The sequence below is a fragment of the Protopterus annectens genome, chromosome 7.part0, assembly GCF_019279795.1.
Source record: "Protopterus annectens isolate FY-2018-M chromosome 7.part0, PAN1.0, whole genome shotgun sequence".
NCBI lineage: Eukaryota > Metazoa > Chordata > Ceratodontiformes > Protopteridae > Protopterus > Protopterus annectens.
The window spans coordinates 822,883,578-822,955,666 of NC_056739.1; positions in this window are offsets into that span (position 1 = coordinate 822,883,578).

Sequence of the window (72,089 nt, forward strand, 5' to 3'; positions counted from 1 at the left end):
AAAGTAATCAAACAATATTAACAAGTTCACATTTACAAACATTATACATCACATATATTGTTCTATGCAGTATAATCAAAACAACATTACATAAATTGTTCAATTCCTGCTTTCTCTAAGTCTCATTCCTCCTCCAATGTATGTTCTGCATGTATTGTTCCCACAATGTCCACTTTTTCTATGTCATTTATTCCTACCCTTTTCTAAAGAACCCACTTCCTGTTCCGTTATTTCTGTTACAATGTTCACTACAAGTATAGCTCATTTGACTTTGATTTCCATTTTCTAGTAATTGCTTTTTAGGCAGCCAAAATAATTAAACTTAACAAGGCCTTACTATGTCTAGGAAATTCAGATCCTGTATCCCAGCTGAAATATAGTTTCCTTAGTTACACTCATTTGCTTACCCAGTACTCCTTACAGAGTACTCTGTGGGGAATTTTTAGTCTGCTAATTCTTATAGTCCAAGAACATACACTCCTAGGTACATTTTTCTTCCCTACTACACCTCCAACATTTGCCATATACTTGAGGAAAAATTCTTTGGAGTCTGCTTGGGGAATAAAAGTATCTATGCAAACACTTCCAGACAAAAATTATACATCTTCTAGATTTTGTTGCATATGTGGGAGGCATACATATGTCTTCCCATTGTTTCATTGTGAATTGCTTAGCAATTCTCTCTTCCCAATCTTTTCTGACCTCATCTGATTCAGTTCTATAGTTAACATGCAATATTTTATATGTCATACTAATTATCCCTTTTATAACTTCAGCTTCTATTCTTGGTTCAACTAAAATTTCAACCAATGCAGGTCTTTCGTTTAGGAATTCACTATCCCTTTCTCTTTGCCTGTACTTTGATATCAATCCCAGATAGGGAAGACAATGTCTAGCCTGCAATCCAAATGTCTTCCCATTCTATTACCTTTCCTCTCTAATTATTTGTTCCCAACACATTAGTTCCTTTGCCAGCTTCCTGCAGTAAATTCCAGCCCACTCTTGCCTATTCACTGTACCCCTAATTGTGGTCATCCCTATCAGCAGAATCTCCTTTCTCCATTCCTATGTTGGCTTAGTTCTTAGTATACTTTCTGAATATATACTTCCGGTTTAATTTCTTCAAGTCTTTTGTGTTTCTAATACCATGACAGGAATGGACCCTTTATAATACTCTGTATAACTGTTGTTATTCTCCTAATAATCTGTGTCCAAAATCCCACTCTTTCCTTATTTCCTGAATTAGCCCCCCACCCTGCTTCAACATCATCCCTTTCCACTTTGAATTTTAGCTTTCTGCTTTTGTTATGTATAAGAGGCTTAACTGTGTAGCTTTAAAATATCCCTTCCAATTAGGTAATCCTAAATGTCCCTGTTGCATTGGGAGTATCAACTTACCCCTCTTGATTCTTGCCCTTTTCCCTCCCAGATAAAATTCTTCAACTTTTTATTAATTGATATCCACAACTTCTCTGGTTAATAAAAATATGTCGGACCTGTATTTAAAACTAAAGGAACTAAAAACATTTTTTACTGCTTGTATCTTGCTATCCATATCCATAGGCAAGAGATTCCAGTTTCTCGTTTTTTTGTATTATCTTTTGTTTAGTCGCTTCCCACATATCCATTGCTGCCATAACATAATCCTTTTTAATCCATACCCCTAAATTATTGATTTGATCATGTCCCCATAAATGTGTGTATTGCTGAATCGATTCATGTGTCGGTACATAGTTTATAGCTATAACCTTTGTTCAGTCTTCATTAATTTTATATCCAGATGAAACTGAAACTGTCTCAGAATATTCCACAACACCGAGAAATCATGTTCTGGTTCCATCAGGTACAAAATAATATCATCTGCAAATAAAGCCATATTTTATTGAACACCGTACCAATTATAGCCCTGAATTTCTGAGTTCTGTATTTTCTTTATCAATGGTACATTTAGGTGAATGTTATAATTTTTACTGTTATTCATTGTTTTGTTTTGTTGTGCTGTGTTCATGAAAACTGGCATGTTTACTGGCTGAATGAAGAGTATAAACAAAAACATGATGGAACCATAGCAGCTGCCACTATTCATTGTTTTGTTTTTTGTTGTGTTCATAGAAGCTGGCATGTATACTGACTGGAAGCTGAGTGTGAGCCAAAACATGGTGAAACCATAACAGCTGCCATTTTAGAGGCAGCAGCTGATGCTGAGTACTCCACCAATCAGGCAGCAGTTACCTAACTTGTAACTGTATGGTGGCTCCTTCTTCAACAGCTCAGCGATTGTCTTTCAGACAAGCTACAGTGGAAATAAATTAGTTATGTCAACTCCAGTATAAGTTATTTACATTCTTGAGTGCTGGTGGTTCTAAAATATACAAACTACTGTTAATAATTAGGACATGCTGGTTTTATGTGTATTAATTTTCTAAACCACAGATCCTGATGAGTTTTGTGGTGGAAGCAAGTTCTGCAGGGTAGACTTCCCCTTCCCCTACTGCAATCTCCCTCTGAACCAGGTAAATGCTTAGTTGTTTTCAAGCTAGCTACGCAATATTGATATAATCTCTTCAGTGTGCCTTGAGTGTTCCTTGGGGCCTCCTCCCAGGGTACTGAAGCTGGTCCACCTCCCATGAGATGAGTTAAAACATAGAAGATATTTCAGCACATTAAACAGTACATAGCAAAAACTTATTTACAAAATACAGGACAAGATTTTCACGAAGTATAACTTAAGTGTTTTCCTGGTTTAAATTTCCTGCCTATATTTAGACTTAGGAACATTATAATTTCTTTCCTGCTTATATTTGCCCTTAGAAAAGAAATCAGTATAGATGAAGAGTTAAGGAGATATTAGTAGCATAGTTGGAAGCTAGTTAGTGTTATTGCATGGGTATAGCCAGTGCGTCCTAAGGAATATTTTCAGTTGTTGTGTAAACAGGGTAGGGAAGGAAGAGAAGTAAGTTCACTAGGTAGAAGGTTCCAGCTTTTTCCGGTTGTGTTAGAGAACAGGGAGTTGCCTGCCATGTTGTTAGACTTACTTATGCTGATCAGTAGTTTGTTTGATGAGTGTAAGGTATTAAGATTTTTATAGGGGGTTATGAGGTTTGTGAGTATTGGAGTATTGTTAGGCTGGTTGAGGATTTTATGGTCAATAGTAAGTTGGTTAAATTGAAGCTGGTTTTGTAGTTCAAGCCATCCTAGCTGTTTTAGATTCTGACAGTGGTGAGTTTTGAAGGGATTTCCAGTGGTAAATCTGACAATGTTATTATATGAGCTAGCTAGTTTGAGAAGATTATTTTTAGTCAGGTTAGTATATATATAGGTGAGGCATAGAGAAGTGTGGAGATTAGATGGGAGAGGGCAATAGTAGTTCTTGCTACTGGAGTTAGAAAAGGTTTGATCCTGTATAGGGAGCCCATTTTTCTGTTAACTGTTTTTATTGTGTTATTAATATGAGTGTCAAAGTTAAGGTCATTGTCTATTGTAATACCTAGGAGTTTGGTTGTAGAGTCAGGGGATATGAGGGTACCATTATTAGAAGTGACTGAGAATTCTATTGGCATGGTCTTACAGGTAGGAGTAAAGAGCAGGAGCTTCGTTTTTTTGGGATTCAAGAGGATACAATATTTTAAGAACCATGATTCCACTAAATTAAATACATTCTGAGTTAAGGATTGCAGTTCAGGTGAAGATTTAGCTGTGTAGATTAATGTAGAATCATCTACACATTGTATACAGGTAGCTAGAGGAATAGTTAAATACAGATAATTTATAAAAATGGAGAATAAGAGAGGACCTAGAATGGAGCCTTGGGGGACACCCATTGATACTGGCAGGTGGGATGATAGGTTATTCTCCCAGAAAACAGCTTGTTGCCTATTGCTAGGGTAGGAACTGAACCATTTTACTGCCAGTGTATCAAGAGAGAGTGACTTGAGAATATTCATAAGCAATGTATGGTTTACCATATCGAAAGCTTTTGAAAGATCAATAAATAGAGCTGAGGAGAGAAGATTGTAGTTACGGTTTCTGTTAATGGTGTCAGTGAAGGATAAGAGGGCAGTAGTGGTACTATCAAATGGCCTAAAGCCATGTTGGCTCTTAGCCAGTATATTGTGTTGAGTTAAGTGGTATAGTAGCTGATGATGAATGCATTTTTCCATTACTTTAGCTAGGGGGATAGTTAAAATATTCATTAGAGTTACCACCTTTATGTAGGGGGATAATGTGTGAGATTTTCCAGATGGCTGGGAAGGTTCCCTCATTAATAGTTCTGTTTATCAAGATGGATATAGGATAAGCTACTGCTTTAGCTGCTTTTTGAAAGTATTCAGCTGGGATCTGGTCCGCTAAAGGAGTACAAGGCTTCAGTCTTTGAATGAGTTTGTAAATGAAATTAGTTGAAATGGGTTGCAGTAGGAATTTAGGAAGAGAGCTAGAAGCTGGGGTAAGAAGGCTGGAGCTATCAGAGGATAGCTGACTGGCTAGTGATTGAATAGCTTCCATAAAGAAGGTATTAAAGGCATTTGCAGTTTGGTTGGGAGTCTCATGGTTGGCACCTGTTGGGGTTGGAGTACTGGAGTGACCTGGGTGTAGGAGTCTATTGATACTAGCCCAGAATGTTTGAGGATTATTTTGGTGTGTTTGCTGCATATTGCAGTAACAGTTTCTTTTGTCTGAGAGTATTGCTTTTTTTTGTCACATTCCTCATATGTCTAAATGTTTGCTGATCCAATGTGCTTTTGGTTGTTCGCCATCTAGACCAGGCTTTATTTCTGAGTAGGATTTTATGCCTTGTTTCTTGAGAAAGCCAAGGGGCTGGTTTTGATCTAGTCCTGATGGTATGCTTGAGTGCATGCTGGTCAAGGATATCTAGGAATTTGGAGTTAAAATATTTGACAGCCTCTTCAAGTGGAAGGGTTTTTAGGGGAGACCAATTGCAAGTGCTAAGTTCACTCTGCAATAGTTTTTGGTTAACTGAAGTATACCATCCTGTCCATTTTTCAAAAGGAGATCAACACCCCAGTTTAGAAATTCAGAGGTATTGTCCCTGCCTTCCATGCAGCATTGAATAAGGACATTAGCCATGACACCCCATCAGCATCCATCATGTTTAACATTTCTGACCGGATTTCATCCACTTCCACAGCCTTACTACTCTAAAGCTATTAAGTACCAAACTGGCCTCATATATTGAAATTAATTCAATCTCACCAGTTGCTACTGGGTCTACTCTGTCAAAGGAAGGCATGTCCACTAGATTCAGACCTTCTACTTCTCAGCAATGTGGTGATCTAAGGTCAACATTCTCCATTCTTGCTGAAAACAATCTGGAAATGTTCCACCCACCCTCTCCTGAATTATCGAATGCTTTGCCAGAACCTCTTTGGGGCAATCCATAGTCATTCTCTGTGGCCTCACCAAACTCCTCCTATGTCCAGGCCTTTGTTTCAATGACTCTCATAGCTGGTGCTTCCCTGACCTGGATTTCTGGTGTAGTTCTGACTGAGGTACCTTCTGTGGAGCTGCACACTTTTCTTTTGTTTCTTTGGGTTTCCTATAGGGAATACTGTTACTCCCACACTGCATAGACATGTTGGATAGTATATATGCACATCCAGTAGTCTCTGGATGTGCATATACATGAACAAGAAAGTATGACTATGACTTCTGACCTTGAATTGGATGAAGTGTGTGTGTGTGTGTGTGTGTGTGTGTGTGTGTGTGTGTGTGTGTGTGTGTGTGTGTGTGTGTGTGTGTGTGTGTGTGTGTGTGTGTGTGTGTGTGTGTGTGTGTGTAAATACCAATATTCCACAGTGAATAAACCAAAGGTATGATCAGAAAATACAAATGAACATTTGTCAATGTTAGTTATTTTTGCAAAGGGAAAGACCCCCCTCAATCTTTTTCTTTTTTTAATTCCCATTCAGTGTAAGAATTGCCTTGTTTTTCCCATGCACTTTTAAATTCTGTCACTATTTCTCATACAATCATAAATCCAGGAAGCTGTAGGAAAGGTGTTCCAATCACTCACCACACTTAACCATAAAAAATACTCTCTTATAACTCCCACCTTGAATCTTTAAATTAGGTCAGCTTATTCTTATATACCCCTGTTTGTTTTTGTTTTCTTGCATGTGCACCCACTTAGACACTGTGAATTTCCCTGAGATACTGAAACAAGCAGTATAGTCCAAAACCGGGGGGAAAAACAGGAAAAAAAGCATCTTTATCTTGTCCTGATTTTCTTTTCCCAGTTTATAAACATCCCATTCCTTATACTGTTAACTAAGTTACAGATGTATAACAAGCCCATTCACTATTCCATTAAATTATCCAATGTACCCTGAGAATAACTCAATACCCCCATTAACTATTGTATCAATTATCTAAGTTACACAGAATGCCAGGATTTTTGCCTCATATTTTTAGCCTGCTTCTCACAAAATGCATGGTTACCTGGCAAGTCATTGAGGACTAAGTCAGTAAATAATGACAGACATTTGAATTTCAGACTTCATAGCTTTCAGAAAATGCATGCTAATATAGAACTTTTTATTCTAGCAAAGTTTGCAAGAGTATTGTTTAAAATGTGTCCCTGATTTTGGGTCTTTGTCCCCGCCATTAATTATGGCTTTGTCCAGAATTCTTGTACTAAGAGTTTGAAAAGTATGTTTTGTGGCAGATGTGCAATCATTGTAAAGCAAAAGGTGCATGCTAGTGATAAATACTATAAAACAATAAAAACATAAGACATAAGAAGAAATATGAGCTTGTAAATGAAAACAGTTCCATTATTCTTTCACACAATGCTTATATTGTCTTTGCAACTACATTTGCCAGTAAGCACAGCATGTGCTACTGATTGTTTGATATTCTTTAGGTGATCTGTAATTATGGTTTTCCATTATTGCAAAACACAGTTTGGAAGTTTACTCTTACTAATTCTTCTTCATGAATAGCTTATTAATTTAATAGTGCATGCTGACCTGCGTACAAACTAATCTCTTTATCTTCTTAGTGTGCCTTGAGGTGGTTAGTGCAGGATCTGAACCTGCAGTGTATAGTGGTGATTCCTGAACAGGGGGATTCAGTAACTTTCCCTGCATAATCAGCCTGGGGTAACTACGTCTGGTTACACTCAAGCCACAGTAAACATTACATGCTGTTAGATATACTACAAACTTGATGCTGTCTAGTTAATTTAATAGACGTTCAGTGGTATATCATTTGTTCCAGCGAAAGTCCAGTGCATCTGGAGACAAAATACATCTTGGAACAGGTTGAAGAAGTGAGAAAACCCAACCCATTTCTTAGTTTCCTCCCTCTCAACATGGTTAGAAAAAGGTAGGGCTACTTGGATATGGAGAATACTATATAAAATTTGATATCTGCTTACTTTTTATGAACATTACCAAACTAATATCCCAGTATAGGGGAAGTTAGAACAAACCTCTAAAGGTCTGTATACCATACATGTATTATTTATTTATTTTTTTATTTTATTGACATTTAATTACTGGGAATGTCCAACTGGGTCGATGCCATTATTAAGTGGAGGCTTAGGGAAAAAAGCTCCAAAGTATTACAAAAAGAATTTTGAGAACAATAATTTTTATAAGCTTAAAAAAAATACAAAAACACCTACAGTTTAAATAACTAGAGCATGGTGCAACAAAATTGGTTAAAACAGATACAATTTATATGACAATAATTTAATATTTTGAGAAAATGTTAGCCAATTTAGAGAAATTAAAGGTAAGTTAGTATAATATGAATAGTGATTGCAGTGTGAAGTGAGAGAAAAAAACAGGGTCATGGCATATATAGACAGAGTCAGAGAGTGAAACTGATGGAAGTAAGGAAGTGTGTAAAGAAAGGAGGGTAAGGAGGTATAAGTTATGAGTAGATACTTGTTCATATTTAGGGATATAGTTTATTCTGGGGCTGAGCAAGAACATTGCCAGATTTTATGAGTACGGACCATGCCCAGCATATATGTTAGGTTTGTGGACTGAAATAAATTTTTGGTCACTGGACCATAATGAGTGAGTGGGAATGTAGTTGTGTAGAATGGTATTTAGTGCTTACCAAACAGATGGATGCTGGATAATTTTGAGGGTGGTAAGAAGTTGTGTATATGTTAGTTGATGAGGTATTTCTAACAAGTTTAAGGCTTTTAGAGCTATAGCGTGGCGAGTGCTGAAAGAGGTGTTTGCTGCAAATTTTGTAACTTTATTACAACGTTGTTGAAATTTTGATTTTTGTGATGCCTGGAGTTTAGTAAGGATGTGAGCATAATAAAGTAGTGAGAAGCCTGTTCCAGAAAAGGGGTATTCTCTGAGACACATATCTGTCCTTCCATCATGTCTTATTTATGTCACAAGCAATGTTTAAGTCCCTGAATTGGGTAGTTCTGATGCTATTTGTTTTGTGGATATGCAAAAGGTACATCAGAGCATGATCTGGGATGTTTTATTTGCTTGAAATAGATCACCCCTCAACAGTCTGTAAGAAAGAGTGTACAGGGATAGTGCTTTAAGAGCTCTACATAGGATGTGATTTTAATACCCTGTATTCCACAATGGATAAAAATAACAGTAAAAATCAGTTGCACCCTGCCCCCCCCCCCGCTAATTATATTTACTACTTGCTAATTATATATACCAACTCTGAGTTCTCATTACAGTCGGCAAAAGGCATATTCCTCAATTTGTACCACTATCTTATAGTGAAAAGGCCAGTACATTTCAGTCTGCTGATTTTCGATCAGATGTTCTGTTCTTTTCACCTCTCAGTGAACTGGCTCATCAACAAGAGGTTCCACTCCCATTTCTCTCTCTCTCTCTCTATATATATATATATATATATTTCGAATATATGATATAGACCCCCCACACACACACACACACATATACACACACACACACACACACACACACACACATTTACTTACTTTTATCAAATGGCACTAATATTGATGTGAATAATGTCAGCACCAAATGACTGACATTATTCACATCAACACGCTACTAAGCATATGCCAAGCATCAATCTTGGCTCATGCAAAAACCTTAAAACAAAATTTAAGAGAAAACATAATTTTTTTGCAAGGGGGAAAGCCCCTGAACCCCCACACCCCATACTTATTATGGATTCTAACTCCAAGATCACACACTTCTTGGGGGAAGGACAAATTCCCCATCTCTATGAATTGTCCAATCTGCTACTTTTTTTGATAGATGTCAACTAAACAGATGTTGGCAAAAGTAGCACCTTCCATATATATAAAATGCCACAATTAAAATTAATTCAAAGTCATTTATTCTAAATTTTTTAAACCTTTCTGAATAGCTGTTTTTTTTTTTGTTTTGTTTTGTTTTCGTTTTTTTAAGATAAAAATAATACAATTCAATTAGAATTTGGTTTGCTTGCAAGTAAAGCAATCTGTTCAATGATCTCATGAGCTATCTTTAAGTAGCACAGTTTGTGGAGTTGCTGATTTCTCTGTGGTAGTCCGACTGTGGAATTAGTATATAAAAGTAACGGCACATGGGTAGCAAAGCCCCTGACATGAGGTGGCACAGAAAAACGCTTCAAATTACAGGCCCTTAAGTCTAGCAATGACCTAAAAGAAGTGTTATAAATGCAGCATAACTGAGCTGCTGCCCAAGGGCCAGAATCATATCTAGCTGTTGGATACATCTCTGCTAGGCTTCATTCATAACAGGCCTACACAGATGAAGGGGGGGGTGAATATTTGAGAAATAATGTCAAGATTATTAATAATAAAATCATGAAGTGAGTGATGAGAAGAGTTAAGTTTTGGTCTGGTTGGTTCAATAACCATCTGTGTGAGGTTCAAAGTCATTAAGGATTTACAAAATGTTTTTCTGATTACACCCAAGAAGCTTGAGATTAAAGTCTCCTGGTAGAATTAAGTTTTTGAGATTTTTTTTTTAATGAGGTGGCAATCTGGAGCAGAAAGATTTTGAATTTGGCTCAGGGGTGGGGGTAAGCAACAACAAAATTAATACAAAAGTTGTTGGAGGGGGGAACACAGAAAAATAGCCAGTTAGGGAAAGGGTCTGAGGTAACATTGCTTTGAGCTAAGCGCTGGACATTTAGATTAGATTTAAACAACGGCAGTTGTGTTTCATCACCAGGTCTAGAACCAGGTCTCCCATTAAGATAATAGATGTACCCAGGGAAGAAGTGGTGGATGGGAGAATCTATGGGTTTGAGCCAAGATTCTGTTATAGCGATGAGGTTAGAGTGGTGGAGGGTGAAGAAGCTGCTTAGCTGGTCTGTTTTATTCTTGATATGATCGACGTTAATTAAGACATAAGATAAAAGCGATGAGCCAAGGTTTGGTTCAGTATTGCTGCAAAGGAGTAGGAGGTGTATTATAGGGGTGAACTTATAAAGGAGTCTGGGTAGTTTAAAGGATGGTCTTGTAAGGGATGGACTGGAAATATAAGCAAGTAAGAGTGGATGTGGCATGCTATGAAAAGTATGTAAGGGAGGGGATAGAGTCGGAGGATGTGCAGACTTGGGTATATGAACAGGGAAGGTGAATGGAAATTACTGAGATAAGAGGATGAAGGATTTTTAAGAGCTGCAAGTGAGGTGTATTGCCACTCCATAGGGAAAGAAACCCTATTGTTGTGGGTGGAAGAGTAAGGCAAGAGTAGCAGATTCTGACTTGGAATCTCCAGTTGTATCCCACATCCTTAAGACATGCTGACAGGATGAAATGGTGATCCTCCAAGTTCCATATACATATATTTACAGTAGTGATTGTTAATGTTTTGTCTAGCACTAGCTCTATGCTTTACACTCACTGCTAACCAGGATAAGTGCTGGTACCCCATCAGCCCTGAATATGATAAAGTAGGTGCAGAAATGAATATGTGAACTGATTATATTAACATTGATTTTTTGTAATATTTTAGTTAAATATAAAAATATCATTAGCAATAAACTTTTCCCAGAAATTGTATACCTGTAATATGTTATTGAGTAAAGGCTTGTTAGTGTAAACATGTTTTGTCTGGAATTATGTGCCTTAGTAGCAGATGCACAAAAGAGATACTTATATGCAGCAAACACTTAGAAAAAAAATGATTTCTCAGTGGATCGGGCTTCATCTGTTGCACATTGATACTCCCTAAAATGATGAATCCATTCTCTGTCTGTACCTACTGTCATGACACAAACCCTTCACAGCATGTGTTTTGTCTTCAGGCTGAACCAGTCAGTTCTTATTTCTTAGAATAACCTGGTTATGTATACTTAGAATATTAAACAAGATTTGCCTTTAGTGCATGTCCTATATGTAACTCATTCCTAAAATGTTTTGCTTTGAAGTCCCTATGTTGTTCTGTTCCTGACTTTTAAAATTCTTTTTCCATGTTACAAGCAAAAGCTGTCTGATTTGGGGTGCTGAATGCTTCCATATTGATCAATTATGGCATTTTGTCGTTCCTTAAAAAAACTGAAGTACATATAAAGGAGTTCAGTACTAAACCTAAAACTCATAAAAGGCAGCAAATCACAATGCTGAAAAAAGTGCCCAAAACGCACAGGTGTAAAATCTAAGTGTTTTTGAAGGGGACAAGGCCCTGCTCAGCACCATTGACACCACCTAACTTTGCAGTCATACAAGCAGAAAGAAAAGAGGAATCTTCCAGAACAAAGGAATAATTACCAGAGCACACATAGAAACCACATGGGCACTGCTTTCCAATGGTCCTTGGTGTCCTGTAACTCGAGTGTGTGACTCTTGGAAAACATAAGTTAGCAACCTGTAGAGAACCCTTACACAGGCTTCCTGTTTTGTCCTTTGCAGCTATGCAGCTTTGGTTAATCCTGAACCCAGTTTAATGTATATGATAAAGCTGTATGCATTCTACATTATGATTTGTACAACAGAGTCCCTACTAGTAGAAGTGCTGTTTTTTTTTTTTTTAGTTGGAAGTAAATACGTTGTTGTGGGATGCATCGGTGATCATTAGCTAATGTGAGTAGCATAAGCTGCACATTTCACGCTGAAGTTGTTGAAAACCAAATTACTCGTTTTTTGTTTTCTCTATCATGTTAGCTTGCAGTGTGGTTTGCATGTTTCTTTATTGATTGCTGCCTGTTTTAGGAGTTTGACATATTTATGTTTTTGTGAACTACAAGAGTTAATTATTTTTTTCCCATTGGTATCATAATGTGGCTAAAATGCTTTAGTTTAAAGGCAGAACACTGCAGGACTGTTTTTTTTTTTGATACTTCAGAATCTGACTGCATTACACATTATGTTACCTGAGCTGGTTAATCAGCCTAACCATTTTACCTCTCAATTGTGAACCAGCACTCCTGCCACTAAGGTGGGATGAAGGGAAAAAATCTTGTTTGAAACAGAGAAATTAGCATCTAGCTTTAATAAAGTAGTCAGACTCACCAAGGTATTCTGAAGCTGAACAAACTAAATAATATATATTAAACACTTAGCTGATGCAGGTCTATCAGCACTGCATAAAAACACAAAATATAACTGAAAAAAAATGCTTTTTCAATGTTTACACGTATTTACTTGTTTTTAATTTTATTCTGTTTTATCGGGATCAAGAAAATCAGTACAATAAGGAGAAGTAAAATGCCTTTTTTTAAAGCAATTATTCCTTGGCCAGAGCAAAAAGAGTCACAGCCACAATACTCAGCCTTGGTGTCAGTTCAGACAGTAGCGATACCAGCGCAACAGGTATACCACAGCAGAAGGAAGACATTCAACAAGGCATGGCGATACCAGGCAGAAACAGCACAGCTTTACTGCCTACACAAAATGTGACACTGCTAAAAATAAAAGGTATCTGAATTAGTAAATACAAGCTGTACCCTTTCTTTTCAACACAGGGAAATATCACAATCAGAAAGTCAAAACAGAATTCAGCCTGCCCAAGGATTATTTGACAAGAGATCTGTTAATAAATGTTTAGATTAGCAGTTACCTGCAGAAAGGGACAGACAGTTGTAGAGTCTCAAATGAGACAGAATAGGTACCGTGCTACTCGTGACATTAAAACCACATTAGCTACTTGAGACTTCCTTTTAGAAGTCATGATGAGAGTGTACAATACACAAACAAAGGTGTGTATTTCCATTGCCTTATTAGTTGCAATATATGACCCAATGCTTTGAGAGCACTTAGATTTGGCACTTAAATACCCAAATGGTTACTGAAGTTACTTATCTGCTCAGAATGAAATGGCATAGTCACAAGTATTGCAGAACATCTGTGGAGTAAGCTAAGTGCCAAAGTCTAGCAGTCTGTATATTTTTCAGTTTGCCTTGATAAAATTACAAATGCATCAAAGAAGGATAGGTTAACTGCTCTTCTACATTATATATTGAGAGGTAGAAACAGTATATGAATCCCTAATACATGTTGTTCATGTAGAAAGTACAAGAGGAACCATCTCAGCATGCTATTTTTGTAGAACATCACATCATGGCATCATGGTGACCGTAACGTTTCACATGTAAGAGGATTAGGGATATGATGACTGACCAATTGCTGGGGCCTACAGTGGAGTTCAAGCTATAATTAAGAAATCCTTCAGCAAAGCATATTATATTCATTACTATACACATAATTTAGATTTATTACTTGTTAACACATGCAGCAAGATCACATAGAATTGCAATTTATAAGCAATTCTACATATTTACTAAAAATCAGTTAAAAGACACAATGGTTTTCTTGCTGCATGGACACAGTCTGTCAGTGATGTTTATCTGTAGTCCAGGTCCCTCAGCATAAGTATGTCCAAGTGAGTATCTGAAATTCATTGGCCTGATAGAATTGATAACAATACAGCACTGCTAGCTGTGATGCATTCAGTTATGCAAGCACTTGCAAAATCTTTTATTTAAAAATTATTACTACAACCATGGCCCTGAACAAACAAGTTAGTAAATTTTCAGTGCTATTTTTTGTTTGATACATTTGGAAAAATTTTGACTATTACAAGTTTTGTATCATGTACAGTAATCTCAGTTTACTTAGCAGGACTCTATACTCCATAACCGTCTGTAGATCTGATGCAATTGGGAACTGCAAATATGTACTATTGTTACTCAGCACAGATAAAAAATATGAAGACGTCTGTCTAGAAATAGGGAAACTAGCATATAAGATTGATGTGGTGTATGTTGAGCCCAGACTAAGGGAAATGTTTACACATCTAGCTAGATTCCTTGTGGCAGACTGAGCCAAGCTCAAGTGATAAAGAAAAAATACATGCTAATTTGCAGGTTAGAGACTGTCTTTCCTACTAGGGAATGGTAACAGAATACAGGCAAAGTAAAATATCAGCTCTTAAGTTTTTAGTTGAGCAGAAACTGCCATTAAAAAAGAGATAATTATACAACATATAAAATAATGCATGATAACTATAATAATCAATCAGAAGAGGTTAGAAAACACTGGGAAGATAGAATGCAAAGGCAATTTATATGTGAACAGAGGGAGGACATGTGCATGGCTCCCAAGTATTCAAAAGGTCTAGAACATTTAGGAATTTTGCATGGAAGTGTTTGCATAAGTATTTTATACCCCAAGCAGACATCAGAGAGATTTTCCTCAGATAGATAGCAGTACTGGAAGTGTGATGGAAAAGAGGGGGGGTAATTGGGAACATGTTTTTTGGGAATATAATGAGTTGGCAGATTTAAAAAATTCCCTATAGAGTACTTTGAAACAAATACTCGGAGAGCAAATGATTGTACCAAAGAAAATGATCCTTTTGAATTAGGATATAGAAATTGAATTGCCTAAACATAATAAAGCCTATGTTTAATGTTATTGCTTGCCAAAAACACAATTACTAAAAAATGGAAATCAAAATCTTAACCACCTGTAAAGTATTGAATATTGTAAATGGGGATTATAGCGCAGAGTGTGTAATGTGTCTTTAAGAAGCATAGCAAGTGATGAATGTGCATACATAAATAGCAAGCAAGTGCCATACCCAGTGCCATTTTGAGAGCGCAGCCAGAGAGTGAGCATGTATGAATGTAATAGCTAGTTTGTATATAAATTTACCTAAGTTAAAACTAATAAGCTTCAATCTTGATCAGTTTGTACATAAATAAAGCTGCTTGAACAGAACCCACAAAGTCTCATCTATTACATCCTGACTAGATGAGCAACATGATGTCAGAACCAAGATTCCAGAGATTGATATCCAGAGCTACGAGGAGCAGAGATATCAGTAAAGGTAAACTAAGAGAAACAAGCACGAAAAAAGAGCCAGAAAAAAAAGGTAATAAAAACTTGCATGCACAATTTATTTTATAAGAAAGATAAAACGGAGCACTACAATGGCACAAATCGCATTATTAAACAAGAGAGAGGCAAAAAAGGTTTATTGATTAAACAAAATGTTTAAAATCAAGGTACTCAATAAAATGATTGTCAGAAAAGCACATAAGGGGTTTGGAATTAACTGGGAATTACAAAACAACTATGTTTAAAGCAAAACGGGCATGTTTAGAGTAAAACAGCAGAATTTAAGTACAATGGACAAGAAAAGAAATTAAACAAGCAAAACGAATATAATAAGGGCTAAAGCAAGGCAACTGCATGTTTTTGGCAAAGTGCTGTCTTGTGGCATAACTAATACTTTCTATTGTATCAAGGGCATAACTAGATTTATTCAGAGTATAACTAGATTTATTCAAAGTATCTCAAAGTGTGTAACAGTGCTTACAGTGTGTGCTTATTACTGTGCATGTATTCCAAAGAGTTTATCTGTGTGCAAAATGCAACTCTTTTGTGAAGTACAGTCAAAGTACAGCCATTTCAAAATGTTTCTTGTGCTGGGTGTGTCTATTCACAAAGTGCCACCATTACAGAGTGTTTCTTGCAATGTAAAGAGTTATTTAGCAAAGTACATCCGCGGTGGTGGTGCTGTGGTAGCATTGTCGCCTCACAGTAAGACGCTGACCGGTACGACTCTCAGCTAGAGCATCTTCTGCGTGGAGACATGCGTAAATGGGCGTACCTTAGTTGAAGGTTGTGCGTTAGGACTGGCAACTCAGCACGTAAAAATCAACTGCCAATTATTAGCGGACCGGAGTTCTGCTGTGGCGACCCCTAACCAGGAAAAGCCGAAAGACACAACAACCAGCACCATTCTGGGGAAGTTTCAGTGTGCCGTGTACTGTTTATTCGCAAAGCCCAATTACTTCAAAATGTTTCTTACTTTGAGCTTCTAATGCCAGGTTTATTCACACAGTGCAGTTATTTTGAAATGTTTCTTACACTGATAAGAGGTGACTTTTGCAGTACAGTAATTTCAACAGTATTACAGTGCCCGAGAGACTTATTTCGCAAGTTCAGTTATTCAGAGGCTTATTGTGCTATTGGGCAAAGTTACAAATACTGGCATAAATTTCTGGCATATGTATATGTGTGTGTGTTTGTGCATATTTGCAAAACTCCTTACTGATATGTGTTAATATGGCAGATGGATTTCGAAAGCCCTCACCACTTGTACTTGATCAGAATATTGCAGAGAACTGGATAATATTTGAGCAAGAGTACAATATTTTTATACAAGCAGCTTATTCTGACAAAGATGCATGCATCAGAGCATTCATTTTGTTAAACCTAGCTGGGTCAGAGGCCACTGAAAGAGAGCTTTCATTTGTGTATGCACTAGCAGTATACGAGGGAGAAGGTGAAAATCATCATATTGCTGTACAGGCTGAATCAAGGGAAGACCCCGAGTGTCTGAAGTGCAAATTCAGAGAAATGTGCAACCCCCAGACAAATACTACATTAGAGAGGCATTTGTTTTAGTTACAGAAAGGCACACAAGTATGCTTGCAAGTGATAAGAGCATGGTTTCAGCAGGCTCCAGATCAAATGTAGACAGCATGCAACAAGTGGGAAGCAAAAGCAGGCCTAAGCACATGGCAGCCACAGCCCCTGCTGATTCACCAGGGAAACCACGTAGTTTTCCAGCTAAGACAGGAGTATGCTTAGTGCAGTACAAGTATGAGTCAGCAAAACCCAAATCCAGTTTTATTGTTAACTGTCACAATTGTGGTGCCAATCATGAGCCTAAAATTAGAAATGCTTAGCATCTGGTCAGCAATGCCACAAGTATAAAAAATAGAAGTTTTGCAAATCAAGTAAACCTCACACAGTTATAAAGGGTCACTCAAAAAACAAGTTGATCACATAGAGAGCTGCAGTTCTACTTTCTACATAGATGGTATATCAGTAATGGGTGAAAAGGCTGATGCAGTGATGCAGTGAATTTGTTGGCAAAGAACAAAGTGTTTTATACTGCCCAGATCAATGGTAAACTCACCGAGTTCAAAGCAGACACTGGTTCAAAGTGTAATGTTATAACAGCAGACACATCTACTAAGGTGAGAACTAACGAACAACTCAATGTGGCTAGTGCACTGATTACTTATGGAGGTGAAGAAATTCAAATCGAAGGCTCTGTAGTGCTTTCATGTTATTTGGCTAGGAACTATTACAGCTTGCTATTCTATGTAGTTCGAAGACCTGTGCAGTCATTATCGGGTCTCAGAGACAGTTTGAGAATGAATCTGCTTTCTTTTACCAAAGAAGTTCATCATATAAGCGCATATCCCAGTTCCAATTTTTCTAAAGCCATTTTCTCAGAGTATGCTGATGTTTTCAATGATAAGTTGGGCAAACTTCCAGTTGTGTATTCTATGAAGTTAGACCCAGAGGTCACTCCAGTAGTCAGACCAGCAATATAGCTATGCAAGATAAAATCAAAGCTCAGTTGGATAAAATGGTGCAGCAAGGTGTAATTTGTCCAGTTACAGAACCAACTGAATGGGTGTCATACTGTCATCCATAGTAGCAGTCCACAAAAAAAGGCTCAGACAAAATCAGAATATGTATTGATCCAAGAGATTTGAACAAAGCATTAAAGTGACTGCATCATCCAATGCGTACAGTTGAAGAAGTCGCAGCCCTAATACCAAATACCATTTTTTTTTCTGTCTTGGATGAAAAAGTTCATTTTGGCAAGTAATGCTTGATCACAAATCCTGATTACTGACCACTTTTGGTACCCCATTTGGCAGATATAGATTCCTAAGGATGCCATTTGGAATAAATTCTGCAAGTGAAGTCTTCCACCGTGCAATGGAGCACATTTTTTCAGGTTTTGCTTGTGCCACAATAGCAGATGATTTATTGGTTGAAGACAATGGTGAAGTAGAGCATGACAGAAACCATAAGAAAGTTCTAGATAAAGCAAGAAAAGTGAACTTAAAGCTCAATCCTCTTAAGTGCAAATTCAGACTATCAAAAGTTACATATGTAGGTCATTTATTTACCAGCACTGGCTTAAGACCAGACCTGTCTAGGCAAGCAGCTATTCTTGAAATGTCAGCACCAGATAATTTTCAAGCTCTACAACGTTTCTTTGGCATGGTCAACTATTTAGGCAAGTTTATACCAGACGTCAGTGAGTTGACAGCACCTTTATGAGAGCTAATGCACAAAAATCTTGCATGGTCTTGGTTGGAACAGCACCAGAAAGCATTTGAAGACCTTAAGCAGAAAATTGCCACCCCCACCTACATTAAGATACTATGATGTGAATAAACCAGTCGCACTTTCCTGTGATGCTTCAAAATTTGGTCTTGGAGCAGTTATTCTTCAAGAAGGGAGACCAGTAGCCTATGGATCTAGAACCCTTACCCAAAATGAGATGCAATATGCTCAAAATGAGAAAGAACTTTTGGCAATAATATTTGCATGTTCAAAGATTCATGATTATATCTATGGTCAAGCCATTCAGATTGAAACTGATCACCAACCTCTAGTTACTATTCCAAAAAAGTCTATGCATTCGGCTCCAGCGAGAATACAAAGAATGATGCTCAAACTGCAAAAGTACAACTTCAAAATGGTCTATACAAAAGGCAAACTTCTTTATCAGACTGAGACCTTATCCATATCACCCAGAAATACAACGTAACAGCTTGACGCAGAGAATTTTGACTTTGACGTAATGGCAGTGGTAATTTTTCTACCATGAGACTTGATGAGCTGAGAGATCATACCATACAAAGACTGATCCAATTTTGCAAAAGCTCAACCACTACATTAACGTTAGATGGCCGTCAAAGCAATCGAGTGTACCACCTGAAGTGCAAACCTACTTTCCTTACAGAGATGAGATGTTGATGGAAGAAGACATTATTTTCAAAGGTCCTAAAATTGTTGTTCCTGCTTCCTTACAACATGAATACATCCAGATTTTGCATCATTGTCACCCAGGTACTGACTCTACAAAAAGATGGGCGGGAGAACTAGTATTTTGGCCTTCACTAGTGAAAGACATTGATAAAGTACTTTCTTCTTGTTCAGTACGGAATAATACTAAATTGCATTTGCAAAGAGAACCACTTCAGCTAAGTCAAGTTACTGAACTACCTTGGTCAACAGTAGCCATTGGTATATTTGACTGGAACAATCAGCATTACTTAGTATTGGTAGACTCTTATTCGAACTGGTTTGAGATTGATTTACTACTTAATCTTACATCTACTACTGTTATTACTAAGTTAAAACCTCATTTCTCAGTCCATGGTAGTCCACACAAAGTTATTTCTGACAATGGTACTCAATTTACTAGTCAGTTGTTTCAGAAATTTGTAAGAGAATGGGATTTTGTACATGTTACTAGTAGTCCAGAATATCCACAGTCAAATGGCTAGCTGAATGTGTAGTACAGAGTGCAAAGCAATTACTTGAAAAGTCAAAGCGTGACAATACCAATGTCTGTTTGAATTTACTTAATCTCAGAGACATACCCCATGACAATATACTTGGTTCGCCTGCTCAGAAACTTCTATTCAGACAAACTAGAACAACACTGCCTATTATTTCCAGTTTATTGAGGCCTAAAGCTAAAAACAACAGAACCATCAGAGCCCAATTATTCAGGAAGCGTTCTTTCCAGAAGTCCAGTTAGGATAAATCAAGCAGATTTCTTCATCCATTGAAAGTAGGAGAGACATTGAGGATACAAACAAAGAAAGGTTTTGACCAGATTGGTCAAGTAACAGGTTTATGTACTGAGCTGAGATCCTCCTTTGAAGAATTTGAAGGTGTGGAGTACAGGAGAAATCACAGACATCTTCTTCCTGTACCAGAATTGATATTGCAGCATTGTTCCTGTGATACAGATCTCAGAGCAACCCAGACAATGTTCTGTTCCAGAACGTGTCTTACCTTCTGGTTCCAACTCTAATGATGTTCCCGATATTCCTAAGGTTGAACATTCAGCAGAGACAGTTCTATTTGCTAAGTCCAAGTCTCACTTTTATGTCAAATGATTTGGTCGTACTTCCAGACCTAGTTGGAAATACAGTGGATATAAAAAGTGTACACACCCCTGTTAAAATGCCAGGTTTCTGTGATATAACCAACCCAACTCTAACCATCCCAGCTGTGCCTACTCGTTACCTACCCAAACTTGATACCCACCCTCTCTCTCTATACCTGCCTTACTACCACTCCTGAACCTTTTCCTCCCTGTCTTTTTTTGCACTGCTATTCTCCTCATCCATCCATTTCCCAGCTACTTATTGTTAATACAGTGTTAACTCTGACATGTACATTTACTGTATTATCTTAAAATCCATGCCTATTATTCTTACTGCATAGTCTTCTAGCCATTTATGTAACTGAAATTGTATTTTCTGAATAATTTGTATGTGGAGCTTTCTTCCCGGGCCTCCACTGAAAATGGGCTCTCCAAAGCCCAATGGACTTTCCCAGTAAATAAATGCAATAAATAAATAAATATAAAAAAATGAGACTACAATAAATAATTTCAAAATTTTTCCCACCTTTAATGTGACCTATAACCTGTACAATTCAATTGAAAAAAAAAACAAATCTGTTAGGGGAAAAAATATAAAAAATAAAAAACGTACAGTAAGCTGGTTGCGTAAGTGTGCACACCCTTAAACTAATACTTTGTTGAAGCACCTTTTGATTTAATTACAGCATTCAGTCTTCTTGGCTACACACTTGCCATCAATTAAAGAAACTCTGATTAACCCCACATAAAGTTCAGCTGTCCTAGTAGGAATTTCCTGACATTTGCTCAGTTGTCTGCTACAGCAAAAGCCATGGTTCTCAAAAAGCTTACAAATCATAAAAGGGATCTCATTGTTGAAAGGTATCAGTCAAGAGAAGGGTACACAAAAATTTCCACAGCATTGGATACACCATGGAACACAGTGAAGACAGTCATCAAAAAGTGGAGAAAATATGAGACAACAGTGACATTACAAAGAACTGGACATCCCTCCAAAATTGATGAAAAGTCAAGACGAAAACTGGTCAGGGAGGCTGCCAAGAGACCTACAGCAACACTGAAGGAGCTGCAGGAATTTCTGGCAAGTACTGGTTGTGTACTACATGGACAACAATCTGGACTATGAGGTAGGGTTGCAAGACAGAAGCCTTTTCTTACACAGAAAAACATCCAGGCCTGGCTAAAATTTGCAAAACAGTATATCAAGTCTCCCAAAAGCATGTGGGAAAATGTGTTATGGTCTGATGAGACCAAGGTTGAACTTTTTGGCCACAAGTCCAAAAGGTACATTTGGTGTAAAAACAACACTTCGCATCACCAAAAGAACACCATCCCTACGATGAAGCATGGTGGTGGAAGTATCATGCTTTGGTGTTGCTTTTCTTCAGCTGGAACTGGGGCTTTAGTCAAGGTGGAGAGAATTATGAACAATTCCAAATACCAGTCACTTTTGGCCCAAAACCTTCAGGCATCTGCTAGAAAGATGAAGATGAAGAGGCGTTTCACCTTTCAACAAGACAAGGACCCCAAGTATACATCCAAATCAACAAAAGAATGGCTTCACCAGAAGAAAAGTAAAGTTTTGGAATGGCCCAGCCAGAGCCCAGACCTAAATCCAATAGAAAATCTGTGGGGTGACCTGAAGAAGGCTGTGCACAAGAGTTGCCCTCACAATCTTACAGCTTTGGAGTGCTTTTGCAAGGAAGAGTGGGCAAATATTGCCAAGTCAATATGTGCTATGCTGATAGACTCCTACCCAAGAAGACTGAATGCTGTAATTTAATCAAAAGGTGCTTCAACAAAGTATTAGTTTAAGGGTGTGCACACTTATGTAACCAGCTTATTGTATGTTTTTTATTTTTTATATTTTTTCCCCTAACAGATTTGTTTGTTGAATTATACAGGTTATAGGTCACATTAAAGGTGGGAAAAGTTTTGAAATAATTTATTGTGGTCTCATTTTTTTATATCACAAAAACCTGGCATTTTAATAGGGGTGTGTACACTTTTTATATCCACTGTACACACCAACTTGGATATAACTGTATATACATACATAGTTCTGTATAAATGCATGACGAAAAGCTATTTGTATTATTTGCATGTCAACTGATATTCTCAGCATCACATGATCTATTTCTCAAAGAGGGAGGATGCAGATCACAGTGTGTGATTTGCCTTTAAGAGGGATAGCAAGTGATGAATGTGCATGTATAAATAGCAGGCAAGTGCCATACCCAGTGCCATTTTGAGAGTGCAGCCAGAGAGTGAGCATATATGAATGTAATAGCTAGTTTGTATATAACTTTACCTAAGTTAAAACTAATAAGCTTCAGTCATGATGTTTTTGTACATAATAAAGCTGCCTGAACAGAACCCACAAAGTCTTGTCTGTCACATCCTGACTAGACGAGCAAAAGGGATAAAAGAGTTGGAGGTGGGATCTTTCGAAAAGGGAAGCAGCAAATTACATATAAATAAATGGAATTTGTGGGAACAATGCATGAAGAATAATATTCAGGAGGAGTGTCATTTTTGTAAAGACTAAAATTGAACAATTTATGAGTGATGCTGGAGTGAACGATAATTGTTAAAAAAGAAAACTTATATGAATACTGCATAAATGAAAAATGTTTACAGTGTTTTTTCATTTCTCTTAATGTGTGTGTGTGCCCATGTCATTCTCCAAAATGTGTAAATTTAATGCAGGTCTTATAAAACAATTGATAGCTAAGAAAGGAAGGCATGAAATAAAAACTGAGATGTATAGTCAATCAGGGAAATTTTCAGGAACAAACAGCACTCCTGTGAAAATTCAGAATTTAGGAAAAGAATAAGAAAGATCTTGAAGGCTTTGTTCAACAACATTTAAAATATGTTTGCATAGATATTTTTATACCCCAAGCAGACTTCAAAGAATTTTTCATCAGTTAGATAGCAAATATTGGAGGTGGGATTTGGAAGAAAGTGGTAACAGAAAATACATTTTGGCAGTGCAATGATTTGGCAGATTTCAAAACTTCCCTACGGAGCAGTCAGAAGTATTGGATGAGCAAATGACTGTAACTAAGGAAATCATTCTTTTGAGCTGGTGCACAGGATCTGAATTGCTTAGCCATAGTAAGGCCTTATTAAGTTTAATTCCGTTGCCTGCCAAAGAAGTAATTACTAGAAAAAGGAAATCAAAGTCTAAACCATTTGCAACTGAAGTACTGTATATTATAGAATAGGTAGAAGAACTGGAAGAGGGATCTTTATAAGAGGGAAGGAGCAACTTACATAGAAATACATAGAAATTGTGGGAAAATACATGCAGTATAATGTTCAGGAGGAGAAGTGAAATTTAAGGAAAGGCAGGGAATGAGCAAATTATGTAATGTTAGACTAATGATAGTCATAAAAAAGAAAAGATGTGTTGTATAATGTATGTAAAAGGAAAATGTTAACATGGTTTGTTTTCTTTTCTGTTAATACATATTTGCCTATGCCTTGAGTGATAAAAGTGTTTAAAAAACAGTATTTTAAAAGGTGGGAGGAAATATTATTGTTTTGGAAGAAAGCAGTGGTGGTGGAATTAGCAAAAGAGGGCAAAGACCCTTTTAGTTCAACTTCCTTCAGTCCCAATGCAATGTTAAACCATGATTATAAAATGTTTATTCTTTATATTATTTATTTAACATTTGTTTACCAGGAAAGTCTGACTGGGACAGATCCCATTTTCAGCGGAGGCCCAGGGAGAAATGTTCCAAATGCATGTCTTTGGAATATGGGAGGAAACTAGTGCACCCAGAGGAAACCCACATGAACACAGGGAGGACATGCAGACTCCACACAGAAGGCACCCCAGCCGAGAATTGAACTGCTAAAAGCTAAATCAGCTAAAAGAATTGCAAAGATGTAACACAGTTGATAGATGTGGATGTGCGTGTGTGTGTGTGTGTGTGTGTGTGTGTGTGTGTGTGTGTGTGTGTGTGTGTGTGTGTGTGTGTGTGTGTGTGTATGTGTGTGTGTTTACTGTGTGTCCCAGGGGAGGCAAACATTTGATAACATTAACAGAACACTGATGATCCAGTGATAATTGGGTTGAAAGTGAAAGAAAACATTATTATTTCTGTTGTCTTGATGCCTTGAAAGCATTCAGTAGAGTCAGATGGTATTTTATGAGTACAGCAATGGAGACATTTATGTTCTGTATGAAGAACTGGAGGAAATAGTGTTCCTCTCTGGAAAGCTGTATTTGAATGCAAGAGCAAGGAAAGATGTCCTCTTTCCACGTTTCTCTTTGCTTTAGGTTTATAGTCATTAGCAATGAAAATAAGGGATTCACATATTTAGGGACATTACTGATGGGGTAGTCAAAGAACATTAACCTTATTTGTAGATGATATTATTTTGCACTTAATAAATCCAGAAAAGGACATTTTGGTGCTGTGAAACATTTCCAGACAGTTTCAAATCTTTTCAGAATATAAAATAAATGAAAATAAAACAAAAGCTATAGCAGCATGTACTGACACACATGTGTACATAAAATATTTCAAGCATGGGCAATAATGCCCTTCTAGCCTGCCAGTATACTAAAACAGTTGTTCTCACAGTAAGTGTCCAGGCTGTTCTGAAAACTATCTGACTAGTGTTTGCTTTAATATAGTTTGTTAGTCTTTTACATGCACCAGCTACTGTCTCAGAGAACCGATTAGTACAGCTGTCATTCCTATAGAATCTTCTTCACAGGCTGTCTGATGATTCTCTGCTATTTTTTAATAACTCCAAACATTCTCAGAGGTAGTTATCTCTAAATGCCCTACATGCCCAACTAAGGTCTCCACTTAAATATCTATAAGAGACCCTGTACAAGTTCAGATATTTTAGCCTTGCATAATAACTTAAATTTTCACATCCATGGATGCCCTTGATATATTTCTGCTGTACTCTTTCCATTTTACTCATGTTTCTTTTTCTTATATTGCCATTTCATATCCAAGGTTTGGTCTAATATAACTAACAAATAATGACTTCATCATTTTTGATTTTGTAGACTTTATAATTCTTTGTATATAACCTATAGTTGTATAACTATCATTAGCCAATTGGTTGATATTATTAGAAAAACTTAAAGCTGGATCTACCTGTATACCCTAGTCCTTAAATGAATCTACATTTTCAATCACTGTGTGCTGCATTACTTATTCAACTTTCAATTTATATCTCCCAAATCTCATATGCTTGGTTTTTGATGTATTTATCAGCATAATATTTTCCTGTGCCCAAATGGTCAATTTAATCAAATTCTTTTACAGATTACAGTATCTGTAACACATGTAATCAGTTTACCCATTTTCAAGTCATCTGCATACAGACTGTAGAATACCTCAGCTTAAAAAAGCTAGATCTGAAATATATAGTCGAAACAAGTATAGGCCTAGGCTAGAGCCCTGTACTTGTGCATGAATTTGTTCATGAGTATCCATACTTATGGCGACATGATAAAATGAAATATTTAGGTGTACTGATTATAAAGGATTATGTTAGGCAGCTAAGGATATGTGGGAATAACTAAACAGAAGATAATACAAATATTAAGAAACTGACAGCTCTTGGTTATCAGTATGGATGGTAAGATACAAACAGTGAAATATTCTAATCCTTTTAGTGTTATATACAGCTCAGACATATTTTACCAACTGCAGAAACTGATGGTAATTAATAGAGTGTTGGAGAAATTTATCTGTGAGGAGAAGTGGGCAAGAGTTAAATGGATAAGTTGAGTCACCCCATAGATTAACGTGGTTTAGGGTTACCTTATTTGAAGGGGCATTTTAAAACTATGCAGTTAAGGCTCATATACATACCTCAAGCATAAGGTTATAAATCAAATTTGAAAGGATGATGATGAAATTGTGGGGGCCAAGTGATAAAGAGTCTCTTATGATTTTAGATGCAAGTCCTTAAGCAGAATAATACAACTACATAGAATGTTATATTCATAAAGTTTCAGAAAGTATTCTATGAAGTAAGCTAATTTGGGACTGGAGAAAGGAGGTTTTGCTAGTAAAGATGTCTGCAAGTAGGATATAGAGGGTTGGAGTTTCCTTGAGGAAATTAGATACAAGGTATCAGGTGCAAATAATTTGGGAGGGAAAGGTAATAGAATGGAATGAGAATAGGCAGGAGTTTAGGCTACATGTCTGAGGTTAACCCAGATGTAGTAGCTTTGCTTCAAAAGATGTAGGGCTGCCTAGTGCATTCATTAATTTATAAACTCGACAAATGCAAGACAATTTTAAAAAAACATTTATTTAATCCATACCATAAAATATAAAGTTAAGGGCTTTATCGCTTAGAATAACAGTTGAGACTATCAGAACTATCTAGTTAATACAAATAACCTTGAATATATAAGGAACCTAATTAACAATTGACAAAATTAATTCTTAATTCTCCTCTTAAAGGGCTATCACCCCAAAAAGCAAGTATATGCCCAATAATTTTAATAAAAATGCATACGATCCAAGTTAAATGCATGTATTGAAAGATGTATCCATTATAAATATAATACACATGTTTAAAAATCAAGATGAATTCTCTTTTTCAATACAGGTTAAGAAATAAATAATTAACTTAGAAAAACACAATGTTATATGTGTAAATAAGCATGTGTGTATTTGCAGGCAATCCTTTAAGCAAATGACTGAATAAAAAAATAAATGTAAATATAATAAAAATGGATTCATAATCCTCCTAAAATATTGTATTAAATAAATAAATAAATAAGCATATACAGCACCAGCAGTGACTTTATTTCATATTGTGTGATCCCTGAGTAATTCTATGGTCCCACTGGCATGAAAACAGGAAAAATCTCAAAAACAAAAGGAGTCACTGCCTGCACACACATACAAATTATACTGGTATGACTTCTCTTTCATTCATCAATCCCTGTCAACAAAATAGACTGAGACTACTATTTCAAACACCAAAACATAAAAAACAGGACTAATAACCTAAGTCCTGTAAATCACAACTATTCGTCACTCAGTCCCTTGACAAAATTACCCCTTAATCAATTTTGCATTAAATGTAAAATCCATACCCTGCATTAATTTGCTCAAATGGTTGCTTGCTGAATTATATGTATATATGACCAACTAATTCATTTATATATATAGACAGATAGATAGATAGTTATATAATCATGTGTATGTATATATGTATGTTATTTTGGTTGTGATATTAACAAAGTATTCATGAATGTAGTACTTTTATATGCCTGTAGTTAAATAAGTGAATTTTCATTGTTTATATTTTGACTAAATACAAATTTAATTATTTAAGAAAAAGGAGATGATACTGAAATGGTATGAGAAGAGTGAGATAGAGATATACTCTGTTAATGATAAATATCTGTTAAAGGAGTTGGAGTGGTTATACCTAGTGAAGCGCAGAGAAGATGCAATAACACAGCAAGAGAAACACATTTAAGGGATGACAAAATGGTGTTGGTGAAGATTTAGTTGTCTATTATGAATGTGCTAAGTGAAAAGATAGGAAAAGACCGTTATGTCAAAGCGATATGCAATCAAAAGATGTCTGAATTACCTAGGGAAAGGTGGACAAATGTCGGCATGCACTTTTAATGGCCTAGCTGCGGTAAAGAGTACATGTTTATCTTAATTCAGAGGTACTCAAGATTACTGAGCATGTCACAGTTCCAGCAGATAATTTTGTAATACCAGTCCTCAACAGAATTTGCATCATGTCTGAAATACTGGAAACAATAAAGACTGGCAATTTCCATCCCTTCATTAGTTTCACACTCAGTTTTATGAGGCATAAGGTTTGACACATCAGAAAAATAACCCTACTTTGGCACACAAAACAGTGGGATGGTAGAAAGGACGGTGGGCAGCATAAGGAATCAAAGGTAATCAGTTTCAACAGCAAACATCAAACATGGTGCTGTAGGGCAATACAAGTTCCATTAACCCTTAAAATGCACAATTCTTTCCATATTGTCCAGTTTGGAATATGCATATATAAACTACCTTCAGAACAGTGAAGGGTAAAAATAACAGAAAAAGAAAGTAAGCAAAATGAAAATTATGAAGTAAAATGTTAATTGTTAAATTGATGAAAACTGAAGACAAAATAAAAATTCATCCCTTTTTAAACCAGAGTCTTACTTCCTGTAGGACATCAGGGGCTCAGTGATATCTGTAAACTATAGGAGACAATGTTTAACCCAATATATTTTGAAAACCACTGACTGGTGGTCTAGCTGGTTGTAATGGTGCTGCCAGTGTTATCAATAATTCTGAACTTATAGAATTGCCCGGAAGGTTTTAAGGAAGAGTTAAACAACACAGCATGTGTCAAAGACCAGGCATGCAGTGAAATAATCTCTTTTTTTACAGGTTAATTCCTGTATGAGACAAACAAAAAGATTATTAATGAAGAACTGTGAATGACTGACACAACTGCAAAAGCATTTATTTTAAACATGACTTTATATGCTACCCCTAAAAAAAATAAAACAAATGCTTGGATTTCTGAAAAAAAATTTTAAGAATAGTTTATTTTTTGTAAAGCTTATTTTAATATTTTTAGACTGTTCTAGATGAACTGCTGAAAAAAACCTTTTTTGTGAATGCCCCCAAAAGTATTATTTAACATTAATTACTGATACATTGTTTTAAGACAAAAAAGTAAAATTAAAATATTTTTCATGGTACTGAATTTAAATGCAACACAATGTACTTTAAAACAAACAAGCATCTCATTTTGGCTTGAGGAAAATGATGTGATATGATATGATATGATATAATATGACATGATATTCAAGCTGGTCAGCAACTGCCCTAAAACAGAATGAGGCCATGCCTAAATTCACTGAGCCAACAGCAGTAGTGTGTAGCCAAGGCTGATCTCCAATGATCCAAAGGCCAGCCACCCCAAAATGAATGCTTCAAAAAGGGCCACTTGCTATAACAACTGGAAGACAATTTCTTCTACTACATGCATTGGGGTGCTTTGATTTCATAAGATCATTGGTACATTCTGTGAATAGATTGAGATGACAAAACCAGGAAATGTGAAATAAACCATTTATTAGCCTTGTTATATGATATGTACTTCCTGTTTGAAAAGTGTAAATGCATTCAACTGTGGTATCCTGAGCCAGATTTGAACAAAAAAAAAGATTTTAATATTTGGCAGTTTCTGTCATTGTGATGTCACTGCCAATTGCACAAGCAACATATTTTTTATTCAATTAAGCTACACTTTTTAAAACTTACCTGGTATCTTCTCATGGATTTATGAGTTCATAATCCTGCACAGACTCCTCTCCAACAGCACCTAACTATTATTCTACATCACAGCTTTTACTTTGCCCAAATAAACCATTATTTCTTCCTATCTTTACCACATTGTCATACTCTATCCTTTCAGACCTCTCTATTTCTTACATTCCAGAAATATAAATGAAGACATCAGGACAACCTATCTTCCTTCAGAGAAAATGCCTCCCACCTACCTACCTTCTACCATGTTTCAGACTCCAGCACCAGTAACTACCCTACAGCCCTGGAACTTCTTGTTCCTTCATGATTCCTACATTCTCACTGCCTGCCGTCAATAAAATACAGATCCCTTTACTTAATCATGCTACTCAAGCTTATCCTCTGTTCTTCTCCTCCTACTGAGCCTTCTCATCCTACCATGACTCAGTAGCTTTCAACATATCTCCAACTCTGTCCGAAGCACTTATCCGTATGTCCTCCCTAAACTCCCCACACATCACACCAAGCCTATTTACCAACATCCCTCACCTTTACCCCAAATATAGACTGATTTAATTCCATTTCAACTCAAATCAAGATAAAATTAAGTGGAAAAATACCCTCCAAAAACAAGAATCAATAATACCCCAATGTACTAAAATCCTCTTAGGAAGACACATTCACTCTTATCCTGGCCCCACCTATCACAATAAATATCAAGGCATTTCTCTTCCAGATACCACTCTAACCCCACAAAGTTCAGCCCCCCAACCCCAGTTATGTAACTTTTGCTGCCATGAATATTAAAATCATAAGAAATAAAACTACTGAATTGGATTACCCAACAGAAGCCTAATATTCTTGCTATAACTGAAACTTTGCTTAAACCCAGTATGAGCAACTGTGAAATTGCACCCTCCCCCAGATATACTATCATACATAATGACCATATAAAGAGGAAAGGTGGTGGCAAAGCTTTAATATTTCAGAGCAACTAGCACATTTCCCCTACTGAAAAACAGCACCAAAATTCAGTTCAGCAGAGCTTATTACTTTCCTGAAAATAAACAAATATAAACAAATATGTATTACTGTCCTTTACATTTCTCCTGGTGACAATACAGCTACACTGGAATATATCCTACAGTTGATATCCATAGCAATGCTACAAGAAAAATACTACTAGTTGATATCAATATCACTTGGTTGGACGTAACCTCTAACTCCCCTCCATCCAGCATGAACTTATATGGTTTCACACAACTAATTAATAGCCCCACACATTATAGCAAGACATCAAATTCTTTATTAGATTAGATTGTAGTGTCAGACTGTAGCAAATTCACCACCACAGGTACAATGCCAGACTCTTTCAGTGATCACCTCCCAGTCTATACAACCAGACATCTCATACATCCACTTAAATAGCATGTTTAGAAAACAACACACAACCTGTCCATGTTTAACCAAGAAATATTCATTACTCCCTATCATCCATTAACTGGAACATTCAAAAAATCCTCCCCTTAGATGATGCTGTAAATTAATTAAATACAACTTTCCTAAATATCATAAATAGCCTTGCACCTCCTAGAAGGAAGACACTAAAAACAAAACAAAAAAAAAGCAATTTAGCAATCCAAAAAGAGTAGAATGCTAATGTAGGCTAGAGAAAAAAGTATAGAAAGAATGGCAAAAATATAAAATATTGCAATATCTCGAAAACTTCAGAATGCTCCACAGCATACTAAAAAGCAAATAAATGAAGACAAAAAATATGTTATAATAACATTCAGAACAATAATAAACACAATCCTAAAAATTATGGTCAGACATTAAAAGAAATCTTACATCCTGACAAACATTTCAACCCTAACCCTTATCCCAATAATTTACCATGCAAAACTGGAATAGAATTCAAGTCTTATTTCAAAGATAGTATGGAGTCCCTAACCAATGATTCCCCAACATCTAATCCCAACCCTGCCCAACAGACACATATCACCACATCCACTTTCACCTTCAAACCTGTGCCCACATCCATATAAAGCTACTCAAATTCAAACCATGCTCTATTTTAGCTGATGACCTTCCAAGTGAGTTCCTTAAAATATCAGTCAATAGCATTGCATATCTTGTCTCAATCCTTATAAATAGGTCAGTCCAAGAATACTATGTTTCTCCCCTCTGGAAAAAATATGTCCCTCCACACAAAAGGGGAAATTCAACAGACATCACTAACTTTAGACCTACAGCAGTCTTATCCCCTTTTCCAGAACACTTGAAAAATGTATTCGAAAACAATTGCTAAACTATCTCCCACACAACATGGCTTCCTGCCCTCCTATATTACTAACAGTGCATTTCCAACCTTTAAAGATACTGAAAATAAAGTTAGTAATAATGGCAAACTAGTCTCCTGCTTGTTTCTAGACTTGTCTAAAGCCTTCGACGCATTTTGTCACAGCAGAATTCTACTTTAGATGTCATCATCTTCTTTCGGCTGATCCCATTAAGGGTCGCCACAGCGGATCATCTGTTTCCATTTCTTCCTGTCCTCTGCATCTTGCTCTGCCACACCAACCACCTGCATGTCCTCTCTCACCACATCCATAAACCTTATCTTAGGCCTTCCTCTTTTCCTGTTACATGGTAGCTTCATCCTTAGCATATTTTTCCCAATATACTCAGCATCCCTCCTCAGCACATGTCCAAACCAATGTAATCTTGCCTCTCTGGCTTTGTCTCCAAACCTTCCAACCTGGGCTGACCCTCTAAAATACTTATTCCTAATCCTGTCCACCCTCGTCACACCCAGTGCAAATCTTAACATCTTTAACTCTGCCACATTCAGCTCAAATTCCTGCCTTTTTGTCAATGCCACTGTCTCCAACCCATATAACATAGTTGGTATCACTACCCTCTTGTAGACCTTCCCTTTCACTCTTACTGGTACTCGTCTGTCACAAATCACTCCTGACACTCTTCTCCACCCACTCCATCCTGCCTATACTCTCTTCTTCACCTCTCTTCCACACTCACCGTTACTCTGAACTATTGATCCCAAGTATTTAAACTCATCCACCTTCGCCACCTCTACTCCTTGCATCCTCACCATTCCTCTATCCTCCCTCTCATTCACACACATATATTCTGTCTTAGTCCTGCTGACCTTCATTCCTCTTCTCTCTAGAGCATATCTCAATCTCTCCAGGGTCTCCTCCACCTGTTCCCTACTCTCACTACAGATCACAATGTCATCTGCAAACATCATAGTCCACGGGGACTCCTGTCTGATCTCGTTTGTCAACCTGTCCATCACCATTGTAAATAAGAAAGGGCTCAGAGTTGATCCTTGATGTAATCCCACCTCCACCTTAAATGAATCCGTCACTCCCACCGCAGACCTCACTGCTGTCACACTACCCTCGTACATATCGTGTACCACTCTTACATACTTTTCTGACACTCCTGACTTCCTCATACAATACCACAACTCCTCTCGAGGCACCCTGTCATATGCTTTCTCTAAGTCTACAAAAACACAATGCAACTCCTTCTGACCTTCTCTGTACTTCTTCATCAACACTCTCAGAGCAAACATCACATCTGTAGTGCTCTTTCCCGGCATGAAACCATACGGCTGATCACTAATCATCACGTCCCTTCTTAACCTAGCTTCCACTACTCTTTCCTATAACTTCATGCTGTGACTGATCAATTTAATCCCTCTGTAGTTACTACAGCTCTGCACATCACCCTTATTCTTAAAAATCGGTACCAAAACACTTTTTCTCCATTCCTCAGGCATCCTCTCACCTTCTACTTCAGATGTCATCAAAAGGCCTATTTCAGACCACCCTTCTGTGGTTCAAAAGCTATATGTCTGATAGGTATCAGTCAACAAAATAGCACTCCACCCTCTTTCCATACCTCCCAGTCACCACTGGTGTACAACAAGACTTTATCCTTGGCCCCCTCCTCTTTAACATTCTCATTAACACCCTCCACACATCCACACAACAGTCCTCCCTAATACAATACACAGATGTCTCTACACTCATGTGCACATCTGACAACGTGGCATGTCTTCAAAAAAATACTCAGGAAGCTTTAACAGAAAATGAAACATGGCCTTGTAACTCACAACTCATGCTAAACACCCCCCCAAAAAAATTACTACTTTTTCCCACAAATCCCTGTCTCATGAAAAAAACAAAATTTAAAATCCTCTCTCTTAATAATACAACCACTAAAGTGACTTCCCATACCAAATTATTAGGGATGATAATGGATAACAATATTAAATTTGACCTGCATATACAGAATTGCATAAAAACCTTACCAGAAACTAGGGTTACTTTACAGAGCCAAAAACATTCTCACCAATGCAACTAAAACTACATTTGACACAACTTACCTCCTCCCCTCACTACTTTATGGTGTTCCCATCCTTACTAACCTCAGGGCATCATAAAAATCAAAACTTGAATAATGCTAGAATAAAGTGGCTAAATTTGCAGCAACTAGCCCTTTCAGAACCCACCACTTCATAATACTAAAAAGCCTAAATTGGTTAGAACTACCTCATCAACCTACATAAGCACAGCTTCTTACCACCTATAAAATTATCCAACATCCATCTGCTTCTCCGGCACTAAATGCCATTCTCCACAACTTTGTTCCCAGTCGACCACAAACTCCTGTCTGTCCACAAACCTATCAAATTTGCTGGGCATGGTCTGCACTAATATCATGTTACTAAGGCCTGAACCTCCTTACCTGTATCCATCAGGTTTGTGCCCTCCCTCCAGTCCTTTAGAACAATTCTGAAAGACTTCCTAGCCAAAAGCTGGCTGTGTTTTTGCTCAGCCTCAGGATAAGCTCTATCCCTAAATATGAACAAATGCCTGTTTATACCTTATATCTCCTTATTCTTCATTCTTCACTCACTTCCTTACTTCACTCAGTTTCTCTCCCATAGCACGCTATCTAAATATATCATAGTCCTGTTTTTCTCTCATCTCATATTGCAGTTCCTGTTTGCATTATAATAACTTAACTTTAATCTCTCTATTAGCTGGCTAATTTTTCTCTAAAAATTAAATCATTATCATATAATTCATATCTATTCTTAACCAAAGTTTTCACATTATGTCTAATTTTGTATAATTATTTAAATAGCAGATGTTTTTGTATTATTTCTGAAGATTATAAAATTATTGTTCTTAAAATGTTTTGTAATACTCTGGCACTTTTGTCTTTGGACCGCCACTAAAAATGGACACCTAACCAGTCAGTCTTAGGTAATCAAATGTGAATAAGTAAATAAGAAATCCTAAAAAATTAAGGTATTCCACCAACCACCACACACACACACACACACACACACACACACACACACACACGCGCACACACTCAAACACACACATATACACACACACACACACACACACACACATGCACATGCGCACACGTACACACACACACACACACACAAACACTCACATATACACACACACTCACACATATACACACACACACACACACACACACACACACACACACACACACACATGCGCACACACACACACACACACACACACACACACACACACACACTCACACACACACACACACACACACTGTCTCACTCTGCATAAAGTGTTATTTAAGTCTATAGTGTTTGTGGGAATTTTATATAACCAGCCTCATTAAGTGAATCGTAGTATCATAGTGATTTACTATTTGTGAAACACCTCACACATGACAGTTATGTTTTCAGATCCAGAGTTTCTGACTTCACTGTCTCTTCTAATACCATTTATGCAACATTCAGTCATCTTCTGCATGTATACTATCTTCTCAAAAATGAAATGTGAATGAAAATGTAAACAGCATTAATATACAGTTCAACTTGCATTGTGTTTCTTACATCTTGAAATCAGATAAACTTTAAGTGGGGCTTAAAGCCATAAAAATCATGAACTGTACTCCATATCAACAATAAAACTTCTTTCTTCTAATATTATTGCCAGAATTATTAATACTATCACAACTAAAATGATAAATTCTGAAAATAGCTAATCCTTAAACACTGGAATAAATTTTGTGGGGTGCTGAGTTTGTCCACTATTGTTATTTATTTATTTATTTATTTATTTATTTATTTATTTATTTATTTATTTATTTATTTTTGGTGGGGAGTATTGTTAATATTTTTAATCATCATAAGTGTGATTTTATATCAATATGGTCTGAATCTGAGCTGCTTGATAGCATTGAGTTTTTTGTTTTTTTTTTATACTTAGTGCAACCTTAATCAATGTATGAATCTGTTTTGTTTTTTTCTAGAATACTTTGGTAAATTCTCTGCAGTATTTACCGGTATAGAGATCAGCTCTTCACAAAAAAAAAGATCAGCTCTTCACATCCTTACTTCAGTAAATCACATCCGGAAACATAATTTCCTCTTAATCAGCGTAAACTTTATTGCCTCATAGACAGGAAATTTTGATTGATGCGTGCAGTATTCACATTTCCTCTCCTGTTCTTAAAAGTGCTATTTATGCTGATTTGCCATAGTTAAGGATTACATAGCAACTGTTGTAAATATTAACTTATTTTTTACGCATAATGTTTTGTCTGGTCTTTTACTGCCATATGGCATCTATCTGCCTAGTAATGCTGTCCATTTTTCCAGTATTTTTTCATACTATTTTAGTAATTACAAATGTTACATTTCCAATGTTTTTATACTATTTTAATAATTAAAAGCTTTCCATTGGGCTTTACAGAGGTACTGTTCACTTACTGTCCAAACCCTCAGGATTTTTTTTATTTCTATTATTATTTTATTCAGTACTCAAAATTTCAGCTTGTGATTTGCCTCAATCAACATATTTTTAATCTGTTTTATTTGCATCTTATGTATTAAGTATAATATTTTTCGCTTGGATTATGCTTAAGGCCAGGGAAACGGGAAATTGGATAAAAGGGAGAAAAAGAGAAGTAGAAACTATAGAGGAAGGAATGGGATGTGATGATGTTTATTCTGACATAGTTAGAAGTTTATAACCAGTGACTACTGGGATGAATTTATGGGATCCCAGCTATTCACGTAATGGAAGTTTAAGTGCTGCTAGAGTTTTTGCATGAATATGCAGGGAACACTTGTTCTATAGGTGAGGGAGGCATTGGAGGATGAATTTATTCCTACTCAGGACATGCTAATATTTCACTTTATTACTACGTCTTTGGAATAGTCATTAACTGAGGAGTTTTTCTTTGAAGGAAAAGGAGGTTGCAGAGAGCAGTGTGGTATAGCTTGGAAGGCAAGGCACATATCACTTCACAGAAGCCTATAAGCCACTGGGTAATAAGGATTTAGAATTTAGTGTCTTTTAATAAAAGTGGTTGTTTATACCTTGGGTTTTTTTGGGCTATAAAACAGTGATGTCTTTCTAGTTGGGAAAGTTGTATAAAGCTCTTTCTGTCAAATGGAATATTATATTCCATGATGGGATGAAAGAAAGCAGAATAAAGGGAAATTAGGATAGATTTAGGATTGGAGATGATAACCTACAACAGATTAATTGAGAGAGGTAGAAGAATTTTCTGGCAATGTTGGAGATGTGCTGATTTAAGGACAGCTCATTGTTATGGTAAGTTCCCAAATCCTGGATCATTTTGTCAGTCTTAAGGTGAATTCTTAATGTTATTGTGCAGGAACATTAGTTTTACCAAAACTGATGGTGCTATATTTCTTGGTTATTAAAAAAAAATATGTGAACCTATATATGTCCTTCCATATTACTGTTGCAGTATTCTTCACTAAAGGGATCTCCTGCAAGGGTAGCCCAACATCCAGCCAGTATACCAAAACCTTATTTTTTTTTAGGGATATCATACATCATGTGTATTCTCCCCACCCTCAGTGTAGGGCATAAAGGTGACGTACATATCTCAGAACTTCTTTGCCACCAGTCTGAACGCCATCTTTGATTATCGGTTTGCAAGTTTCTTTGTCTGTGTTGATTAGCAAACCATTATCAGATAAGTACTTTGTTGGGTTTTCTTCTTGTCTCTTTTTAATTTTTTGCAATTTGTGAGTTTCCATGTCATCCAGAAAGGGAAAATATCATATTCCTCATAAGGACTATTATGAGCAGTGTCTATTTGGTTTGGGTGCTTCTCACGACCATACTAAGTGCTCAATTTGTTAAATGTTTGTCCCTAAGCCCCTACATAGTCATTTATTCTCCTTGTTGATCTACCTTGAGAACCAACATCTTAAGTTGTTGATGCAGGGTGCTATGGTAGAATCCTCCCATCCTGAAGGTCAGCCATCTGCTAAGAAGAACAAAAATGTTAGGTCAGATTTGGCTGTTGTCTCTGTTCTATCAGATACTTCTGCTGTGACCATGTCAGAGGCCAGCATGGATCCAACTTCTCACATGTCCTTGGAGCCCCTCAGCAGATGTCCATTAAGGATGTTGAAGGGGGACCTGAGTTGATCATTTCAAGGGGTATTCAGCAGATTCTTGTTTGGGACAAGATTCCCACTACATTGATTGAGTGTCAGCAAGGGTCCAAACCTCCTAAGGTCTTTATGACTGATGTCCTTTTAAAGAAGAAAAAGAAAACAAAACACATCTGCCCTGCTCCTAAGAAACCCTGGTGTGAATGGCAGGATTTTACCCAGGAGGTGTTTAATGCAATCATGGCCTTGAAGCCTCCCCAGGGAGTTTCTGTCCCTGCTCCCCACTGGTCTTCTATTCACTTAAGAAGCCTAGGCAGCAGGACTCCTCAGATGGGGACTTGGATTCGGGGGAAGAGTCTTTGGCATACTCCTCTCAGATTCCTTCTCCACTGGACGTTGGTTCTGATGAGGAAGATTCCATTAGCCCAGATTCTCCCTTTGAAGAACTCTGCCTTTTGGGGATACTATCTCTTTATGAAGGAATTATTTAAATGGGATTGTTCTCAGGTTTCTGTCATTCAGAAAGGTATTATGAACTCCTCCAGATGGAGTCCCCTAAGCCTTCTGCTATTCCTCTGGTCCTGGCTGCCCTGTTAAACACTTTTTCAGCAGCTTCTCAGGCTCCTGATTTCCAGCCTCCAGACCCTACAAAACCTGGCAGGCTTTATAAGGGTCCTGTGTAAGTTTCTCTACAAATACCCCTCTGCTGACCCCTCTGTTGTGTTTGTCTCTTCAGACAAACCTTCTAAGCTTTTGTCTTCCACTAAACAGCTTCCTTCTAATAAGGACAATAGGGCTTTGGAATGACTGGGCAAAAAGGTATATACTGCTGCTACCTTGGCATTACAGGCTGTTAATTATCAGACTCATATGACAAGATATGTCTTAGCTCTTCTTTCTCAGGCATCCCAGGCTGTCTCCAACCTGCCTGATTCTGAACGGAAAGCTTTGGCACTCTATGTATTGGGCTCCTCTTCCTAAGTGGTTCACCATTCTGTTAAATGTAGTTATGATGCAGCTGATGCTTCATGTAGAGCTGCTACTTTGGGTTCTGTGTTCAGGTGCTACTCGTGGCTTCACCTTGAACCCTTACCTGATGATATTAAAGCTAAAGTGTTGGATGCTCTTGTTGATAACAAAAACCTCCATGGTTCTGCTGATGATGAGCTTTTTAAGTCACTTTAGGACAAGAGCAAGGCCTTGCAGGATTGAAGCATCTTTTTGTTTCTTCTATTCCTAAATTTCAGAGGAGTTATCCCTCTAAGTCTGCTTTTGTTCATAGATAGTCTTGTCCTCCTTAAAAAGTAAAAAGGGTTCAAGAGGGTTCCTCCTGCTAAGTCTACTCAGACACCTACTACTCAGAAACCTCCTTTTCAAGACAAGTCAGGTTCTGACTATCTGCTTCCTTCTGTCCTAAATCAGGTCTTTTTATCACTTCTTTCCCTGTCTCTACCCAATTAGTTCAGAATCACTGAGGATACTTGGGTTATGTCCATCATCTATCAGGGATACTTCATGGTGAGGAAATCCTTTCCTGCATTTCTGGACATTACCATGCCTCTTCAGAAACAGCTGCCTTTCCAGATGTTCTTCAGGGCCTTAAGGCAGTTCCTACTCCCCAAGAGGGGAAGGGGTTTTATTCCAGAATATTTTTGCTTCCAGAAAAGAAGGCACCTGGAGGCCCATTCTGGACCTTTCTTGGCTCAAGACCATTCTGAAGATCCCTTCCTTTTGGATGCTGCCCCTTCAGACTTTTCTTCTTCTTCTTCTTCTTCTTCTTCTTCTTCTTCTTCTTCTTCTTCTTCTTCTTCTTCTTCCTCAGGCTTGCCTGGTCTCTCTGGATCACAAGAATGCTTATCTTCACATCTCTATTCATCCCTATTTCAAGAAATATTTACATTTCTCTGTTTCTTCCTTGCATTTTCACTTCTCTGTTTTGCCCTTTGGCCTTTCTACTGCCCCAATGGTTTTCACCAAATGCCTCACTTTTGTGATTGCCTTTTGCAGGATGAAGGGAATACAAACTTTTCCTTACCTTGTTCATTCAGGCTTCCTCCACAGAGACCTTGCTTCAGTACCTTCACTATGCTATTTGCCTCTTCCAAAGCCTAGGGTTTAAGATACATTTCCAGAAATCCTTCCTGACTCTTTCTCAGGACCACAGTTTTCTCAGTTGCATCCTCCATACTATTCCTCTGCTGGCTTCCTTGCCACCACCCAAGGGTCTTGCTCTAATTGCCTTTTTTCAATCCCTTCTTCCTCAAGTCTCAGTTACAGCCAAGGAATTTCTAAAGGCTCTGAAGTTCATGGCTTCCATCATTCCTACACTTCCTAAAGTCAGTTTGGCTCCAACACTGTCATCCTTTAGACTTTCCAGTCCCTGCTCTTCCATGCCTAAAACAGGAGCTTTAGCCCTGGATTCATCAGCTGTCTCTCAACCTAGGGCTTCCTTTCAGTCCCCAGTCCTAGTCTCAGACATGCGGTGGGATGCTTTTCTCAGCCCTCTCAAGGTTCATGGTCTTTGGCTTATTCATCAGAGGATAGAGCATTTCAACACAAGGTGATGGGAGCTCTCCTTCTTGCTCTTCTGGTCTTCCATACTCTTTTTCTTCCAGGGCCTCTCAAAAACTTTACAGACAGTACCACGGTGATGTGGTACATCAATAAGCAAGGGGGACACCTTCTGTGAAAACTAGCCCTTCAAATTTGGGATGTGGCTGTGCAATAGTAGGTGACTCTTCAGGCTGTCTGTATTCCTTCTGAGCAAAGCATTGTGACAGACTCTCTGAACAGGTCCATAACACAGACTTGTGATTGGATGCTTCACAGAGATGTGTTTTTGGACACTGCCCACAATCGGGTACTCCTCAAGTAGACCTTTTTGCCTCCCCTCTGAACAGACGACTTCCTCTTTTTTCATCAGACTCCCAAGTCCTCTGGCATGGAAGGTGGATGCCCTATTTTTTTCTTGGAAGGGGATGTTTTTCTACACCTTCTCTCCCCTTCCTCTTATACTGAGGGTCCTGCTCAAGATAGAGCAAGACTCCCCCAAAATCTTGTTGGTGACTCCCTTTTGACCCAGACAGCATTGGTTACCTCTTCGTCTGCAACTACTCAAGGGCAATCACAAGTTACCTCATAGGGTGGACCTACTCACACAAGACAAAGGGTCTCGCATTCATCCTCACTTGTCCACTCTTTAACTGACACTATGAGTGATAGGGTTTTGATCTCTTTTAGGCAGCTTTTTTTCTGAGGACATGCTTTGGGTTCTGCATGAGGCCAGGAACCCCACTACCATGAAATCCTATATGTCCAAATGGAAGAGATTGTCTGTCTGGTGCCTTGCTTGTAATTAGGATCCACTTTCTGTCTGTTTCTCTTTTATTTGTGTGAATTGCTCCATGCTGGATTTGCATATTCTTCAATTAAAGCTCACCTTTCAGCTGTTTTTCTTGTCTGCCTATGATTCCTCCTTTGGTCTCTAGTTTTAAAGTCAAACAAGTTCTTAAAGGAGTCCTTCATATTAGGCCTCCCAGGCAATATGCCTCCTTCCTGGGACCTTAATTTTGTCTTGAAAAAATTGACTCGGGCTCCTCTTCAGCCTGCAGCTTCAGCCCTGTAGCATTGTACACGGAAGACTGATCTTCAGGCCCTTATGGCTATTCCTCTTTTTTTTTTCCATAGGAAGAGGGTGTCTCTTTTCACTAATCCTTCTTTTATGCCCAATGTGGTTAATTAATTTATTTATTTATTTTTATTTATTTTTATTTTACATTTGTTGACTGGGCTAGTCTAACTGGATATATGTCCATTTTCAGTAGAGGCCCGGGGAGAAAACCTCCAAGCATCGGCAGTGACAAAGCATACAATATATACCAATAGTAAAATGAGTTACAGTACATTATTTAAATTGTAGGTAAGATAAACGTGTACAGAGTTCTTTAGTAGGTTTAAGCCAAGATCAAATACAGAGAACAAACAAACAATATTTGTGAGATAAAAAATATATGGAGAAATCCAAATTTTTTTTTTTTAGTACTAAGAAAAAAACTTTATTACAGGTAGGCAACATAGAACAGTGGCAGAGAGAAGTATTAGGAGAGCAAGAAGGGGAAATGAGTTATCAGTCAGGGTTAGAGCAGGGACAGAGCCAGTGAGTTTTAAGATATTCTTTAAGATGTTTTTTAAAAAGCAGTGTGGAAGCAAAGGTAGAAAGTTCACTAGGAAGCTGAATTGTCTCTTAATGAGTCTATTATCATGCCCACCTTTTTTCCATCCCCACAATCTGCCAGTGAGAAGGCCCTTCACACCTTGGATTTACATAGACAGCTCAGGTATTATTTGGATAATACTAAGGTCAATTGCAAGTCTGAGCAACTCTTTGTTCCTTTTCATCCCAGATGTCTAAGTTTGGCTGTTTCCAAGCAAACCATTTCTTCATGGATCTCTTAAGCCACTTTTTTTTCTGTTACTCCTTTCATGGGGAAAGCCTTTCTGCTTCTGTTAAAATTCATTCTACCATGGCTGCGGCTTCCTCTGGTGCTTTTCCCAAAGGTTTAGATATCATTTCCATCCTTCAGTCTGCTACTTGGACTCCTGTCCATGCCTTTACCAAGCATTACAAATTAGATGTTGTTTCCAGGGCTAAAGCTGGTTTTGCCAGAGTTATCCCGCACGGCTTTCTTGAGGGCTCTTCTTGGCCTTCCTCCCCTCAAATTTCCTGTTGAGCTTTTGTACTCTCCCTACAGTGAAGAATACTGCAACAGTGATATGAAAGGACATAGTACAGTTGTGTAAAACTTTACCATAGCAGTACACGTCCTTCCCTTCACTGTTGCAGTGTTCACTCCCTCCCTCCTCCCCATTTTTATGTACTCCTTTTTTTTCCTTCTGGATGCACGTTCCTCCTTTTCTCCTTGGACTGCTGTTCCTTCTGGGGCGTTTCAGTTCTGAAGAATGTACGTCCATATGTCACCTTTATGTCCTATGCTGTGAGCAGGGAGCATAACTGTGATGTATGATGTCTTCAAAAACTTAAGGCTCTGGAATACTGGCTGTATTTTTGGGCTACCCTCAGCAGAAGGTCCCTTTAGTGAGGAATACTGTAACAGTGAAGAGAAGGACATCTACTGTTATGGTAAGATTTTACACAACTGTACTATCTTTGTGTTTAGGGTAATTCTGTTACGAGAACACCATTTAGATCCTCTAGACATGTTAGTAAATCTAAAGGGGAGTTTAAGGTGATCTGCTAACATGCTCATTATATGGAACTTGCATTTTAGCTTTATACTATGAAATATTTTGGTCTATAATACTTCCATACATTTTGCAAAGTACAAATTTCTAAATCAGTACAGCTATGTGCAGTGAGCTGTCCAATTTACATGAAACTGTCTGGCAGGCTTTACACTTTGTGCCAAAACTAGATTAAGTACATGACTCTGTTACTGGTTCTGTATAGTGCATGGCTCACCATGTCCCATAGGGTCTGTTGTTCTGCAGCATTATCGCTACTTGTACTTGCATGTACTAGTTGGCTTGAAGCACAAGGTACCCAAAGTGCAGTGTGACCTCCAGTCTCCCAATACCTGTCTGTTGTATAGACTGAATGGTTCAAAGGTGATTACTAGGCTAATGACACCAGGAGCCAGTTATTAAGCCTAGCCATGCTTCCTAGATGTATTTGACATGGTTTGATACCCTAGGGGTTATTTTAAGGGGTAGATGATGGCTTGGGGATGCGTAGTCAAGCAGTTATAAGCTGATTCTGTCTAATAGAGATGTGGGTGGCAGACTAGGGATAAATTTCTGATTCTCAATCCACTGGTTCAGATTATGCTTAAATTGGGTTAGGAAAGAACTCTGATTCACTTGGATGGGAAGCCTGCTCCAGAGAAGAGGTAGTCTCTGAGACACATACCTGTCCTTCCAACGTGTCCTGTTTATGTTGTAGATGAGGGTTAGGTCTCTAGATTGAGTAATTCTGAAGCTATTTGTTTTGTGGATGTGCAACAGGTCCATCAGAGGGGAATCAGAGGATGCTCTGCAGACCAAAAAGAAACCATACACGTGTAATGTATGAAACTCATAATAAATGTGTACAATGCATCTTCTTTTCCGTAACTGTATGTGTGCCCATCTTATTGTTTACTTGAGATTGTTTTTAAAAACAACTTTTTGATCTTTGAAGGTAAATGTTATTTAAAATGCATAGGGGTAGCAATGGGGTCTGCCTGTGGTGGCCTTATTGCAAATATCTCCATGATTCAATGGGAGAAAAGATTCTTATTGAACTCCGACTATATAAAATCTTGTAAATTTTGTACTCGTTATATGGACGATATATTTATTGTCTGGGATGACAATAGTGAACAACTTGCAGATTTTGTAGATTATATTAATCAGACTACTAGTTTTCTGAAGTTCACATATGAAAGTAATGATACTAGAGTATCTCAACATCTGGCTTATAAAAGATATAATGAATAGGACAATCATTTCAAACATTTACAGAAAACCCACCTATTCTAATGCATACCTACATTACACTACCTCACATCCTCATACACAGAAGTAGGCAGTAGTAAAAGGACAGTTCGTGGTCTTAGTTTTCAAACTTTTTTAAATAAATGTGAAGTAATAAGAAATCTGTTCCTGGCTAGGGGATACCAAAGCAATTTTGTGGATAGTCTCATGTATGAAGTTATTAATAACAGAGAAAGAAATGTCTATGTTCGAATCTTAACTACTGTTTGGGAAGTACTTGAAATGCATAGAGTAGGGGATGAACTTAGCATAGGTTCTATGGTTGCCAGGGATTCAAACATCACTATTGCTGGTCCAATAAAAACTTATAAGAACCCTTTTATTACTATGTTTAATGCAGATAGTTATGTTATAAAAAAAATTATTGAAAAAAAAAACTGGCTTATTTTAAAGGAAGATAGACAAATCTTTCCTAAGGTCAGAGAAAAAAACACTCGTATATAAAAAGGGATGAAATCTGAAGAAAATACTGGAAGGATTTGGCACTAATTATAAGAAAGAAAATAAGGTGTATAAAATGAATAACTGTGCATGATTTTAAATTTGTACATTCATTTTTGTTTGTGAACAGTTTAAGATCATAGATTTTACTTTTAAAATTCAAGGTGCTTTCAACTGTCAAACATTGGGTATTGTGCACGCTGCTATCTGTCAACAATGTTTGGGTTGTTATAATGGGAAAAACTGAATGTAAACTTAGAGAGAGTTTACAAACACATCTATGATATTAAAAAGAATAAGAAGAATAAAGCTTTAGCAAAGCACCTTTGTGAATATCCTGGACATTCCTTTAAGTTTGTTATCATTGAAAAAGTAAATGGTAGCCTGCAAGTTGGACCCTGGCCTTTAGTGTGGAAAAATGAGAACTTTATTGGCAGTTATACGTAAATGCTAGTATGTAGCCCAGGTTGAATGAACAAATTTCAATTAGTTGTTTATTGAAGTTAAAGGTACTCAATAGATAAAATAAAGTGCACACAATGTGAGTATTTTTTATAAATAATATTTTTGATAGTTTAGAGGTTTTGTCTTTTAACCTTTAAAATGGCATCATTTTTTGTAAATGAGTTGAATATTAATGCATGTTCCTTTAATTTTGTGTATATTTTAAGGGTTGGCTGTCACGTGATTTGATTTATATGATTATATACGTTGATTTTATGTAGTAAGTTTTATCTAATGAAGTTTTAAACTATAAAATGAAAGCGCCCATTCACTATAACTTGTGCTATGAGTATTTTATACTTCTACTTCGAATCAGTGCACTTTATTGTTTGTGAGTTTTTACCACTGGAGTCTCTGCAGACCAGGGTTTGTTTTTACTTGGTCTGTTTTACTTTTGCCACTTGAACTTTCCTTGGACCCATTTGTTTCCTTTTGATTCACCTGAAGGTTTCTTGCTCCTTCCTTCCTAAAGCAGCCCTTGTAAATTTGAAGTTAGAGTTTTTAGATAGGGGCTATGCGACAGGAGAGATAGACAAGACTATCACTGAAGCATGGAAATTAAGAAATAGTAGATGCAGACTTTATTATACAACTATGACAGATAGAGAAGACAGAAATACTCATACTTCAGACACTAATCATTTTCGAGCAGTTTTTCAATACTCTAGCAATGTTAATGAATATACGAAGAATTGGCATTTACTTCAAGAAGTACCAGAGTTGACTAATATAATCAGTAAAACTCCGTTATTTTTCTTTCAGGAATAACAAGTCTTTAAAGCAACATTTATGTTATAGAACAGAACCTAATAGATTTGATTTTTCTACACGTGTTGGTACTTTTCCATGCAGACATTGTACTGCATGTAAATATATTCATAGCAACAAGACATTTATTCATCCTCTACGTAAATTTACTATAACCAGTTATAGCTATGCTGATTGTAGGACTGCTAATGTTGTGTATTTTTGTTTCTGTCAAAAATGTTTTGCATATTATGTAGGAAAAACTAATAGGGTCCTGAAAGACAGGATCCTTGAGCATGTTAGAGACAGAAATAATTGTAAAGAAACAAGTGCACTGGCAAATCATGTAAGGAAAAATGATTTGTCTCATACTTTTAAGATTTTTGTTATTCAACATGTCCTCTCAAATATACGGGGAGGTGACTTAGAAAATACTACAGAAAGCATAGAACAAAAATGGATTCTTAAGTTGAATGCTGAGAAATATCCTGGCTTGAATGGAAATAGTTCCTTAAAACCTTTTTTAAAAGCCAGACCATTGAAGTACTAGAATTATTATATTATTATATTTTAAGTGTTTTAACTAAGTCTTTTATACTTATAGTAATGTTTTAACTATTTATTAGTATATTAATGCATATTTCTTTATGTTTTTATGTATATTTATATTTACATATATTTATTGTTACACTACAATCCACTCTGCTACAGGCCCCATGAAGGCTCAGTGTCTCTCCAACCTAACACCACTCTTAAGTATTCAACTGCGGTACAACCTTTAACATTCCTGTAAGAAAAGTGCAGTCCGGGTCTGAACTGTCTGCAAACAGCTACAGTTAACTTTGAACCTAACACCACTCTTAAGTATTCAACTGCGGTACCACCTTTAACATTCCTATAAGAAAAGTGCAGTCCGGTCTGAACTGTCTGCAAACAGCTACAGTTAACTTTGAACCTAACACCACTCTTAAGTATTCAACTGCGGTACCACCTTTAACATTCCTATAAGAAAAGTGCAGTCCGGGTCTGAACTGTCTGCAAACAGCTACAGTTAACTTTGAACCTAACACCACTCTTAAGTATTCAACTGCGGTACCACCTTTAACATTCCTATAAGAAAAGTGCAGTCTGGGTCTGAACTGTCTGCAAACAGCTACAGTTACTTTGAACCTAACACCACTCTTAAGTATTCAACTGCGGTACCACCGTTAACATTCCTATAAGAAAAGTGCAGTCCAGGTCTGAACTGTCTGCAAACAGCTACAGTTAACTTTGAGTATGTGTCTAACTGTTTGAGCCAATCTTCATTTTCCCCTGGAGAGCACTGTGCTTTGGCTGTAAGCAGCCCCCCCACCCCACCACCACCACACACATCTTCCACTTTCTCTTATTCCCTTCTGTTAGCAAATAGTATCCATAATTGATCAATACTGTGTGTTTGTTTATTTAAACTATACCACAGTAGCCTACTGATACAAGGTTATCCTAGTTTTCCACCTGAGAAATTAAGACAAGACTTAGCAGTCCTTGGTCAATTGTGATTGTTCTTAACACATACTTGTCTTGCTTTGTGATTGTTTCCAGCCCCTCATACAAGAACCTAACAGGGTCTCTACCCGCTTCGCTCCCAGCCCTGCCCCCTATTCCCTCCCGGACCCAGTGGTCCCACCTTTATTGCACTCAAACCCCTCCCATCTTTCCAATAGCCAACCACAGCGCTAACCCAACACTACCTCCTCCATATTCCCTCTACTATCACACCTCCTCAACTGACATGTACAAGCATACCTTTCCTTTGCTCACTGCATGCACTCTCCTTGCATATCTTACATCCTACCAAAGCTCCATCATTCTCCCACTCAACCACTACCACTGTACTACAACTCACACTACCACCCATGTCTCACCCATACTCAGCTCCCCTCCCACCAGCTCAAGAACCATCCCTATGCACCCCCACATATTCTACCAACTATATTACTCAAACGTAAAGCATCCCTACAACTTAACATAGTAACCCTCCCACCATACCCATTACCCACAGAGAACAATCATAAAATTTCCCTTATAAACAAACACATTCAAAAACTGAGAAAACTAATAATCTCATGCATATCAAAACTAGCCCTAAGTGGAGACATCCACCCCAACCCTGGCCCTACCATCTCCAACCCCAATCCTCATAATCAGACTAGAAACCACAACTTCTCCCATATTACAGCCAATAGAAAGCCAAGTGACTTCCTTCTACTAAGCCTAAATATTAGAAGTATATCCAACAAAGTCCATGAACTCCATGCCACCATAGACTTATACTCCCCAGATATAGCCATAATGACAGAAACCTGGATAAAACCTCACATTACCAGTGAGCAAATACTCCCTACAGGTTACGGCATACTAAGAGTAGACCGGCTAAACAAAAAAGGAGGTGGTGTAGCTATAATATTTAAACAACATCTAAACATCCAGATCTTAAAATCATCAGCTCCACAAATAGGCAATGAAGAAATAATATATACCAACCTCAAAATTAACCGAAACAAAACCATCAACATAATTAGATGCTATTTCCCACCTGGCCAAAACATCCCTCCACTAGAAAACCTCCTCAGCTGGTCTACCCACCATCTCCCTCAAGAAACTATCATCTTAGGTGATTTCAATATTGACTGGCAATCCTGTTCTGGCAACAATCCAACCCATCATGTACACCTTCATGGCTTCACCCAACTAGTCCAGTCACCAACAAGGATAAATAAAAACTCCAGCAAGCACTCTACCCTGGATTGGATACTAGTCAGTAAGAACCCCCAGTCATATATAACAGGCTGCTTATCAGATAGCCTCAGTGATCACTCCCCAACATTCCTACTCAAAAATACCTCTACCAAGCTAAACCTGTCATCTATCGTCAACCGTAAAAAATAAACTTTAACCCACTCACATTCATCTCATCCTCAAAGAATGTAACTGGCATGCTCTAAAGTACCTCAGTCTAGATGACACAGTTGAATCTTTTAATACTACCTTCCTGAACATCCTTAATTACCATGCCCCATAAGATTTTCCAGAACCAAAGCACAAACCTCCCCATGGCTACAGAAAACCACTAAGTCAGAAATGAAAAACAGGGATAAAGCCTGGGAGCACTGGCGCAAAACCAAAACCCCTGCAGCTAGACAGAAATTCCTAGAACTACACAATAGAGTCAAAAAGCTAATAAAACGGGACAAATTCCAATACTACCAGTCTGCCCTAGACTCCTCACAACACAGCCCCAAACAATTCTGGTCCTCCATAAACTCCATCCTCCACCCAGGTAAAGTCAGTACCCCTCCTCCTAACATCCCTCACTCCTCAGAAAATATTGCTACCTCATTCAACACACACTTCACCCAAACCATACTATCACTAGCTAAACAACACAACCCCTCCCTCCAACCCACACCTTCAACTAGTAATCTCCCACTGTCTTCTCTTTTTCTCCTGTACCTACCTCCAACATAAAAAAACTCTTAACTAAACTTAAACCCACCAAATTAGCAGCAGACAAACTCCCAAGTGAATACCTACAAATCGCAGCTGATGCTCTGGCCTACCCAGTATCCATCTTGATTAACCGATCTCTGTCAGAAAGTTACGTTCCCACATTGTGGAAAATCTCACATATAATTCCCCTCCACAAAGGCGGACCCTCTGCAGAACTAACCAGTTACTGCCCCATAGCTATTCTCTCTCCACTCTCCAAAATACTAGAGAGATGCATACACTCTCAGGTCTCACACTACCTCCTTACTAACAACCTCCTTTCCAGTACTCAGCATGCTTTCCGACCAAACCATAGCACCACCACTGCCTTACTCTCCTTTACAAACACTATCCTTCAGCATAAAAACAATGGCTATCTCTCCTCTGCTACTTTCCTAGACCTATCTAAAGCATTTGACATGGTCCCACACAAACAACTTATCTCTGTCCTCAATAACCTATCCTTCTCACAATCAGTCACCAACTGGTTTCAGAGTTACCTGTCTGACCGCCAACAATCCGTTGTATGGCAGAATGACATATCTCCCCAACTACCTGTCTCCATAGGGGTTCCCCAAGGATCCATCCTTGGACCCCTACTTTTCTCTGTTTACACCAATAATCTAGCCTCTGCCACCAAACATGGCACACTCATCCAATACGCAGATGACTCTACCATCATCTGCTCAGCCCAGTCCCTACCCAAACTGCAAAAGTCACACAGGAAGCCTTTTCCTCTGTTGAAACATGGTTATCCGATGCCCAATTAATACTCAACCCAAACAAAACTAAACTACTCATCTTCCAACCCACCAAACATACTCAAAACAACTCTCACTTTAACATCACAGCAAAAGACAACACCACTATATACCCAACTGAACACATCAAATTGCTAGGAGTGGAAATAGACAATAAACTAAAATTTGACATTCACATATCCATGACCATAAAAAGTCCACAAAAACTAGGAGCATTATACAGAAATAAACAATTTCTCACCAAAGCAGCAAAGATTTCAATAGCAAATTCCCACCTTATCTCCACCCTACTTTATGCCTCTCCAGTATATACCAACCTAAGGCAATGTGATCTAAACAAGCTAGAGACCTGCTACAACAAAATCACAAAATTCGCCACAGGGCATCCTACTGTAGTCACCACTGTCTCTCACTTGCTGAACTGGGCTGGCTTGAACTCCCTCACCTCCTTCAGTGGTATCAACTCTCACTCACCCACAAACTAGTAAACCATCCACTAAATGTCCCATCACTCCAGAATCTACTCCAACCCTATCGCACCACCAGACCACTAAGATCCAGCAACAAAAATCACTTGCAGATCACTAAAGCCAATAACTCTGCTGGTGAAGCACTATTCTCTTGCGCCATAGCCAAATTATGGAACTCACTCCCACCCACAATTACCTCCATACCATCATGCACCAACTTCAAAACTTTATTAAAAGCGCACCTAAAAACATGCTGGCTATGCCCTTGCAACTCCCACTCTAATATCATCCACCCCATCCAACCACTACCTTTCTTTCCACTCCACTAACTACCTTGATGATAGCAAGCTCAGATGCTCATAAGCCTAGTACTTATTATACAGCAGGAACTTCTCATTGTTACATTTGTTAATGCCTGTTATGTACTTCACAGATAAAGATTCTAGTTGTGTACTGATGTACTATGTTCTTCATCTGTAAATATGTTGTAAGTAATTTCTATGTTAAATTGTTAATCACTATGTAATCCAATGTAACTACTGTCTGTTTATTTTACTGTGGAGCTTTTCTCCCCGGGCCTCCGCTGAAAGTGGACCCACGTCCAGTCGGACACTCCCGGTCAACAAATTGAAATAAATAAATAAATAAATAAATTTATTAGCATTGGAACATGTGACTATTGGGCTGTCAGCTGACTTCATTGCATTTCTATATAAGCTTTATTAAGTTAAACTACTGTGTCTGATGAAGCAACTAGTGTAGTTGTGAAAGCGCTAACTAATTTTTATTTTTTCTATTTTTGGCTTGAATAAACGTATGTTTGTGTGTTAACTTGGTGCATTTTATTTTATTTCACGCATCTGTTTTATGCACCTTGTTTTTACCCTGAGTCGTTCGTATTGTTTAAGTTGAAATTTATGCTTGGTCTTTCTGGGGTACTTTCCAGATGCAATTTTCCTGTTTTTAATAAATGACAGCTCAAGACTATCGACTAAGCTTGATGTTTAACACACTGCTGGTCATCCACTTATAATTTGGAATTTTTTAAGGGGGTAGAACTTTTGGCTATTTTCGAACTTCTATGATCAGTGTGATACACTGATCTGAACCACTTCACCCACACTCCCACATTCTTTGCTACTGGGATAACTTGTTTTGTGAAAGAATAAATGTATACTGAACTAGTTTGTTTGTGTAACACTGAACATCAGCGTTCATCTGCCATTAATATGTTTGTGAAACTACTTTATCCAGTATCTTTATTTAAGATTTTCCATGGATTTTTAATCTGGGGATACAGATCCTTTCTAATATGATAATGCTTGACCTATTCTAATTTGGATGCATTTGTTTAAACCAGATCACTGGAGTTTTCTTATGATTGTACAACCAAAGCTAACCAGGATTTTTTGGTGTAGTCCCCGATGTACAGGTGCTTTACTGTCCTGATTTGTACTTTACCTTGGCAATGAGAGTTTCAATAATAACAGCATGTAGATAAAAACTTGCTATAATAAGCTTTTTATGGCTATGCTCAATATAACAAGGTGTTGTTTTTCTCAGATTTGGAATGTAATTAGCAAGCTTCATATATTACATTCATCACCATATAATCTAAGAGTTGTTTTTGAACATCCCTGTCATGGATTCTGGATAGTGATCTTAGGACAATTAGTAAACTGCATTCCATGTTTGTTCATATGAACCACCTTTATAACTGTGAATGGGTTGTGAATGTATATGTGATTTGGCACATATTCATAAGGTGGTCTGGTTGTGAGGGCTTACAAAAGCTACCCCCTTACCTAACCTTTATTCCAGCCATAAACTGTAAATACTTGCACAAACGCACCTCTACTCCAAATACCAACCCAGTTAAAGGTTTCAACAAAATGAACTCTCAGGAAAGTCATCTTTCAGTAAAATTAACTGCAAATATTCTGATACTGCCCTTAAAAGTCAAAATAATGAACTTTAAAATGAACTGTAAATTTATATAGATATAAAATACATGTCAATCAATTAACAGCACTTTTACTGAGTGTTCAATGATTAAATGAAAAGCAGAAAAACAACTTTTGCCAAACCATGGAGGTATTTTTTTTCTTTCCAGGGGAGCAATTGCCCTTCTACCCCCACACACCTGGAGTTAAATATACACACTACAAGGCCACACATCAGTGGAGAAAAAAGAAAACTCCACTGTCAGCCAAAATTGTTTCATTCCTTTTTGTTCAGTCATTCAGCACTCAATAAAATTGTTGTTAATAAAACAACAAGAAACCATGTATATAGCTATATATACGTATGTATGTGTATATATGTATATATATATATATATATATATATATATATATATATATATATATATATATACATATAGGTTCATAGGTTAGTACTAAGCTAACTGCCCTTGCGAGCCATTGTAAGCCTAGCCAATGATCCCTTGTGAGACTCAAACGCTGTACCTTGTGTTTGTAAGGCAAACACATTAACCATTAGGCCACCTTTCCATACATATGTGTGTGTGTGTGTGTGTGTGTGTGTGTATGTGTGTGTGTGTGTGTGTGTGTGTGTGTGTGTGTGTGTGTGTGTGTGTGTGTGTGTGTGTGTGTGTGTATATATATATATATATATATATATATATATATATATATATATATATATATATATATAGGGTCATAGGTGTGTACTAGGCTAACAACCACTGGAGTCTTTTAATATATAACTACTGAAACGTAATCACATTCCACCCCGTCACTCCTCTTTCCCCCCTTCTACTCTTTTTTCTGTGCCCCAGCCCCTTTTCTTACTCTAACATCATCCATATCTTTCACATATACTGTATTTAGTAAGCATGGGATCTTTCACATCAGTGCATTTTGATATATACACTGTTCTCATTACACAAAATGTCTACTACGGTAAATGCTGTTCTTGGAATTTTCTTCATTGTACCTCTGAGATGAGAGTGAAAAAAAACAATATATCTGGACAGTGCAGTAAGCCACGGTGGTGCAGCGGTAGCATTGTTGCCTCACAGCAAGAGGTTTTCCTGTTCGATTCTCAGCTGGGGTGCCTTCTGTGTGGAGTCTGCATGTCCTCCCTGCGGTTGAGTGGCGTTTGAAAGACATGCATGAATGGGTGGGCCTTCTTTGAAGGTTGGCTGTTGAGCTGGCACCTTGGCACCATAAAAATCTACTGCCAATCATTAGTGGACCGGAGTTCCGCTGTGGTGACCCCTAACTGGGAAAAGGCGAAAGAAGAACATCTGGACAGTGCAGTGGTGCAGCGGTAGCATTGTCGCCTCACAGCAAGAGGATCTCTGGTTCAATTCTCAGCTGGAGTGCCTTCTGTGCAGGCTCTGCATGTCCTCAATGCATTTGTGTGGGTTTGCTCTAGTTTCCTCACATGTTACAAAGACATGCGTCTGGAGCGTTTCTCCCTATACATACATATATATATATATATATATATATATATATATATATATATATTTAACTGGATAGGTGGGCTGGTCAGAGAAACCTTTTCAGCCAGGACCCTGGCCAGAGGTAAAACTATACTGAACAGCACAAAACAGAATAATGCAAAAGCAAATTAACAAATCATAAAGGTACAGTTAATGTAAACAGACAGCCAAAGACATCAAGATCATCTAAAGAAACAGACATGACAAAACAAAATAGTAAGCACTCTTTTTACAAAGTTAAAAGTTCAGTACATTATGAAGTAATTAGTAGAGCCACATAATTTCAAACATATGAAATAACTAGCAGAGTACACTGACTCCATCTAAAAGTCAATAAGTGAGGGATAATCACTACCCATAAAACAATAGCATTCTCTGATCATGTAGCCCAGGCCGGTATGACCCTGACCTTGAGTAGCATCTTACCCTCACCAAGAATGATGCCACAGTATAAAGACAAAATGATAAATTTTAACAATTGGCTAAAGTATTGGTGTCATTCAAAGGGGATCCAGTGTCTGTCAGCCTGGGATGACATGCTCGACAAGCCACATTGCTTCACTAGGGACGGCTTACACCTGTCACCCCTGGGCTTTCGAATATTGGCTAAGGCTCTTGCCACCCCCATAGTGCCTTTTTTAGGCAAGGCTCAAAAGACAAACCCACCTCCATAGACAACACAAGGAAAAAGAAACTAAGGATAATGCTGCTCAGCGCCAGAAGTCTAAACCTCAAGATACATGCTATCGAGGCTCTCCTTAGTATGGAGAATATCGATATCTGTGCAGTAACAGAAACCTGGTTCAAGGCTACCGAGAGCACCCCAGCACTACCAGATTATACCTCATATCATGCTTTTTGGCCCCAAAACTCGGACCGAACCACAAAAGGAGGGGGAGTATCCATATTCATCAAAGATACCCACACCTCCAGGTTAGTGGCACTGCACGAAGCATCGGAGACCATCCATGTGCAACTAACAGTGGGCAAAACCGCCTTTCAGTTTGTAACCTGCTACAGACCACCCTCCCAAACTCAGGAACCCCACTCAGCTTTCCTGAGAACACTGGAGAATATGAAGGTCTCTCCAAACACCATCATATTGGGTGACTTCAACTACCCAAACATAGACTGGGAGCACTACTCAAGCCCCAACACCCTCGCCCAACGGTTCCTAGAATTTATAAACTCAAATGCTATGGAACAACTGGTCACCACTCCCACAAGAGGGGAAAACATATTGGACCTGATCATCACTAACATGGAGACTCCATGTTCCATACCAGAGGTATACCCCTCATTGGTAAGATCTGACCATAAATTAATCTCACTGGACATCCATATCCCATCCCCACCCCCAACCAAGGAAACCACAGTGAAGAACCTCTCAAAAGCAAACTTCACACTTCTCAAAACCGAGGTGGAATCCTTCAAAGCCTCCGGACCAGTGGAAAATATGGCGCAAACCGCAGAATCCTTTACAAACGCATTCTATGGACACCTACAGGAATGCATGGATCGTGCTATCCCAAATAAAACCAAGACTCACTCCTCCAAAGGCAGGAGACCTGTCTGGTGGACCCCAGCCATAAATAAGCTATACAACAGAAGGAGGAAGCTACTACATGATAGAGCAAAATCCCAAAAAGGGAAGGCATCTCTGATCAGTACTAGCAAGAAACTACGATCCCTCATAAAATTATCTAAGGCCAGCTTCGAAAGAAAAATTGCACAAGATGCTAAAGATAATCACAAGGCCTTCTTTAGTTATGTCAGGAACCTGGGTGGCAACTCCCAGATATGCTCTGAGTTAGTTCAAAATGACAAAAATACACTGAACCCACAGACATTGCCAACATCCTGGCAGACAGGTTCAGTGCAAACTTCTCCCCCTCTTCCCCCCCAAAAGAGCAAATGTCTACCCCAACAGAGTATAGCCTCCCTGACATCACAGATGCACAGGTGAGAGCTGCCCTCTCCAAAGCAAAAAACACAGCATCAATGGGACCGGACGGTGTCCCGGGCTGCGTCGTACACAAGCTCCAAGAAGAACTGAACTCTCACATAAAGACACTGTTCAATCTCAGCCTTACTACACAATATGTACCCAAGGAATGGCGTACAGCAACAGTGGTCCCACTCCACAAAGGTGTTGCCACAACGGACCCCGGAAACTATCGCCCTATAAGCCTGACTAGCCTGGTCTGCAAAGCTATGGAGCGTATCATCATGGAACTCATAAACAAAGACATTGGGAACCTCCAAACACTGGATCCTACCCAATTCGGCTTTGTTAACAGCAGATCTTGCCTCTTGAACCTGGTTGACTTCTTTGAAACAGTCACCAAGGCCATAGATGAAGGGAAGGTAGTCCACACAGCCTACCTGGACCTCACAAAAGCCTTTGACACAATACCCCACTTGGGCATCATAAATAAGCTCACCAGTTTAAATATCAACCCCTATGTCACAAGATGGGTTGCAAACTGGCTCAGGGATAGAACCCACATGGTCAGAATTGCAGGTGCCATGTCAGACTCTAAACCAGTTACAAGTGGCATCCCACAATGCTCAGTCCTGGGACCTCTCTTGTTCAGTATATATTTCTCTGAGGTACAGGCTAACACAGGAGGACTATGGCTGACCAAGTTCGCAGATGACTGCAAACTGGGTGCCATAATCGACTCACTGACTGACACAAGCATCCTCCAAAAAGGTCTCACAGAGACAGATAACTGGTGCCAGAGCCATGCCCTAAAGCTAAATGCCAAAAAGTGCATAGTCATCCCCTTTGGGAAAAACAAAGTGCCCACAAATTACCACATAGGTGATAATCCATTAAGTACGGAAGAAGTAATTAGGGATTTGGAGACCCAAGTAGATAGCAATCTCTCCTTTGACAATCACATTGCCAAAGTGGTTAGAAAGACCTTCTATATGGCCCACCTTATCACAAAAGGGTTCACATCTAGATTGAGAGAGGTCATTGTGCCTCGCTACTCATCACTCATCAGGTCCATAATTGAATACAATGCCCCATTTGGGATGTACCTTACCCGACACCTGCAGCAACTGGAAAGACCCCAAAAGTACCTCACCAAGAGGATCAAGAGACTCAAACAGATGCCCTATGCATTTAGGCTAAAGAAACTCCAGCTCTACTCAGTTGCTTACCGCCTACTCAGAGGCGATCTGTGCCTGACGTATAAAGCCATGTCCAAACCAGAATTAATGGACATGCTCCACCTCAGGAAATCCAAATCCCTTAGAGCTACATGCTCCAGGGACTTAAACCTCAGCACAGAAATAAATAGGACATGCTGAAGGGACAGATTCATATCCCAGAGGCTCCCCTCACTCTGGAACAAAATCCCAATCCATGTTAGGCAGAGCCCTCAATGACCCTCTTCAAGAGAAATCTTGATGAGTGGATGGGAGATCGTAAGTTTACCCTGGGATCTCTTCTGTGTCCCTACTAGACAGAGGCACAGTAAACTAACTTTAAAAGGGCTATCTTCTGTGACCTACTATACAGAGGCACAGTCAACTAATCTAAAAGGGTGGCGAAAGCCAAACACACTCTGGCTAGGCTTATAAATGCCCTAGGGCAGATAGCCTAGTATCAACCTATGAACCTATGATAAGTAAGTGACGGATAATTACTGCCTCAAAAACAATAGCATTCATAAGTAAGTGAGGGATAATCACTGCCCCTAAAACAATAGCATTCATAAGTAAGTGATGGATAATTACTGCCTCAAAAACAATAGCATTCATATGTAAGTGAGGGATAATCACTATCCCTAAAACACTAGCATTTATAAGTAAGGAAAGGATAATCACTACTCCTAAATCAATAGCATTCATAAGTAAGTGAAGGATAATCACTACCCCTAAATCAATAGCATTCATAAGTAAGTGAAGGATAATCACTACCCCTAAATCAATAGCATTCATAAGTAAGTGAAGGATAATCACTACCCCTAAAACAACAGCATTCAAAAGTAAGTGAGGGATACTCATGGCCCCTAAAACAATAGCATTCATAAGTAAGTGAGGGATAATCACGACCCCTAAAACAATAGCATTCACAATTAAGTGAGGAATAATCACTAACCCAAACACAATAGCATTTATCAGTTTCTCTTAAGAATTCAGACAGTTTTCTCCCAAAACCTGTAGTAGTTTAGATCATGATGTGGCTAAATGGTTCTAAGTAGTTGGGGTAATTTTAGATAAAGCCTTTCACAAATTGCTAGGTAGATTGAGGGCCTTATAACATATATTTTTTAAGAGAAACAGTTTCCATTTTTGGTAGCAAAGAGCTGAAGCCATTTGAATTGCTGTCTCACATTTTTTGGTCCTCCAGTTTGGTTTCTAGCTGGGCTGCCATCATTCCAAAATTTTATGTCCTCCTTGTGTTCACATGGATTTTGCTCAGATATTTGATTTTCTTTCATGCCTGAAAGATATACAACTAGGTGAATTAGCAATACTTCAGATTGCATGTGACTGAATATTCTGTGATGGACTGGCATCCCATCCAGAATTGGTCTCTGCTTTAAGCCTTTCTTGTTGGGATAGACTCCCGCTCTCCCATAATACTCAATAGGATGAAAACAATATTAAAATTAATTAAGTAATAAGTTTCCCTTTGGGACATGTTCAAATTTTATGTTTTTATTTTATTCACTTATGTACAAATAAGGAAAATAACGCAGTGGCCCTTTTTCAGACACAGCTGGTTACAATGAATACAAACAAACAAATTCAGTATGTAAGCATAATAATAAAAAGAAAAACACAAAAATAAATTGACAATCTGCATTTCCATTTCCAGTTTAGGGTAATGAATAACTTAGAAACACAACTTCAAAGATACCTTAGTGTAACTCCTGAGCATTTAAAAGCACTGTGGCAGCTTCATTTTAATTCTGCACAAAGGTAGGGCTTGAGTCTAACTGTGAAAAGATTACAGAAATCACTTTGTGTATATTTTTAAACTAGAAACATCTTTATTGAATTATTACTTATGACATTGGTAATCATGCATTTATATAAAAGGAAACCAGTTTTGTGTATATTAATTGGGAGAGAGTTTTATTATTATTACTGTTACTATTATTAATATTATCAATGCCGCATTTGATGTCTGTTACATCTGCCTTTCCCTCACACATCCAGTACTACAAGATTTGTTTACTAAGCTCTTAAATCATGCACCATAAGAACTCAGATATGTACTATTAAGGAGACCAACTAGACCTAGTATTCTAGACACATGGCATCTGTATTAGCATTGTTATAGATTTTTAATACTTTTTAAACATTTCATCTATTATCTAATCTTTTGAACAATTAGCTTTTGTTTGTTCTTACCTGGTATTTTCAATAGTTTTATAATTTAATAAGTTTTAATTAGATTATTTATTTAATTAGAGATGAAATGGGATTAGTTGTAGATTGCTAGATTGCTTATGTCATTTCTTGGAATCTTATTTAAACCTGTATATGTTGATGCAAAGACAGATTCTGATGAAGCTCTTAAGGAAGGAAAGTACTTAATCTTATCTATTTTTTATTTTCATAAACCATAAACAGTATTACCAGATTCCCTGCTTGCTTGGATCATTTTTGGGTGCGATTTCAGTGTATTTTGCTTCTTACATGGAGTCTGTTCTTAATGAGCAGACAGGAATACAGACAGAAACTGGCAGTTAGTCAGGGGCATTCCTGTAGATGAGGAATGAAAAAAGTATGTTGATTTAACACGGTATAGTCTTGCCCCCTTGCTTAACTAAAGTATTTGCTTAAGATTAGATAGCAACTTTAACAATAATACAGTGTTATGCGAAATTTAAAGAGTTTTTTGTTTTGTAAAATAATTGTGCAATCAGTTAAAAAGTCAACAGTGAAACCCTACCCTACAGAGCACTTTTCTAAATGCAAGCAAAATTCTGCCAAGAAGGAATTTGTTTCTTGTTTTCTCCCCTCAGGTCTGTTCTACTTGCTTAATCCACCACTGAGTATCTGGACTGTCTGTGAGGGGAACAGGTGGTTTTGAAGTGTTCATCTGCTGAAACACCTGAATAGTTAATAATGAAAGCACAGCTCTGATGTGAAAACACACACACATACATGCACACACGGACACATACACAAGCAAGTGCAAGGCAGCTGAGAAAGCAACAAAAGGTGGCTGTGATAGTAGTGCAAATTCATTTTTCTCACTTTAATCTCTAAAGGTTAAACACTATTGTAGAGGTTCACAATATGACAATGGTGATAAAGCAATGTCCATGTAAGGCAGACATTCAGTTTATGCTGAGACTGCCCAGAAACTAAAGGATAGGGAATCAGGCAGTCAGTGTTCTGTTATGTTCAGCAAAAATTTTATTTATTTATTTGCCTTCATTACTGTGTCATAATAACTGTCGGTTTAGTTATGCAGAAATGTTTTAGGTTTCTTTATCTTTTCTGTGTCACAGCTTTCATTTTAATATCAGCCTAAACCAGCACTTGGAGGCAAAAAGCACCAGCAAGCAGTTTCAACAGTACATTCAAAGATGGCAGATAGCTTTGTGAATGCCTTATGCTGTGTTTTCTAGGCTTTATATAGCATTCTGTCATTGGATATGTGCAAAATATTATAGCCAACATCACTCATCCTGTATCATGTGTGCATATGTGTCTCAGAACTTCAATAATAAAATAAAAGTACATATTTTCATCATTAATGTACAAATATTGCAGAGTGAAAATCTTGAAAATACTGTATTCTTTTCTCGCCCTCAGTTTCTAACACCTGACACACAGAATAATGCTACTCACAAAATAATAAAACAAAACCAAAATGCAATAGTTTATATACACACACACACACACACACACACACACACACACATATATATATATATATATATTTTTTTTTTTACTATGGTTTGTGCGAACGACAGTCTGTTGGCAGCACTGCTGCTGAAAATTAGAATGTCGTGCACAAAACTTAAATGGATGGGATAGTCAAACACACTTATGTGAATGCAGTAGTGCATTCGCCTAAGTGTTTTCAACTATCTGCACAGAGATCGCAGTACAGTAGGGATTGGAAATTCATCCATATCCCCACTGTAGTGCGATCTCGAAGTTAGAATATATTAGTAGCGAGGTGTGTGGGGGTGCAGGACGGCTTGCTCCCCTGCAAAAACGTGATATGTCATATAGGAGTCTGATTTACATCAGCTCCTATATAGCTATCACGTGATGGTTTCAGTAACAATGTCAACTCAAATGTGTCGATCATTTGGGTTGATATTGTGGCTGGTCGGAATGTTTGTGTTCGGTTTTACTTTTCATTGTTTCGAACGGCAAATGTTTTGCCATTCGAACAAACAATAGCAAACCATATATATAGATATATATATATATATATATATATATATATATATATATATATATATATATATTATATATATAAACATAACAATTTATTCTTACAGAGCTTAACAGGGGGAAACAAGTAATGTTGCTTTTAATAGCATAATATGCATGCAAAACTTACTGGAAATTGAATAAATTAAATACTTTGGCAGAATCACAAAATTAAAAAAGTTAATATAGGATCCTCCCAATCAGAATCTGCACCTATTATTTCTTTTATTATTTATTTTACATTTGTTGACAGAGGAAGTCTGGCTTGGCACAAAGGCCCCTTTCAGCGAAGGCCTGGACAGAAAAGCTTGAGTATATGCAGTACAATCAAAATCTTTTAAGTTACATAATATCAGTTGCTGCGTCTTTCGGCTTTTCCCGGTTAGGGGTCGCCACAGCAGAACTCCGGTCTGCTAATGATTGGTAGTTGATTTTTACCTGCCGAGTTACCAGCCCTGACGCACAACCTTCAACGAAGTTATGCCCATTCACGCATGTCTCCACGCAGAAGACACTCTAGCTGAGAATCGAACCAGACAGCATCTTACTGTGATGCGACAACGCTACCACAGCACCATATATCAGTAATGGCAGGCAAAATACAATTAAAATACATTTCCATGGTCAAAACAGATAAGCTGTAACTATACAGTATACAGTAGTAAGGCTTTTTCTACAAATTATACTGTATACAGATATAGTCAAATAAATAGCTATGCAGTAGGATGGATGTCACAATGAGGAGTACTGAGTTATTTACAAAGAATGGATAGGAAAAGGTTGATTGAATTTTGAAATATAAACAAAATGAAATGAATGCTAAAACAGCTAAGAGAGGCATAGATAGAAGGTGGGTTGGGGTGGATGAAGACTGAGTGATGGTGACAGAGTAGAGGAGAGCAGGGGTACAGAAGAGGAAGAAGAAAGCAAAGATGTTATACTTATCCTGGAGATGTACAGCTACAGAGCCATAATGTTGAGAGCTGCTCTCTTAGATGTGTTTTAAATGCCTGTTGGTTTTCAAGAAACCTGTGAGCATGTAGGAGGGCATTCCAGAGACAGTAGTGTATTTAGGGTGGGGTGAGAAGGGTAACTGCCTGGGGGAGCAGAGTGTTGGGGGGAGCGATCATCCGATCCTGATCTCTCTTTAATGCAATACTGGCTTTTAAAAGTCAATATTGCATTTGCAGTCAAACCTGAGTGCTGTAGCTCTTTGTGTGTGGTTGCAGTGTGATACAATTCAAAAGTAAAAAAAAATATATACATTATTTTTTTTTAAATAAAACCTGAGCACTGTATAAGGCAAAGTTTAAACTATAGCAACTGTTTGCTAAATTTGTAGCAAGCAGTTTGTTGCAGTTTAAAAAGATTGTTTTTAAACTAAAGCATGAACACAGTAGCACTCTGTGCAGGCAGGTTATAAACTGTAACAACATTTGTAGCAAACAGCTTGCTACAATTTAAAAGAAAAAAAGTATTTTTTATTTTGTTAATTAAATATGTTGAAGGAGAATGCCGCGGTGGTACGGCGGTAGCGTTGTTACCTCATAGCAAGAGGTTCTCCTGTGCGATTCTTGGCTGGGCTTGGGAGTGCCTTCTGTGTGGAGTCTGCATGTCCTCCCCATGGTTGGGTAGCGTTTGAAAGACATGCGTGCATAAATGGGTGTGCCTTTGTTGAAGGTTGGGTGTCGAGCTGGCACCTCAGCATTTCGTAAAAATCTACTGCCAATCATTAGTGGACTGGAGTTCTGCTGTGGCAACAAACAACAACAAATATGTTGAAGGAGAGTTAGGGGCAGGGCAAAGACCCTGGACCTGAATGGCTGGGGCAGGTGGCCACCTGTTTGTGTTTTTTTTTTCTTTTCACTGGGGTGTAGATCCAACCGTAATAAGTCAATCAGTTACAATGTAGCTATCATTATTACAGTGAAGTGCTTTTTTTTTTTTTTTTTTTTTTTTTTTGCTGTGCAGGGGATATCTGCAGAAGGCTTCCGATGCATTTTGGGCTTTAATAACAGAGAGGAGGAGGAGTCTGTATTTAGAATTAAGAGCTTTGACAGAGTAGTAGTGTTGAAGCCTGCCTTTTAATGCTGGACAATTATCAGGGAAGTATATTAGAGTATGAGTTAGTAGTAGCTGACCATACTGGGAGTGATGTGGGAGTTCAGTCCAGTTTAGTTACTTAAGGGCAGAAAGCAGAACAGTGATGAGTTCTAAAGAGGAAACTGACAGCAAAGTGAGTTATTTTATTGTAGCTTTGTTCCAGCTTTGTTTGTGTGGACGTTTGTGGTTAGTAAAGAGTTGGGAGGCATACAGTAGGGTCGGTAGGAGGTAGGCTTTAGCTATGGTTTCTCTAGTTATTCTGTTAGGGAGGATTTTATTCTATATAAAAGGTTGCACTTTTAGTGTTCTCTTTTTAACAGTTTGAAAGGAAGTGTAGGTCAAATTTCAAGTTGCCATCAATGCTGACTCCTAAGAGTTTGGTGTTTAGGACCTGTGCAATTAGAGTGTTATTTAATGAAGTGATTTTGACAAGAGTTTTGCTTTGGGAGAATGTTTTAGGTGAAAAGTAGCAGTTTAGTTTTTTGGAGGTTAAGTAGGAGTTGAGAGTTGTCTAGCCAGGATGCTATGGATGTAAAGGATTCTTGAGTAATTTCTTGAAGTTTTTGTAGGTTAGAGAGTGTAGAGATGAGTGTAGAGCCACCTGCATATTGTACAAGAGTAGCATGCTTGGAAGCAGTGTGTAGATGGTTCACAAATATGTTAAATAGAAGGGGTCCAAGTATGGAGCCTTGTGGCACTCCTGCAGTAATGGGTAGAAATGATGAGTATTCCTACTGCCATTTGACTGCTTGGACTCTATCTGTTAGTTAGATATTAATCCAGGAGAGGGAAGAGAGGGAGAGACCCAAGGGGAGAGTTTTAGTAATAGTTTATGGTGAGAGATGGTGTTGAATGCTATGGGCAAGTCTAGGAATAAGGACAATACTAGGTCTTCAGTATTTCTGTATTTATTAGTTGTATCAGCAAAGTGAAGGAGGACGGTAGTGGTGCTATGGTTTGGAGAGAGATTGTTTATGGTAAGGTATCGAAGTAAATGGGAATGGGTAAATTTTTCTAATATTTTAGACAATGGTGACAGAATGGAAATTGGTCTGAAGTTAAAGTAGTCAGGAGAGGGTCCTCCTTTATGAAGAGGAAGTATGTATGCCTTCCAAATGTCTGGGAGATGAGATCTGTTTATTAGTACAGATATTGGATATGACAGAGCATCAGCTGCAATTTTTAGAAATTCAGGTGGAAGTCTGTGCGGCAGAGCAGCAGGTACTTTAATACAATGCAGTTACTCCCTCCATGGATGGTTTCCACCAAAACCAATCAATGAGGTACAATGTTTATGGATACAAAGACAAGGTCTTCAAACTCTAACTTCCTGAGGTGAGTCACAGCATTTAATTTTATTCTTATGTGCTTTATTTGATTTTTCCAGGGAAATTTTGCATTACTAGGGTAAAATATGCTTGTGTTAATGTAGCTTCATCTAAAGCAGTATAAGGCCTGTGGGTGGGGGTGTGAAAACCCTTCCAGCAGATTCAATACTACAGTATAGAACACACAGATACAGAAGTGAGGGAAAAATAAGATGTTTCAGCAGTTTAATTTGATTTGTGAAAACGGCCTTACACTGGCTTTAACTGAAGCTATATCTCCTTTTATGTTTTTACAATTGGAGTGAAATTCAACTGTAGAAGTTCCCTTGACAGTGAGATTTATCAAAAGTGTACCACAAGGATTTATTCCTTCCCCCTCCTCTTCATATTCATTAATAAACTCCCTTGTGACCTTCCCACCCCCTTCTTCTATGCTGACAACATGGCCATTTACCGATCAGGTCTCTCACGCATTCAACGCCAGCTCCAGTCTGACATACATGAACTCCACCAATGGCTCATAAACTGTAAAATACTTCTCAACTCCTCCAAGACTGAAACTATGCTTTTCAGAATTCCACAGAAAATTTGTCCTGACTCTTAACTATCTTTGACCTACACAACCATGCCATAGAAACAGCATCCACCTTCAAAATACGTAGGATTATGGCTTTTCAAGTGACTGAACTTCATTTCCACATAGACAGAGTGAAAACAAAAATAAACTCCCTCCTTCTGGGCCACAAGGATTTCCCCTTTTCTATCCCAACCAGCCAGAGCAATCACTGACAAAGAAGTTCTCCTTTCTCAGTTTGAATAAGGGGTTCTCATTTTTGTTTTTACTGCCAAGAAAAACACCACCACACTCCAGACAAACTGACAACATTTGCTGATTATTTACAAACTCACCTCTCTGTGAACGTGACTGTATCACCCTAGAAAAAGCCAAATAGCTACCAATAAAACAAAGATCTAACTTACTGTTAGGATCCAAACTCTACAAACTACTACTACTTCACACATTTACTCCGTTAAAGCTAGATTTTATGAAAAAACCTCCTTGTACAACCTAAGAAACAACTCACAAGCCACACCAACTCTCATTACCTGTAGAACAAAACTCCACAGCCCTGCACATGCTTTCTCCTCTCAGGTACCTACTCTTTGGCAGGCTCTCCCCATTGACCAAAAGGAAAGCAGTTCTCACTCTAAATTCTTGAGTATAACTCAAAAAATACTTGTTCATCCAAGTCAAATTATCCTGCTTCAGCACAGGACATGTTACCCAACACACCGTCACTATCTCCCTTCCACGTCTCAGATTTACTGAAGGTTGACTCACTCTGGAAACTAATATGTGTAGTGCTCAGTGCATTCTGCATGTTCATTGGAATGAATTTATAGAGTTATTTATGTGCAATTAGTTTCAGCTTCTCTGTTATTGCTTATATATATATATATATATATATACATATATATATATATATATATATACATATATATATATATATATATATATATATTTTTTTTTTTTTTTGAGAAATGTTCTATATTTCATCCAGGCTGAGCCTGAAATTGGTCAATATTGATCCTTGCACTACCCAATAAACAAATATATATAAATAAATAAATTATATAAAACAGAAACAGATGTATTGCTAACTTTAAAAAGACCATTGTCATAAAACAAGTCTAGATTAAATAGTGAAAGTACTTTGTTTTATTATAAAAACTTCCATAACTAATTATGATGTTAGTCTGAACTTAAACGTCTGAAAGCAGTGCTAGGATATTCTTTAATAACACCAGAAAACTGAAAGCTAAAATTGTGAATGTAACTTGCTGTCACTATGGACACCCAGCCATAAGGGGCTTCCCGGTTGAGTGTGATGTGATCACAACTAGATGATCTGCAGCTTGTTGGCTGTTTTTTTTTATCAGGAAATCATTGTGGCCCTTTTTCTGTTACAACACTGGCAGATTCTATTAAAAGATTGGCACTTTCTATTATGCACTGTCAGTTTCTGCTATAATACTGTCAGTTTCTGTTACAACAGCAGCAAGACTGAATCACTGTTTTTTTCTGATTTCTCTTTTCTCTCTTGTTATGTGACCACAAAATTGTTATACATAAATATGGGGATGTAGCCACGTGGGGTGGTACAGCGGGTTTGGTATCATGCAAAAAATATATATATATTTTTTAGTTTCTTCGTCAGTTTGAAGTTTTCACTTGTTGTGCTCATCTGGCTGAATCCTCAAACCAGTCCAAATTTTGGAGATGTAATAGAAGTGTCACAAGGACAAAGCAAATGTGTAAAATGTTGTGCAAACTTCACAGTAAGCAAATATGTATGTCAGGATGCTACAGAGACAAATAGAAGCATCCCTTCTATAACTACAGGCATGATAACTGCTTTAACATGTAAAATTAAAAACTCAAGTTTCATCAAGTTTAAGGTATCACATGGTGAAAACTTTAGCTTGGCTGGGGTTTTCTTGCAGTTTTTACTGAACATTTTGTCTGTGTTTCATTTTTACCCTTTGGTTTGGATGTTAGTTGGGATATTTTGCAGGCACCTTAATCTTCATGGACAACAGCTGGTTTCAGAGACCGCATGTTTCTGAGGTATAGTCAAACTATCCACTTATGCTGTGCTGATGAGATCAATAAAAAAGGCCAAAACATGCATGTTCACAGCTAGTGGGGATTGGCTTCATTGGTCTGAATGTAACCATAAAGGCTTAAAAAGGAAAAAAAAAGTCATGGACATTCAGAAGGCATGTAGCTGAAATACTTGCTGTCCTAAAGGGTCATTTCCATAAAGCCCATGGGCCTCCACTACAGGAGGTTTAATGTATCACACATTGAAAACTCTAGCTTGGCTGTGTTTTCTTGCAGTTTTTACTGAATGGTTTGCCTGTGTGAACCTTTTACCTTTTTGAAATATATATATTTACACATACACATTGGAAAACAAACTGGTCATTTGTCTTAAATATAAAGGACTCTCACCTAATAAACCAAAAATAATAGCATGGTGCAGGAATTATCTGACGAACCACTAACTCCAAAAATTATTTCCTGCAGCGGAAAGCATACTAGGTCTTGTTTGTTATATACCACTTTTTTAGATGTAATTTGTATTGTATGGACTGGTAATAAAGAGGAATTGCTAGAGTTTTTAAATTATATTGGAAACCCTACCTATTTTTTTAAATTCACACACCATATTCATCATAGTGAATTAGAATATTTGTATGTAGTGATAAAAAGCAAAAGGAACAACATAAAAATACTTCTAGAATCCTCTGGAAACCTGCTTTTTCAAATTCTTATCTCCATTACACTAGCAACCATCCACAGCATTTAAAAAGGAACATAGTGAAAGGTCAGTTTGTTAGGGCAGCCCATATGACCTTTGAATATAGTGACTTTTTGGAAGAGTTTGAGTTTATTAGCAGTTCATTCCTGCAGAGATTATCCCAAAGACTGTTTAAATGAAATCATCCATCCATCCACAACCCTTTTTTCCCATTTTTGCACATGGGGTTGGGGTGTCACTTCAAGAGTAACAATCATCTAAAGCCAAGGTTTACACCAATGGTTGTTCTTCCACACCACACACTTGCATGCACACTCACAGCTATGCAATTCACAAAACTGCATGCCTTTGGAATGTGGGAAGAATAAGTGGTGATATTATTGCTAGTTGGGGGACTAGGTATGCTCCTATTATTGGTTATATTAATCATACTCAGCAGATAGATGAAATAGTTGGTCAACCTTCTAAGGTGCCCATTAATAAAGCCCTTTCTCGGGCTCTAATTTTGGAGTACAACAGGGGTACTAAACGTATTAAAGATGTGATATATAAGTACTAAAATGTGTTCAAAATGTTACCCATGACCTTAAATATTTTTTGAACCTCCTTGGATTGTTTATAAAAAGCTACTAAATTGAAAGAGTTGTATGAGAAATGGGAAAGTATGAAATCCTTATTAAACAGACCGTGCAGAGGCACTTATAAATGTGGAGTTTGTAGCTTGTGTCCATATATAGCTAATACAAATCATATTTATATTTTAGTTGCCTGTGACAAAGAATTATGTGCTCAAAATATTACAATTGTTTCATTATGGGGTTGTTTATATTGCAGTGTGTGGAATATGTAGTTCTTTTTATGCTGGAAAAACTTAGAGACCCCTCAAAGAAATGAATATATATTATATAAACAAAGATGTGGTCACTGATGCATTGACTAAGCACATTAGGCCTTGTGATAAAGGAAGATTTTTTTTTTGTTCTTCAACAGATATCTAGAGATCCAAGGGGAAGACAATGGGAGAAATAGATTAGAATATAGAGTTATGTACACTGGCAACTGTTATCAGGGGGCAATGTTGAACTGGGTTTAAATGAACAGAACTCTGTAGTCCCAGTTCTTAAATTAAGGGCAGCTAAATTATAAATTACAATTCATATTTTAGTTAGAAAGGGGTACCCTGATAAAGATTTATTCCTAGTATATTTTTAGGAATTATAAACAATTCCAGCTAGCCAGTATTAATTTTTTAAAGTTTTATTTGTTATTCTTATATCCTATCTGGAAATGAGTTTTAATTAAGTTTTTACTATTTTAATGGAGGTTAATGTATCTTTAAAAATAAAGGTGGACAAGGAATTTAATTAAACCCAGTTATTTCATTAATGTTGTTATTGAACAACCAATCATTTGGGTTTAAATTCAATTTATAATTGTGATGCTTGTCTATATAAAATCAGTTCTGAAGAAGTCCTATTTGAATTTTGGACAAAAGTGTTCAACCTTATTAAAGGTGTTTTACTTATGCACATTCCTCGTTTCATTTTGTTATTGTCTGTACAATTCTGATTGATTGTCTGTATTGTAGGAGAGGACAGGTTTGCGAGGTTCACCTGCTGGCCATTTCTTTATGCTTTCCAATGCAGGAATTACTTTTTAGAGTTAAATGACTTTCACCTAGCCATGGCATCTCTCAATGATGTACTTACTCTCCAAGAGTCCTTCTTTCAATAACATCTTGATTATATAGGCCAAGAAAATATGATTGGATAATTACTGAATTCAAATCACTTTTAAAACACTGAGATAATGTCTGACATACATGGAAAGCCAGTCCAACTGATGCTAATAGACAAAGATACAAGCAATTCAGAAACCTCTCAAAAGAAGACATAAAAGCCAACACATAAAACCAAAATAGAACTCCCTTATTAACTCCCCAGTTGAATTTAGAAGGAAATCAATTAGCTGACTAGAAGAAAAACCCATTAAGTCAACAAAATACGACAGCTGCATTCACACCATCATTCGTCAGAAAAGGGCTAGTTGCCGTAAGAAGTCTGACAGAAGCCGATTTTTCACATAAATAGCTGCAGGATCTGACCTGGGATTAGAAAACATGAATTTGTGGGACTGGATCACCTTATGCAAGTTGTCGGACTTTCTGGTGGCAAGTGGTTGCGTGTCATGGAAATGACTGCCTGCAAAAAAAGCATTCTCCAAAGCTGGCAACACAGGAGGAATATCTGCAGGTTGAGGAAAATCCATCTGTAACAAATCATAGTATCTTTGTTGGAATTCTGACATTTCTTTTTCAACCCACTGAAACAAATCCTTCATTCTGGAAGCAGTTTCGGAAAGAGATACTTCTTCAGGAGGGGGATCTGAAGAATAACTTTTCTCAGAGTCATATTCTGCATTCCGTGGAGTTGGAACTTGAGAAATGCAGTCTAAGTCGGAATCCTGCCCCTCAAACTGAGGATCAAAATCTGAGAAAGAGGATTTTTTTTTCCTTTTTAAATGAGAATATTCAACATCTGCAGAGTGAAAGATTCATAGGTAAGTACTAGGCTAGTTGCCCTTCTGGGCCATTTTTTGCCTAACCAATTTCACTCAAAGATGAGCATCAAACCCTCTACCTTGTGTCTGTGAAGTAAATACCTTAACCATTATACCAACCTTTTAAATAGACAATTAGCAAGGCCCAAACAATCCTCCTTATCTGCGTAATGAGAAGATAAATGTCTAACATTATATTTCCTTATTTTGAGACCTTCCCCCAGAAAGGGAGTGACTAGAATGATGATCCCTTCCCTGTGAATGAAACCCCTCATTTGAGCTTAGTAAAGGAACATCAATCAAACCCCTCTCACAATGATAGCATGAGTGATTCTCCCTTACCCAACAACAGCAGCTGAACAGCCACAGAGGAGGTGCCTGGCTCCTCATCCTAAGCAGTTTCTTGGGCAGCAGTACCGGAGGGACTGAGAGAAAGTGATGAGGGGGCCAAGGAACAGCAGATGGCCACAGCTGGGTCACCCACCAGTGGTTGAAGAGAACAGGAAGCTGAAGCCAAAACAGATGTCTCTGGGATTTCTCTTCTTGCAGCCTGTGGAAGGAATAATTGAGCTATTGGGACACAGGTCTATGTCTGTGCTACAAAAGGTGTCTGACAATTAGTTAGCTGAGCTTTGAAGAATCAGTCCTATTCCTGACAAAAAAGTTAACTTCTGAGGTAAACTTCTTTAGTGACAACCATCAAATGCACACTAGCCTCTGTCC